Source organism: Neovison vison, chromosome 1 (genome assembly GCF_020171115.1).
Source record: "Neovison vison isolate M4711 chromosome 1, ASM_NN_V1, whole genome shotgun sequence".
NCBI lineage: Eukaryota > Metazoa > Chordata > Mammalia > Carnivora > Mustelidae > Neogale > Neogale vison.
In genome coordinates, this window is record NC_058091.1 from 159,458,972 (window position 1) to 159,531,060 (window position 72,089).

General features: G+C 36.9%; 1 protein-coding gene and 2 pseudogenes across 1 annotated transcript; all 3 read right to left on the reverse strand.

Annotated features, from left to right (window-relative positions):
- Window positions 1-8,395: 8,395 nt before the first annotated feature.
- LOC122913091 (olfactory receptor 14K1-like) lies at window positions 8,396-9,340 on the reverse strand. Its single transcript, XM_044259674.1, has one exon. The coding sequence runs from the start codon at window positions 9,338-9,340 to the stop codon at window positions 8,396-8,398; it is 945 nt and encodes a 314-aa protein (XP_044115609.1).
- A 12,132-nt stretch (window positions 9,341-21,472) lies between these two features.
- LOC122913157 lies at window positions 21,473-49,504 on the reverse strand (annotated as a pseudogene).
- LOC122897343 lies at window positions 45,206-45,400 on the reverse strand (annotated as a pseudogene).
- Window positions 49,505-72,089: the final 22,585 nt, after the last annotated feature.

Here is a 72,089-nt window from a genome sequence, read left to right on the forward strand (position 1 = left end):
ATCCGAACTACAATGATATTAACTCACACTTTTCAAAATGACTAAAATCAACAACACAAGATACAGCAATTGTTGGCATGGATGTGGGGGGGCATTCTTGAATTTTTGGTGGGAATGAAAACTGGTACAGCCATTCTGAAAAACAGCATGGAGTTCCTAAGAAATTTAAAAATAGAACTACTTTATAATCCAGCAACTGCACAATCCAGTATTACCCAAAGATTACAAAAACACTAATTTGAAGGGATAAATAAACCCAGCTGTTTATAGCAGCATTATCAACAATAACCAAATTATAGAAAGAGTCCACATGTCCATAAACTGATGAATGGATAAATCATATTGAGTTTAACAAATGAAAGTAATGATAGATGCCAACTGTTATTTAATATGTGAAAGGAAATATCATATAACTAAAATAATGAATTTTATAAATGTCTCCACTTATGAAATTTTAATTTCAGAAGTGGAAAATAATGTTCCTGTGATGAGAATATTGGCAACTGAAAATGTCACACTGACACTAGCAAGACTCTCCTTCTCACCAAACACAAGTAGAAAAATCAATTAAGAAAGCAGCCCCACAGAAGACATGAATAGACATTTTCCCAAGAAGACATACACATAGTCAACAGACACATGAAAATTTGCTTGATGCCACTCATTGCCAGAGAAATACAAATCAACATTATAAGATATAACTCACACCTCTCAGAAAAGCTAAAATCAACAACACAGGAAACAACAATATTGGTGGGAATCTGGAGAAATGGGAACTCTCTTGAACTGTTGGTAGGAATGCAAACTGGTGCAGACAAACTGAAGAACAGTATGGAGGTTCCTCAAAAAGTAAAGTATAAAACTAACATATGATCCAGCAATTTCACTCTTAGATATTTACCAAAATTACTTATTTTGAAGGGATGAAAGCATCCTGATGTTTATAACAACATTATCAACAATAACCAAACTATAGAAAAAGCCTAAATGTCCATCAATTGATGGAGAAAGGAATGTGAATGGAATATTACTATGCCAAAAAATGAATTAAATCTCTTCATTTTCAAGGACATGGGTGAGGCTGGGTACTATGCTAAGTGAAATAAGTCAGTTAGAGAAAAAAATACCATATGTTTTCACTCAAATGTGGAATTTAACAAAAAAAATGGACATGTGAAGGAAAGAGAAGAAAACCAAGTGTTAAATCCTGAAAGCCCCAGGACTAGGACGCACCTTAGGAGAATGCCCCTCAGCAAGCAGTGGTGTTTCTTACTTTCGAGCTGAGGAGCTAAATTTAGGTTAATGGAGCCAGGAATCAGGGTTTCTGGGGTAGAACCATCAGTGATGTTGGAAGTTGGATAGGATTGTACTTGAATCAAGCTCTGTGGAGGCCAGGACAGGGATGCTGCCAGTAAAGGGGGAAGTTACCACAGTGATGGGTACACACTCATAATATAGAGTCACTGTAAGTGTGCTGGGTGGATGATAGCCACGATATGCAGTTTCAAATAGTTTTTCACTATAATTTTTTTCTAGGTTTCAAGTTTTGTCTTTGTTTACCCTGTTACTTTCATTTTTTAAGCTACAAAAATGAACAGATAATGGCCAGTATTAGTGGCCTCTCATGCTCCTTTTGCTTTTTCCTTTGGAGTCTTGGAACCAAGGGAGGGATAGGAAGGCAAGGGGTTCCCTATAAACAATTGGTCTTTGGACCAGCAAGGCTTAAAAGACTACGCAACCACCAAGCTGAAACTGCAGGAAATATTAAGGGGGGTTCTATAAAAGAAAAAAATCCTAAGAATAGAATTGAAAAGAAATATAGAGAAAATCTACAGAAATAAAGACTTCAAAGGTAACACGATGTCAATAAAAACGTATCTATCAATAATCGCTCTCAATGTGAATGGCCTAAATGTGCTCATCAAATTACACAGGGTTCCAGATTGGATAAAATGACAGGACACATCCATATGTTGTCTACAAGAGAACAATTTTGAACCTAAAGATATACCCAGACGGAATGTGAAGAGATGGAGAAGCATCTTTCATGCCAATGGGCCTCAAAAGAAGGATGGGTGGCGATTCTCATATCAGATAAATTAGATGTTAAACTAAGACTGTAGTCAGAGATACAGAAGGACACTACATCATTCTTAAAGGGACTATCCACCAAGATGATCTAACAATTGTAAATATCTATGCCGCCAATATGGGAGCAGGCAATTACATAAGAAAACTATTAATCAAGATAAAGAGTCATATTGATATTAATACATTAATAATAGGAGATCTTAACACACCTCTCTCAGAAATAGACATCATCGAAGCAGAAAATCAATAAAGAAACAAGAGCAGTGAATGACACATTGGACCAGATGGACCTCATAGATAAATACAGAACATACCACGCTAAAACAACAGAATGCACATTCTTCTCAAGTGCACATGGAACCTTCTCCAGAATAGACCACATACTGGGTCACAAATCAGGACTCAACTGATACCAAAAGACTGAGATGATTCTCTGCATATTCTCAGATAACAATGCTTTGAAACTGGAGCTCAATCACAAGGAAAAGTTCAGAAGGAACTCAAACACCTGAAAACTAAAGACCACCTTGGTAAAGAATGCTTGGAACAACCAGGAGATCAAAGGAAAGCTGAAACAATTCATGGAAACCAATGAGAATAAAGACACTTTGGTCCAAAATCTATGGGATACAGCAAAGGCAGTCCTAAGGGGAAAATACATAGCCATCCAAGCCTCCCTCAAAAAAATTGAAAAATCTAGAACACACCAGCTGTCTCTACACCTTGAAGAACTGGAGGATCAACAACAAATCAAACTAACTCCACACATAAGAAGGGAAATCATCAAGATTAGAGCTGAGATCAATGAGGTAGAAACCAGAGATACAGTGGAACCAATCAATGAAACTAGAAGCTGGTTTTTTGAAAGAATCAATAAGATCGGTAAACCATTGGCCAAACTAATCCAAAGGAAAAGAGAGAAAGCCCAAATTCATAAAATTATGAATGAAAAGGGAGAGATCACAACTAACACCAAGGAAGTAGAAACAATCATCAGAAGTTATTATCAACAGTTATATGCCAATAAGCTAAGCAACATAGATGAAATGGATGCATTCCTGGAAAAATATAAACTACCAAAATTGAACCAGGAAGAAATAGACAACCTGAATAGACCAATATCTAATAACGAGATTGAACCAGTGATCAAAAACCTCCCAAAAAACAAGAGCCCAGGACCTGACGGATTCCCTGGGGAATTCTACCAAACCTTCAAAGAAGAAATAACACCTATTCTCCTGAAGCTGTTTCAAAAAATTGAAGCAGAAGGAAAACTTCCAGACTCTTTCTATGAAGCCAGCATTACCCTGATCCCCAAACCAGGCAAGGACCCTACCAAAAAGGAGAATTTCAGACCAATATCACTGATGAATATGGATGCTAAGATTCTCAACAAGATCCTAGCCAACAGCATCCAACAGCACATTAAAAAGATTATACACCATGATCAGGTGGGATTCATCCCTGGGCTACAAGGAGGGTTCAACATTCGCAAATCAATCAATGTCATACAACAAATTAATATGAGAAGAGAGAAGAACCATATGGTCCTCTTAATTGATGCAGAAAAAGCATTTGACAAATTCCAACATCCGTTCCTGATTAAAATGCTTCAAAGTCTGAAAAACAATCTGAGGGGTTTGAAGTGGTGGGGGAGTGGGAGGTTGGGGTACCAGGTGGTGGGTATTATAGAGGGCACGGCTTGCATGAGGCACTGGGTGTGGTGAAAAAATAATAATGTTTTTCTGAAAATAAATAAATTGAAAAAAAAAAAAACGCTTCAAAGTATAAGGATAGAGGGAACATTCCTGAACCTCATCAAATCTGTCTATGAAAGAACCACAGCAAATATCATCCTCAATGGCAAAACGCTTGCAGCCTTCCCATTGAGATCAGGAACAAGACAAGGATGCCCACTTTCACCACTCTTGTTCAACATTGTACTAGAAGTCCTAGCAACAGCAATCAGACAACAAAGAGAAATAAAATGTATCCAAATTGGTAAAGAAGAATTCAAACTCTCTCTCTTCGCAGATGACATGATTTTTTATATGTAAAACCCAAAAGACTCCACTCCCAAACTACTAGCACTCATACAGCAATTCAGCAACGTGGCAGGATACAAAGTCAATGTGCAGAAATCAGTGGCTTTCTTATACATTAATAATGAAAATAAAGAAAGGGAAATTAGAGAATCGATTCCATTTACTATAGCACCAAGAACCATAAGATACCTGGGAATAAACCTAACCAAAGAGGTAAAGGATCTGTACTCAAGGAACTACAGAACACTCATGAAAGAAATTGAAGAAGACAGAAAAAGATGGAAGACCATTCCTTGGTCTTGGATCAGAAGAATAAACATTGTTAAAAGGTCTATACTGCCTAGAGCAATCTATACTTTTAATGCCATTCCGATCAAAATTCCACCGGCATTCTTCAAAGAGCTGGAGCAAATAATCCTAAAATTTGTATGGAATTAGAAGAGACCTCGAATCACAAAGACATGTTGAAAAACAAAAATAAAACTGGGGGCATCACGTTACCTGATTTCAAGCTTTATTACAAAGCTGTGATCACCAAGACAGCATGGTAATGGCATAAAAACAGACACATAGACCAGCGGAACAGAGTAGAGAGCCCAGATATGGACCTTCAACCCTACGGTCAAATAATCTTCGACAAAACAGAAAAATATATACAGTGGTAAAAAGACAGTCTCTTCAATAAATGGTGCTGGGAAAACTGGACAGCTATATGTAGAAGAATGAAACTCGACCATGTCTTACACCGTACACAAAGGTAAACTCAAAATGGATAAAAGACCTCAGCCTGAGACAGGAATTCATCAGAATCCTAGAGGATAATATAGGCAGTAATCTCTTTGATATCAGCCACAGCAACTTCTTTCAAGATATGTCTCCAAAGGCAAAGGAAACAAAAGCGAAGATGAACTTTTGGGACTTCATCAAGATGAAAAGCTTCTGCACAGCAAAGGAAACAGTCAAGAAAACAAAGTGGCAACCCATGGAATGGGAGAAGATATTTGCAAATGACAGTACAGACAAAAGGTTGATATCCAGGATCTATAAAGAACTCCTCAAATTCAACACACACAAAACAGGCAAACATATCAAAAAATGGGCAGAAGATATGAACAGATACTTCTCCAGTGAAGACATACAAATGGCTATCATACACCAGTGAAAATGTTCATTATCAGTAGCCATCAGGGAGACGCAAATTAAAAACACATTGAGATATCACCCTACACTAGTTAGAATGGCCCAAATTAGCAAGACAGGAAACAACATGTGTTGGAGGGGATGTTGAGAAAGAGGAACCCTCTTATACTGTTGGTGGGAATGCAAGTTGGTGCAGCCACTTTGGAAAATAGTGTGGATATTCCTTAAGAAATTAAAAATAGAGCTTCCCTATGACCCTGCAATTGCACTCTTGGGTATTTATCCCAATGATACAGATGTAGTAAGAAGGAGGGCCATCGGTCCCTTAATGTTTATAGCAGCAATGGTCATGGTCGCCAAACTATGGAAAGAACCAAGATGCCCTTCAACAGATGAATGGATAAGGAAGATGTGGTCCATATACAGTATGGAGTATTATGCCTCCATCAGAAAGAATGAATACCTAACTTTTGTAGCAACATGGACAGGACTGGAAGAGATTATGCTGAGTTAAATAAATCAAGCAGAGTGGGTCAATTATTATATGATTTCACTTATTTGTGGAGCATAACAAATAGCATGGAGGACAACCAGAGATGGAGAGGTAAAGGGAGTTGAGGGAAATTGGGAGGGGAGGTGAACCATGAGAGACTATAGACTCTGAAAAACAATTTGAGGGTTTTGAAGGGGCGGAGGTTGGCAGGTTGGGGGAACCAGGTGGTTGGTATTAGAGAGGGCACAGATTGCATGGAGCACTGTGTGTGGTGCAAAACAGTGAATACTGTTATGATGAAAAAATAAATAAACAAAAACAAACAAACAACAACAACAAAATAACAACTGGCTGTGGGCTGTTCCAGGGGTTTGTGTTTAGCAAAGCCAGGGTTCCCAATGTAGAGAAGTGAGTGCCCCTCAATCCATAATACTTGGAATACTAAGCATGTGCTCCCCTATCCCTCATAGAACAAGACAATGGTTAAAATGAGAACAGATGCCCAGGAAGGGGTTATCATTATTATTCCCAGCACCAACTACTGTATCAAGTGTTGGTTGGTTTGGAACAGGGAGGTGTTTGTCAGCTTCTCTCCTGAGACTCTGAAGATGAGTGAGGGCTCAGTGACCCAATAACAGAGTGTAGAAAATTGGAAAAGTGTCCCACATGGTTTGGGGGACAGTTGGGAAGTTAAGTCTTCCTACTTCCAATTTCTTCAGGATCTGTGGGAAGCAGAGTTGATTGTGGCTCATCCTGTTAGGATGAAAGACTCAGAAAAAGTTCCAGTCCTTCGGGTTTTTGTCTATAATGAAGTTGGTGAATGCATCAAACACCAACTACATGCTCTTGGTGTTAGTAGTGCAGGTGAGGTGTGTTATGGATCCCTGTTATCCTTGCACTTGTTCACGTCCTCAGACTTATTCTGGATGTATCTGCCTGCCTAATCATAGTTGTTGGCTTCTAATCTTATCTGTGCAGAAGTGGTTGTTAAAACTAATCTGTAGATTGCCTAGAGCTTTGACAATGGCCATGATGGACTGAATGGTGTTGCTGCAGAGGACGGTATGGGTATGGTACTGCCAACATTCTTTCTCTCAGTAGCTGTTCTGATAGATGGTCTTCATCTGCTTGACAGTGGTGCTCTTCATTGACTCCTCAAGAGCCAAAAGCAACAACTTCACCTCCAGTGCCACCTTCTTGCTGTCTTTCAGCAGGTTCTTCTTGATCATCTTTTTTTTTAAAGATTTTATTTATTTATTTGACACACAGAGATCACAAGTAGGCAGAGAGACTTCTTGATCATCTTGAAATATTGGGCCACCATCTTGTTCTTGGGACACATGGTGCAGCACATGCCACCATACTCTGCCAGCTTTTCCCAACAAACTGTGCTCATGCTCTCCCTTACAGGTAGTTCTACAGTTAGCTGTAGATAATCTTTATATACTGTGTCTCAAATACAAATACCACATAGGAATTAAACAATTTACTAGTGGAAAAAACATAAGTAATTTAATGTTGTAAACTAACTTAAAAAGTAAAAAATTAAGTCTAGTTTCAAGAAGATATTAAAAATACAATTTTATAATGCTAAAACCAATTATTAAAAACATTTAATTAATTAATTCATTAATTAATTGATTAATAATGGATAGATATTTTCATGTAAAATAAAAGATAAAATCTAGTAGATAAAAAGCAATATAATCTAAATTTTTCTACAAAATTATAAACATTTGATATTTGTCTGCTCTTTTTATTATTTTTTACCTTTAATCAAGACCTTCAGTTTCAGAGTCTGTATTCATATTCTAAAGAAGTTTTCATTTAAGAAATATTTTAGAAGACAAGTATTTAATGCTTTTGTTAATTTTTTGTGACTTATGTAGCAAATTTTCACAAATTCTGTGGTTTAATATAATGTTCGATTTTAAAGTGGTATAATTTAGAAATCCAACACGCTCCGCACTGGGCTAACATGAGGATACAGTTGGTATGGCTGCATTCTTTTCTTGGGACTCCAGTGAACTATCTGTTTCTGTTTTTTGTTAGTTAGTTATTTAGTTAGTTTTTTTGTTTTGTTTTTCGTTTTGTTTTTTTTTCCCCCATCTCCAAAGGTTACCTCTGTCTATATATTGTCTCATGACCTCTCTCAATCTACAAAGCCCATAATGGAAGACCACATTTCCTTAAATACATGTCCTTCTAACGAAGTCTGGAAATACTTCACTTTCATGATCAGGTTAGGACCCTTGGATAGTCTGGGATAATCATCCCATCTCACGCTTCCTAATTCAATTAAATCTACTGAGTTCCTCTATGTCATTTAAAGTAATATATTCACATATTCAAAAAATAGTACATAGATATTTCCAATGAGCTATTTGGAAAACAGTCATAGTATTTCTGAAATTTAATTTACATGCACAGATACTACATAATTAATATGCTATTCTTGGAGTTGCTGAGATAATGAATGGTTATTAATAAGCATGAGCATGTCAACTTTATCTTAGCACCTTTAAATAAAATTAATACTTTATTATACAAGATATTGATGTCAACACTAGATTATAAGATTATATATATTCAAGCAAGGAATTTAGCTTTATAGACTCTAGTTCTATTATCTTTCCCCATAGAAATTATGACTTAGTTTCCATAGAAATTTCTTCACAGCTGCCTTGATTTCCTTGTTCCTTAGGCTGTATATTATGGGGTTCAAAGAAGGAGGCAACACAGAATAGAACACAGAAACCAAAAAGTCCACAAGATGTGGATGATCAGGGACTGGCTTCAGATAGGCAATAGTGCCTGTCACAATAAATGTTGTTACAACTATGAGATGGGGCATACAAGTGGAAAAGGCTTTTGACCACCCTTGTTGTGATGGCATTCTCAGCACTGTGTTGAAAATGTAAATATATGAAAATCCAATGGACACTAAACATGAAAGTGCATATAATACCCCGATTGCCTCACTAATACTTATGGTAACATGAGACTTCGAGCAAGAGATTTTCAGTAGGCAGGGGACATCACAGAAAAACTGAGGAACTTTTCTGGAGCCACAGAAAGATAAAGAGAAAGTACCATATGAGTATAAGATCCCAAATATACTCCCAAGAAACCAGGAGGCAGCTGTCATACTCATACAAACTCTCCTGCTCATGATGACATCATAGCGCAGTGGGTGGCAGATGGCCACATAGCGGTCATAAGACATGGCAGTTAAAAGGAAAAGCTCAGATCCAGCAAAGTGGATCACGAACAACACCTGTAATATGCATCCTGAGAAAGAAATCGAATTTCTGTGGGATAAAGAGTTCAGGATAAATTTTGGAAGTGTGATGGAAATGAGACAGGCATCAAAAAGGGATAAGTTCTTCAGGAAGAAGTACATGGGGGTGTGAAGACACTTATCCAGGGTGATCAGGACAATAATGAGAAGATTTCCCATAAAAGACACCAAGTAAATGAGCAAAAACAGAAAGCCATGTAAAACCTGGAGCTCTCTAGTGTCAAAGAATGTCATGAGGAAGAATTCGATCCCTGCTGAGGGTTTGGTCATGTTTTCAACTCTATGGGACAAAAGGGAAATAAGGACACACATGAGATTCCTGTTAAGTCTTTCTCCTATCCAAGAATGTTTTTTATGTAAGAATTAATCTATTTTGTGTTTATAAGACATGCACATGTTTACTTTCCTGACATGGATATTTGGGTTTATGAACTTTTCACTGTGACAGTCCTTGTGATATTGATGTATGTTAAGTGAGCAGATTTGGAAGAATAAGAAGAAAGAAGAGGAAAGTCTTTCATTTATGAGTCCTTGGTATATTTTTGAAAGATACATGAAATATCTATCTTTATAAAGTATATCCTGAATTATTAGTTCAATATTCCAAATAAAGTGTTTAGTATACAGAATAAAGTTTCAAATAATTTCAAATAATAGGAGGTAATCATTGAATGTTTTTGTAAGAGGTTGTTTTTATACACATTACCTTTATTCACAAAAAGTAAATAATGTTTTTCTTTAATTATATGATTAAATACATTATAAAAAGAATAAAAATGAAATTTATGATAAGAGATGCAAAATGTGGACAGAAAATTAATAAATATGATATATAATTACCATTAAAAAGTAATAGTAGTTATAGATGTAAAGGGGGGAAATATGGAATGTGGGAGAATGTTCCAACTTTCCTACTCACTGGCTGCTTATGTACCTACTCCCTGACATGTATTCATGTATGCACAGAAAATCTTGCACCACATTCATTCCCAAGCTATATTTCTAATGTTTTTAGGGTCAGAATAGAAGCCAACTTTAGATCAATGTGTTTGAGACTAAAGTGAAAATGATAAATATAAACAACGAGGAATAGAATTACTGAAAGAAATGTTTTCTTCAGTGATAAGTTACAGTATCTTCAAAAAATAAAATGTAAGAAATATTTCATAAAAGCTATACAGAATAATTAAATGTGAAAAGCTTCACATTTTTTATTAAAGTACAAGAAATTTATCTTTAGACCATTTGTCATTTTCTATAAAATGTCTATTTCTTACTACCTCTTAAAAGAAGAAAGAGGATCTCAACTGAATTCTATCCAATATGATAAGCCTTCTCAGATTCTTGTAGATGAGCAGTTAACCATTCTAGATAATACATTTGAAGACTCATATTACAAGGGTGGCATCAATATGAATGTAAGAAAAGTGAATCCTAATTCAAAGCAAGAAATCTATCAAGGCTTTTAATAATGTATCTCCTCATCTAAGGATGAATATATTTTGATTTATTGAGGCATATCATAAATATATTATGACTGCATGTAGCATAATAGCAAATAATGTAGAATTTGATATAAAGACTACTTTAAACTAATATCTCTTATTGATTATTTTCTTGAAGCTGATAAAATTTGAGATTGTAAAAGTCAAATGTCTGCTCTGGTGTTTGGCAATTAAGGAAGCTGTCTCACTATAATGTTAATATAGTGACTCCATTTTGCCAGCCAGACTATGCTGCTGAGTAAGAGGTTAGTAAGTTTTTCCAAAATATGCAGGAATATAGCATCATTTTAGAATTACTTTTTGGAATTCCCCTAGAAGTCAGAACTTTTGTTTTGTTTTGTTTCTTTATTTTTTAAACTTAATTTCATTTTTTCAGTGTTCCAAGATTCATTATTTATGCACCATAGCCAGTTTTCCATGCAATATGTGCCCTTTTTAATACCCATCACCAGGATAGAAGTCAGAACTTTGCATATTTTATTTCTAAGATTATTCCCTGGAACTACCTTCTGAGAAGACACATTTAGAATCTGAATTTTTGTGATGTAGATAAAAAATATTTTTTTCTAATGCTTCTTTCAATGTCCTGTTTGTCAACCATACTGCAATAACTAAAGATGACATGCAATCGACAAAAGTTAAAGGAAAGCATGAAGTCAGGATGGTGTAATTGACATAGGATGGTCCCACAACGAGCACTGTAATTAATTTACTTTCTCATTGAGGACATTTTTTTCTCTCTCTGGTCCTAGTCCTTTCTACCACAAAAATGGAGAGTTTGAATTTTTTTTTTTTTTTTTTTGTGGAGGCTTTTTGTGGAGGAATTATTTATTTATTTATTTATTTATTTATTTATTTTTATTTACTTATATTATTTTTATTTTATTTTTTCAGTGTTCCAAGATTCATTGTTTATGCACCACACCCAGTGATCCACGCAATACATGCTCTCTTTAATACCCACCACCAGGCTTGTTTTCAGTGTAACTTTCATGTCTAAACTGGGTTTATTGCTAATAGTACATAATAATATTGATTAAATTCAAGGGTGTGCCTAGCACTATCTTGTTACTTTGAGTATTATATTTTGATCCTATTTATGCCCTACATCAACATACTCCTTTGAGTACTGGTGTTATCACCATATTATATAAGATAATACAGGCTTAAGAAGTTTTAAAATTTTGATTAAATAGATGTATCTATTTGCTATGTAGTTTTGTTTTAAATTACCAAGTTTTACTCTTTATATAAAAGAACCATCAGTGTCTTTTATTTTTTAGATCTGAGATTTCTGGCAAGGATGCTTAATGAGGTTTTCTTTGTTTTATAATAAATATGATTTTAATTTAATTTCATGCCCAGGTTAAGAAAATAATACATACCTTTGATTCATAATGATGTCCATTGGGATAATCATTTTTACCAAGACTGGATCAGACATAACACTTCATAGGTACTGCTGTGTAGACAAAGACTATGAACTTCTGTCTAACTTGGATCATTTTGAGGAGGGGAATCTTGAAGCAATTAAAATGTTTACTTCAAAGTAAATGTGTTTATGTGTATATATAATATGTGTGTGTATGTGCATGTGTGTGTGTGAATGCTCTATCTGTATGTATTAGCTACTTGTTTGAAATCCACTTTTTTATAGAAAGTGCATTTCTGTAACTTTCTGGCCATATGTAGCCTATGGAGGCTTTTATTTCTACTTATGTTTCTACAAATTTATGAATCCCTGAAGTTCAAGCTTAACTGCTATGTTTCAAAATTCTAGATTTCTGCTGATTCCCAATGTCTTCTTTGTCTTGATAGATCTTCTGCTGTCCATAGTATGAGGGAGAAAATAATGATGATATTCCTGTTTGAAGTCTTCCTCCTGTATTTTCAAAGAACATAAAATGCTTTTCAATTTATTGTGTATCACCCTTTGGGAAAACTATGGATCTACAGAGAAGCAATTCCCTTTAGGACTATGAGTGTGTGTGTTTTTTTTTCTATTTTTTTCCAATTTATTTATTTTCAGAAAAACATTATTCATTAATTTTTCACCACACCCAGTGCTCCATGCAAGCCATGCCCTCTATAATACGCACCACCTGGTACCCCAACCTCCCACCCCCCCGCCACTTCAAACCCCTCAGACTGTTTTTCAGAGTCCATAGTCTCTCATGGTTCACCTCCCCTTCCAATTTACCCAAATTCCCTACTCCTCTCTAACGCCCCTTGTCCTCCATGCTATTGGTTATGCTCCACAAATAAGTGAAACCATATGATAATTGACTCTCTCTGCTTGACTTATTTCACTCAGCATAATCTCTTCCAGTACTGTCCATGTTGCTACAAAAGTTGGATATTCGTCCTTTCTGATGGAGGCATAATACTCCATAGTGTATATGGACCACATCTTCCTTATCCATTCATCCGTTGAAGGGCATCTTGGTTCTTACCATAGTTTGGCGACTGTGGCCATTGCTGCTATAAACATTGGGGTACAGATGGCCCTTCTTTTCACGACATCTGTATCTTTGGGGTAAATACCCAGGAGTGCAATTGCAGGGTCATAGGGAAGCTCTATTTTTAATTTCTTAGGAATCTCCACACTGTTCTCCAAAGAGGCTGCACCAACTTGCATTCCCACCAACAGTGTAAGAGGGTTCCCCTTTCTCCACATCCTCTCCAACACATGTTGTTTCCTGTTTTGTTAATTTTGGCCATTCTAACTGGTGTAAGGTGATATCTCAATGTGGTTTTAATTTGAATCTCCCTGAGGGCTAATGATGATGAGCATTTTTTCATGTGTCTGATAGCCATTTGGATGTCTTGATTGGAGAAGTGTCTGTTCATATCTTCTGCCCATTTTTTGATGTGTTTGTCTGTTTCGTGTGGGTTGAGTATGAGGAGTTCATTATAGATCCTGGATATCAACCTTTTGTCTGTACTGTCATTTGCAAATATCTTCTCCCATTCCGTGGGTTGCCTCTTTGTTTTGTTGACTGTTTCCTTTGCTGTGCAGAAGCTTTTGATTTTGATGAAGTCCCAGAAGTTTATTTTCGCTTTTGTTTCCTTTGCCTTTGGAGACGTATCTTGAAAGAAGTTGCTGTGGCTGATATCAAAGAGATTACTGCCTATGTTCTCCTCTAAGATTCTGATAGATTCCTGTCTCACGTTGAGGTCTTTTATAGCACCAAGAACCATAAGATATCTGGGAATAAACCTAACTAAAGAGGTAAAGGATCTATACTTGAGGAACTATAGAACACTCATGAAAGAAATTGAAGAAGACACAAATAGATAGAAGACCATTCCATGCTCTTGGATAGGGAGAATAAACATTGTTAAAATGTCTATACTGCCTAGAGCAATCTATACTTTTAATGCCATTCTGATCGAAATTCCACCGGCATTCTTCAAAAAGCTGGAGCAAATAATCCTAAAATTTGTATGGAATCAGAAGAGACCCTGAATCGCTAAGGAAATGTTGAAAAACAAAAATAAAGCTGGCGGCATCACCTTACCTGATTTCAAGCTTTATTACAAACTGTGATCACCAAGACAGCATGGTAATGGCATAAAAACAGACACATAGACCAGTGGAACAGAGTAGAGAGCCCAGATATGCACCCTCAACTCTATGGTCAATTAATCTTTGACAAAACAGGAAAAAATATACAGTGGAAAAAAGACAGTCTCTTTAATAAATGGTGCTGGGAAAACTGGACAGCTATATGTAGAAGAATGAAACTCGACCATTCTCTTACACCGTACACAAAGATAAACTCAAAATGGATAAAAGAGCTCAACGTGAGACAGGAATCCATCAGAATCCTAGAGGAGAACATACGCAGTAATCTCTTTGATATCAGCCACAGCAACTTCTTTCAATATACGTCTCCAAAGGCAAAGGAAACAAAAGCGAAAATAAACTTCTGGGACTTCATCAAAATCAAAAGCTTCTGCACAGCAAAGGAAACAGTCAAAAAAACAAAGAGGCAACCCACGGAATGGGAGAAGATATTTGCAAACGACAGTACAGATGAGTGTGTTTTTGTATAAAAACCATTAATGGGTGGTAATCAGTGGCATGTAGCCCTGGCATGAATATCCGACAACTCACGCTCTTGCTTTTTTGCTTTTGTCTTTTCCCAAGTCATTGGAAATATATTACCAGGCCTCTGCAAGGAGGAACACAACAAATAGACTGTGGTGTGCTTTATTTAATATTAAATTTTAATCAAGAGGGAAAAAATTTATATGTCTTAAACTACATAACAAGTTAAATATTAAGCTTCTATATATTTTTTTCAATTTATTTATTTTTAGAAAAACAGTATTCATTATTTTTTCACCACACCCAGTGCTCCATGCAATCCATGCCCTCTATAATACCCACCAACTAGTACCCCAACCTCCCACCCCCCGCCACTTCAAACCCCTCAGATTGTTTTCTATATGTTTTTGAGGGTGTAAAGGAATCTGGCTTTAATTAGTTTTGCTTACCATCTATTTTCATAATGATTTGTATTGTTTTCTCTACACTTGGAAAATCTGCTTTGATATAAGATATTTCTTAAACTTGAACTTTTGTGATACAGATATAATAATTTCTCTGCTGTCCTAATTGTGATGCTATTAAAATCTATTAAAACTAAATACATTTGATACAAATTGAAGGGAAACATGAAGTTGAGATTGTATAATTGAAAAAGACAAAAACGTACCTTTTATTAATAAACATTTAAATCACTGAGCTTAACTTAGTACATGTCCTTTCACTTTTACCTCTCTGGTCCTAGTTCTTTCCATTGTAAAAATATTTCTTTTAATGCCATGAATCCTAAGAAAATTTTATTTCTATACTGAATTTATAACATGTATATACTCATATCTGTCAAATAAAATATGTGCCAGTAAGTACTTTGAATACATGGAATGGTATATTCAGTCCAATTCTACCCTACAGTAACATTTTCAATTAAATAATATCATTATGTGTGTGTGTATATATATATATATATATATACCCTGAAATTTCCTTTCCAGTATTAATAAGCATTACCTTCCACTCTCATCCAGATGTTAACAGAAACCAAACACAGTATGAAGGTTTCTACTCTTAACTATCAAGAACAAGATCACACTGCAATTTTACCCATATGACCAATATCAGAGGACTTCTGCTAAAACACAAGAGTTTACATAAAATACATGTATCTTATGCTATTATAATTCAATGTGTAGCTTTAAATTAACAACTCACTCATAACACCAATAAAAATGAAAATCCCAAAACTAAGAAAAGACAATAAAGCGATACCAATAATAAAATGGTGTAAATGTTAAAATTATGTGACAAAGCACTTAACTATGTCATCAGAAAAATGATTGAAAAACCAATTATAAATATGCTTGAGACAAATGAAAAAGTAGAAATGCTCTGCAATTAAATTTGATCAGAAAATATATAGATGATAAAAATAAGATAAAAAATTTATGAACTAAGGGGCACCTTGGTGGATTAGTTGGTTAAGCATTCAACTCTTGATTTCAAATCAGGTCATGATCTCAGGGTCACGAGATTCAGTCCCACTTTGGACTCTGCTCTCAGCACTGAGTCTGATTGAGATATTTCTCTCCCTTCCTCCTTGACTCCTACTGCCTATGTTCTTTCACTCTCTCTCCTTCTCTCTCTCTCTTTCAAATAATAAATAAATAAACAAAATATTTTTTCAAAAAATTTAAATTTTTACAGTGTTTTGTAGTGATTCTATGGAGTTAAAATCCATATCTATGTATTATTTATCTACCTATTAGCTATCTGTCTATCATCTATGATTCTATCATATTTGTATCTATGTTAGTCAAATAAATATATTTTCATTAGAACTAAAAGTAAAGAAGGTCTCAGAACAAAAATAATATTTTAATTGATTGATATGAAGCACTGTTATATGTAACTACTTATATGGTGCATATAATTATTTCTATAAAATTGTATAAATACCAGGATTACCTGGGAAGCCCAGTGGATTGAGCATCTAACATTGACTAGGGTCATCTTCCCAATTTCCTGGGATTGAACCCCTTGTTAGGATCCCTGCTTCATGCAAGTTTTATTCTCCCTCTCCCTTTGGCCCTCCCCCTCATTCTCTCTTCCTCAAATAAATAAATAAAATCTGTAAAAATATAAAAGTCCAGCAATACCAAATGTTGAATATTATCAATTTTCATCTCAGCAATAAGGCAAATACTTAGTTTCAAAAGGAATATTATAAACATAAGAATGGAAAGAGCTTCCCTATGACCCTGAAATTGCACTCCTGGGTATTTACTCCAAAGACACAGATGTCGTGAAAAGAAGGGTCATCTGTACCCCAATGTTTATAGCAGCAATGGGCACGGTCGCCAAACTATGGAAAGAACCAAGATGCCCTTCAACGGATGAATGGATAAGGAAGATGTGGTCCATATACACTATGGAGTATTATGCCTCCATCAGAAAGGATGAATACCCAACTTTTGTAGCAACATGGACGGGACTGGAAGAGATTATGCTGAGTGAAATAAGTCAAGCAGAGAGATTCAATTATCATATGGTTTCACTTATTTGTGGAGCATAACAAATAGCATGGAGGACAAGGGGCGTTAGAGAAGAGAAGGGAATTTGGGTAAATTGGAAGGGGCGGTGAACCATGAGAGACTATGGACTCTGAAAAACAATCTGGGGGGTTTGAAGTGGCGGGGGGGGTGGGAGGTTGGGGTACCAGGTGGTGGGTATTATAGAGGGCACGGCTTGCATGGAGCACTGGGTGTGGTGAAAAAATAATGAATAATGTTTTTCTGAAAATAAATATATTGGAAAAAATATATTTGCATTATTGTAAAAAAAAAAAAAGAATGGAAAATAAGTAACTGGGAAAACAGAAATAACATTAAGAGAATTTTAAAAGCCAAAGAGCACTGGTCTTATATGCAATAACATAAAAATAAAAATAAATAAACAAAAATCTAATGTTTTGAAAACAGTAAAAAATTATCATATGTTTTCACATATTTGTGGAGCATAACAAATAACATGGAAGACAAGGGGCGATGGAAAGGAGAAGGGAGTTGAAGGAAATTGGAAGGGGAGGTGAACCATGAGAGACTATGGACTCTGAAAAACAACCTGAGGGTTTTGAAGGGGCAGGGGGTGGAAGGTTGGGGGAACCAAGTGGTGGATATTACGGAGGGCACAGATTGCATGGAGCACTGAGCATGCTGCATAAACAATGAATACTGTTACTCTGAAAAGAAATAAATAATTTGAAAATTATATATATAATAAAATTTTGGCAAAACTATTCAAGATTAAAAATGAGAGCAACAGGGGCACCAGGGTGGCTCAGTGGGTTAAACCTATGCCTTCAACTCAGGTCATGATCTCAGGGTCCTGGGATCTGGCCCTGCATTTGGCTCTGTGCTCAGCAGGGAGCCTGCTTTTGCTTCTCTCTCTGCCTGTCTCTGCCTATTTGTGATCCCTCTCTCTCTGTCAAATAAATATTTTTTTAAATGAGAGCAACATATAAGTGTTTTCTTTTTTTTAATTTTTTTCCAATTTATTTATTTTCAGAAAAACAGTATTCATTATTTTTTCACCACACCCAGTGCTCCATGCAAGCCGTGCCCTCTATAATACCATATTTGATGTAATGTTCCACAATTCATTAGTTGCATATAACTCCCAATTCTCATCATAAAATATTTTTTAATTTAATCAAATTTCACAAATCTCATAAATATTAAAAATGAGAGCAATGTATACCCCTATATATAGGAATCAAGATGTGACAGCAATGCAAGAGTGTTTTCTTATTCTATGTTTAAGATATTGCATTGCTGTCACATCTTGATTCCTATATATAGGGGTATACATTGCTCTCATTTTTAATATTTATGAGATTTGTGAAATTTGATGAAATTAAAAAATATTTTATGATGAGAATTGGGAGTTATATGCAACTAATGAATTGTGGAACATTACATCAAAAACTAATGATGTACTATATGCTTGATAACTGAACATAGATTTAAAAAATGAAAAAAGAAAGAAAGAAAGAAAGAAAGAAAGAAAGAAAGAAAGAGCAAGTAAGAAAGAAAGAAAGAGCAAGTAAGAAATAAAGAAGGAATGTGTTACCACTATGATGGAAAAAAAATCAATTTGGCAACTAGACCATTTATTTACTGTTATGTTATGTTATGCTATGGTATGGTATGTTAAGTTATGTTTTATGTTATGTTATGTTATATTATGTTTTTATAAATCTGAGATCACAAGAAAGAGAATTTTACAATACTATTAGTAAATAAAATTGTCAAAGTAAAGAAGTAAGTCTGACCCCTCTAAAAAGTGGCATAAATATTAAGACATAGAAAACTGGGGTGCCTGGGTGGCTCAGTGGGTTAAAGCCTCTGCCTTAGGCTCAGGTCATAATCCTAGGGTCCTGGGATCAAGCCCCGTATTGGGATCTCTGCTCAGCAGGGAGCCTGTTTCCACCCCCCTCTCTCTCTGCCTGCCTCTCTGCCTACTTGTGATTCCATCAAATAAATAAAATCTTAAAAAAAGAAGACATAGGAAACTTAGGTTGTGATACAACTTTTAATTAAACAGAAATCATAGATTATATGCTGTATATATGTATTAAAGTCCAACAAATTGCCATGAACTAATGGCTTAAATCAAAAATATTTAAAATCATAAGTAAAAGTTTTCCATGTGTTAGAAGTGTGCTCACAACTTAGTTGGATCCTATGCTTTAGATTTCACAAGGCTGAACTCAATTTTGGCTAGGCTGAGTTCCAATCTGTGGCATGAAATCCTCTTCCAAAACTATGTGGCTGTTAGCAGATATATTTCCTTGCAGGTGTAGAATGCATGTTGGCCTACTTCTTCAGGACCAGCACCATAATTTCTCTATTTTCAAAAATAATGCCAATTCATAAGTTCTAACCAATATCGTAGTCTAATGAGCTAGGAAGTAAGGAAATTAAAAGAGATTTTTATTTCTGTGAAATATATTTGGATGTGGAAATTATATACTTATGGGTAAAATATAAATTTTATATGATTGTCAATAAATAATCATTTACTTAATAAAAAAAGTATGACATCAAAGATGGCAAATATCTGACAATAAATGTGCATATGTCTTTGAGAGTTCTGTATAGAACACCATTAAAGTAACATAATGTTGTTTGGAAGAAAATAGGTAAATACCTATTGCTCATTTTAATATAATAAAATATGATTTTTTTTCTACTATGTCTTTTGCATACTTTACTATCAAATTACTGTTAAGTATTTAGTATGCTGTGCTCTCTTGATCTGAAAACGGAGGCAAAGTCTCCATCATAAAGGAGACTTTCAGACATTGGAATATCTCTGTGTTCTCAATATCTATTAATTTTAATATCGTTTCAGTTTTTTTTTTTAACTTTTCAGTCCAAGTTACATTTGAGGATATTAATTCTTTGCATGGTTAGAACACATTAATTGAATTATTCTGCAGAATTTATCAAGTAAATATTTCTTTGCTACTGATTTGAAAATCTATGTCTATTAGATTCTAAATTGTAACAACATAATTAAAGGTGATTTTTTATTTTATTTTTTACTTTATTTATTTATTTTTAAAGATTTTATTTATTTATTTGTCAGAGAAAGAGAGGGAGAGAGAGTGAGTGAGCACAGGCAGACAGAGTGGCAGACAGAGGCAGAGTGAAAAGAAGGCTCCCTGCCGAGCAAGGAGCCCAATGTGGGACTTGATCCCAGGACACTGGGATCTTCACCTGAGCCGAAGGCAGCCGCTTAACCAACTGAGCCACCCAGGCTTCCCAAAGGTGATTTTATAATTGTGATTATTCACTTGACAATCTAATATTCAAATTTAGATGCTGTTTATAAACAATATTAAGATCACAAGGAGATGCTAATAAAATCTTAATTAGAGTTTTATTAAAATGTTTTAGTTTAGAATTAATAGAAAACTAGAAAATTATCTATTTTTACTATGAGGAAACAAGAAAACAGTTCCAAAATATTCCTTTACTAAATTTTACATATTTTTAAAATTATAGTACATGTCTTTTTAATAATTGTTTTCTGGTCAAAAGAATATGCATCCCTTTTTGCAATTTCTTTCTTCATCTATTTTCTTCAACAGAAAAACACACACTATCAGAAGAAGTTACTACTATTACCTGATCTCTAGCACAGAAGCAACATTAGTAAAGTTCATCTTGTATCTTTGTGGACCAACACTTGACATGTCTATACATTATGCATTGCTCCCCACAAGTGTAGCTATCATTATCAGCATACAACATGATTATGATACCACTGATTACAGGATCTATGCTGTGCATTTTGCCTCCATGATTCACTTATTCTTTAACAAGAAGTCTGTATCTCCTAATCCTCTTCACCAACTTTTTTCCCATCCCCCCACCAGTCTCCTCTCTGGAAACCACTTTGTTCTCATACATAAAGGTCTGATTCTTCTTTTTGCTTGGTTATTTAAGTGATTTCTTTTGGATTGCACATATATGTGAATTTGTATGGTATTTGTCTTTAATTTATTTCGCTTAGCATCTTACACTCTAGGTTCACTGATGTTGAACAAATGGCACGATCACTATTTTTTTTTTTTGGCCTGGGTACAGTATACTTTATTGATGGTACACTACATGGTAGGGCTCTCCAAGACCCTCCACTTCTTCAGGTGGTTTGGGATGGAACTGGTGAAGGTTGGGAGATTCTCTGTTTTCAGGGGTTAAGTTATGGCAGGGACTCCCCTGAAGTTGAGGGCCTCTCTTTTCCTCTTGCTGTAACTGGGGCTAGTAGTCCAGGGGACTCTTACTCCTTGGAGGACACGTAGACCATAAGGTCTACCACCCAGCTGCTGTAGTCAATTTATTGTCATACCAGAAAATGGGCTTTACAATGTGATCATTGAGAGCAAAGCCAGCCCTGGCATCAAAGGTGGAAGAGTGGGTGTCACTATGAAAGTCATAGGAAACAACCTGATCTTCAGTGTACCCAAGGATTCCCTTGAGGGGGCCTTCTAATTTCTGCTTCACGACCTTCTTTTTTTTTTAAGATTTTATTTATTTATCAGAGAGAGAGAGAGGGAGAGCGAGCACAGGCAGACAGAATGGCAGGCAGAGGCAGAGGGAGAAGCAGGCTTCCTGCTGAGCAAGGAGCCCGATGTGGGACTCGATCCCAGGACGCTGGGATCATGACCTGAGCAGAAGGCAGCCGCTCAACCAACTGAGCCACCCAGGCGTCCCTTCACGACCTTCTTGATGCCATCATATTTGACAGCTTTCTCCAGGTGGCAGGTCAGATCCAAGAAGGACATTTTGGGCCATATCAGTGAGCTTCCCATTCTGATCAGGAATGAACTTCCCTACAGCCTTGGCCATGTCAGTGGAAGCAGGGATGATGTTCTGGGAAGCCCCTCAGCCATCATGCCACAGCTTCCCAGAGGGGCCATCCATGGTCTTCTGGGTGACATTGATGGCATGGACAGTGGTCATGAGTTCCTCCACAATGCCAAAGTTGTTATAGATGTCCTTGGCCAGAGGATACAAGTGGTTGGTGGTGCAGGAGACAATACTGACAATCTTGAGTGAGTTGTCATACTTATGGTTCACACCTATCATGAACATGTGGGCATCAGCATAGATGATGACCCTCTTGGCCCTTCCCTTCAAGTTAGCCCCAGAATTCTCCATGGTGGTGAAGAGCCCAGTAAACTCCACAACATACTCAGCACCAGCATCACCCTATTTAATGCTGGTGGGATCTCACTTCTGGAAGATGGGGATGGACTTTCCATTGAAGAAAAGTTTCCTGATCTCAGCCTTGACAGTGCCGTGGAATTTCCCATGGGTAGAATCATACTGGAATATGTAGACCACATAGTTGAGGTCAATGAAAAGGTCACTGATGGCAACAATATCCACTTTACCATAATTAAAAGCATACCTGGTGACCAGGTGCAAAATACAGCCAAATCTGTTCACACTGACTTTCACAATTGTGTCTCAGGGACATAACTGGCACTGCATGAGAAGATGTGGCTGTCTGTCAAATGAGGAGAAACAGAGACCCAACATCACATTCAAATTCTATGGATACGAATATTTCATTATGTGCATATACTACATTTTTACCATTTATTAATGAATATTTGGGCTGTGTCTACAGCTTTGCCATTGAAAATTATCCTGCAATAAACATACAGGGGCATGTATATTTTAAAATTCTGTTAAAATTTCAGTTAGCTAACATACACTGTAATACTAGTCTCAGGTGTACAATAAAGTGATTCAACACATCCATATAACATGTAGTGCTCATAAGAACATGTGTCTGCTTAATACCCATCATATCTCCTCTGGTAACCCTCAGTTTTCTCTCTGTAGTTAAGAGACTGTTTTGTGACTTGCCTCTCTCTTTCTCTCTCTCTCTCTTTTTTCTCCATTTGCTGATTTGTTTTGATTCTTTTTTTCCCCCAATTTATTTATTTTCAGAAAAACAGTATTCATTATTTTTTCACCACACCCAGTGCTCCATGCAAGCTGTGCCCTCTATAATACCCTCCACCTGGTACCCCAACCTCCCACCCCCCACCACTTCAAACCCCTCAGACTGTTTTTCAGAGTCCACAGTCTCTCATGGTTCACCTCCCCTTCCAATTTACCCAAATTCCCTACTCCTCTCTAACGCCCCTTGTCCTCCATGCTATTGGTTATGCTCCACAAATGAGTGAAACCATATGATAATTGACTCTCTCTGCTTGACTGATTTCACTCCGCATAATCTCTTCCAGTCCCATCCATGTTGCTACAAAAGTTGGATATTCGTCCTTTCTGATGGAGGCATAATACTCCATAGTGTATATGGACCACATCTTCCTTATCCATTCATCCGTTGAAGGGCATCTTGGTTCTTTCCATAGTTTGGCGACTGTGGCCATTGCTGCTATAAACATTGGGGTACAGATGGCCCTTCTTTTCACGACATCTGTATCTTTGGGGTAAATACCCAGGAGTGCAATTGCAGGGTCATAGGGAAGCTCTATTTTTAATTTCTTGAGGAATCTCCACACTGTTCTCCAAAGAGGCTGCACCAACTTGCATTCCCACCAACAGTGTAAGAGGGTTCCCCTTTCTCCACAACCTCTCCAATACATGTTGTTTCCTGTTTTGTTAATTTTGGCCATTCTAACTGGTGTAAGGTGATATCTCAATGTGGTTTTAATTTGAATCTCCCTGAGGGCTAATGATGATGAGCATTTTTTCATGTGTCTGATAGCCATTTGGATGTCTTGATTGGAGAAGTGTCTGTTCATATCTTCTGCCCATTTTTTGATGTGTTTGTCTGTTTCGCGTGGGTTGAGTATGAGGAGTTCATTATAGATCCTGGATATCAACCTTTTGTCTGTACTGTCATTTGCAAATATCTTCTCCCATTCCGTGGGTTGCCTCTTTGTTTTGTTGACTGTTTCCTTTGCTGTGCAGAAGCTTTTGATTTTGATGAAGTCCCAGAAGTTTATTTTCACTTTTGTTTCCTTTGCCTTTGGAGACGTATCTTGAAAGAAGTTGCTGTGGCTGATATCAAAGAGATTACTGCCTATGTTCTCCTCTAAGATTCTGATAGATTCCTGTCTCACGTTGAGGTCTTTTATAGCACCAAGAACCATAAGATATCTGGGAATAAACCTAACTAAAGAGGTAAAGGATCTATACTTGAGGAACTATAGAACACTCATGAAAGAAATTGAAGAAGACACAAAAAGATGGAAGACCATTCCATGCTCTTGGATCGGAAGAATAAACATTGTTAAAATGTCTATACTGCCTAGAGCAATCTATACTTTTAATGCCATTCCGATCAAAATTTCACCGGCATTCTTCAAAGAGCTGGAGCAAATAATCCTAAAATTTGTATGGAATCAGAAGAGACCCCGAATCGCTAAGGAAATGCTGAAAAACAAAAATAAAGCTGGCGGCATCACCTTACCTGATTTCAAGCTTTATTACAAAGCTGTGATCACCAAGACAGCATGGTACTGGCATAAAAACAGACACATAGACCAGTGGAACAGAGTAGAGAGCCCTGATATGGACCCTCAACTCTATGGTCAATTAATCTTTGACGAAACAGGAAAAAATATACAGTGGAAAAAAGACAGTCTCTTCAATAAATGGTGCTGGGAAAACTGGACAGCTATATGTAGAAGAATGAAACTCGACCATTCTCTTACACCGTACACAAAGATCAACTCAAAATGGATAAAAGACCTCAACGTGTTTTGATTCTTAACTGCACGCATGAGTGAAGTCATATGGTATTTGTCTTTCTATGACTGTTTTTTTTTTTTCCACTTAGCATGTACTCTCTACATCCATTCACATATTGGAAAATAACAAGATTTTGGGGGCATCTTGGTGGCTCATTCCTTAAATGTCTGCCTTCAGCTCAGGTCAGGATCCCAGGGTCCTGGAGTCGAGCCCCACATTGGGCTTCCTACTCCACAGGGAGTGTGTTACTCCCTCTCCCACTTTCCCTGCTTGTGTTCCATCTCTTGCTTTCTCCCTCTCTTTGTCAAAACAATAAATAAAATATTAAAACAATGAAAATAATAATTTTCCTTATTTTATATATACATATATGTATCTCACATCTTCTTTATCCATTTATCAGCCAATGGACACTTGTGGAAACACAAATGTTTCCATAATTTGACTGTTGTTCATAGAATGGTTATAAACATCAGGGTCCATGTATCCCTTTTAATTAGTGTTTATGCATTCTATTATTTATTACCGTGCAGTGCAATTCCTGGATCATAGGCTAGTTCTATTTCTGTGCCTAAATTTTTGCATATACTAGTACTTACTTAATTTTATCTCTAAATAGTATTTAAATATGTGTATTAACCACAGTCTTCCTTTTCCTTTCATTAGTCAATGAAGAACAATATTTTATACAAGAAGACAACAGAAGTGAACAGTTAGATACTTATTACAGGGATGAGATGATAGTTTCACATTTATATGTAAATTTCAAAAAACTTGCAAAAACTTTTCCATGGTGTGAAACTAATATCCATATATGTCTTTAGTTAATACAGAATAGCATCCTTGTTAAGATTCAATAGTTATAGTGTTAATTATTGGCTAACTGGCTTAGAATTCATTTCTTAACATTTATTTATTCCAGTTATTCATATAAAAATCAATACTAGATACCTTGTAGGATTTCTGTTCATAGACATAGGAAATAATGGAGAAAATCACTTGAAACACTTAGACCTGTATTCAGGCATTCCATCATCATCATTATTAAGGTTACTGCTCCAAGAGTAGAGTGAACTAACATCACATCATTTAAGAAACATGAAAATTAAAGAAGAACATTAGGGTTATGGACTAATGAGTTGAAAGATAAGTATAAACACTCAAATGATAGAGAAATTATGCTATCATTGATTTTAAATCTGGAAACAAGAATTTTTAAGAGAGAAGGAAAATAAACATAAGGGAGATGAGATGGGTAGAAAGAAGGCAGACTGCAAGAATTTTAAGAATGTGATGATATTGGTAAAAATTGAAGGGAAAGTTAATGGAATAAAAGCCAAGATCACTTAAAAGAAAGTGGATTTCAGGGTGCTTGGGTGGCTCAGTGGATTAAAGCCTCTGCCTCTGGCCCAGGTCATGATCCCAGGTCTTGGTATCGAGCCCCACATCCCACTTTCTGCTCAGCAGGAAGCATGCTTCCCCCTCTCTCTCTGCCTGCTTCTCTGCCTACGTGTGATTTGTCTGTCAAGTAAATAAATAAAATCATAAAAAGAGAAAGTGGATTACCATGCAAATATATTCATGTACAGAAGAAAACCAGAAATACATTTAAATGAATAAAAAATAAATTTAATGATAAAAGTAAGAATAAAGAGAAATAAATTTAGAAAGAAATTTAAAAGAGCATATTAAAATTTACATTCAGTTTCTTGGCACATTAGTTAAATTTTAAATCAGCTTTTGTAAAACAAAATTCACAAATAGTAAGTGTAAGGATAGAGCATGGTGTCTTCATGGGCAACTGGGTGGTTCAGTGGGTTAAGCCACTGCCCTCGGTTCAGGTTATGATCTCAGGTGTCCTGGGATCAAGTTCCGCATCAGGCTCTCTGCCCAGCAGGGAGCCTGCTTCCTCATCTCTCCCTCTCTGCCTGCCTCTCTGCTAGTGATCTCTCTCTGTCAAATAAAAAAATAGCATGGTGTCTTCTCTTAGTTATCCTGTTCCTGGATATGTGAGAATAATTTTTTTTTCTGTTTGGATTTCATAATAAAAATAGTCTGCTTCATAAACTTATCTCATTACTTTTTAAAATGTCACCATGTGATTGCCAATGGCATTTGTTAACAATATACTGTGTCTATATAACCTAAAAATTGTTATAATTGGAATATTTGTAAGTCAGATATTGTGAGATTAATTTACAAATCAATTAAAATGAGCTTCTCAAATATTATTGTCAATACAAACAAATTTAAGGAAAAATGGTTTGCTGGGGTAGATCAGTTGGTGCAAAACCTGACTCTTGGTTTCTGCTCAGGTCTTATTCTCAGAACCATGCGATTAAGCTATCCATCAGGCTTCACACTCAGCAGGGAGTCTGCTTATGGATCCTCCCTTGCCCTCTCCCTTTGTCCCACTCCCTACTCACAGCCTGTCTCTCTCAAAATAAATTAATAAATTGAAAGAAAGAAGAAAAAAGAGAAAGAAAGAAAAAAAGTGAAAAAAGTAGCAAGTTTGGAATCAATTGCTCATTTTAAATAACTACTGCATGACCAAATTAAAAACAAAAACAAAACACAGTCTGGAATTATAATAAAGCATGTAAAATTGAAGCTATTATAAAATCTTTTCCAATGAGGATTAAACCAAAGATTACATTATATCAGTGGCCTATTGATGTGAAGGTAATTATTGGAATATTTCCATTATTTTGGAAAGAGCCAAGACACTGAACTGACATTCAGGCCCACCTAGCCCTATAAAAATAACATCCTGTATAGCAGCACCAAAGGTACAATAGATATCTAACAATTTAACAAAAATTTTAGAAAAGAAAAAATGCAAAATTATCTGTAATTGTATTTGAAAATATTTTTGTGATTATCAACTTAATTGTATAAACCAATAGTTTGATACAAATTAATGGGTATCAGAATCATTGTTATCTTGAATATTTATATACTCGGTGTCACATTTTCACCAAAAAATTTCCAAAGGGCCACTTTCATGTCTCTATTTCTCAGGCTGTAAATGACAGGATTCAGGCTTGGAGGTAACAGGGAATATAGCACAGACATAAAAAGGTTCAGTGATAATGGGGATTTTGAGTTTAAACCTAAATATGCAATATATATGGAAGAGAAGAACATGCTTACCACTGTTAGATGGGGCATGAAGGTTGAAAAGGTTTTAAATATGCCTTGTGGAGAAGGAATTCTTAAGACAGTGGACACAATAAAAACATAGGAAACAACCATGAAAGTAAAACATACAAAAACAAAACAAAAACTAATGATAATAAACACATATTCTAGAATTTGCTCCCCAGAACAAGCAAGTGTTAGCAATGATGGAATGTCACAGAAAAATTGATGCACTATGGCCCATAGAAATGGACAGACAATGTGCCTGCAACATGAATGGATCCATAGACAAACCCACTGAACCATGATGCTGTTATCATCTGCATAAAGGCACCTCTATTGATGATGGTCTTATGGTGCAGAGGACAGCAGATGGCAGCATAGCTGTCCTAGGACATCACCAGAAGGAGGGAAAACTCTGTTCCAGCAAAGGAAACAACAAGGAAAACCTGTGATGCACATCCCTCGAAGGAGATGGAATGGCTGTCGGTCAGAGAGTTTATGATGGATTTGGGGACAGTGACAGAGATGTAACAGATATCAATCAAAGACAATTTTTTTCAGGAAAAAGTAGATGGGAGTTTGGAGATGCTGGTCAATGGTAGTGAGGGTGATAATAAGGAGGTCCCCCATCAGTGCTGCCAGGTAAACCAAGGAGAAGAATGCAGCGTAAAGTTTCTGTAGCACCTGATCATCAGGGAATCCCATGAGTAAAAATATTGATATTAGGGTCACATTTGTTAATTTATCAGGCATGATGAATTTTTTGTTTTGAAAATTTTTCTTGAATCTTCAGAATCTGACTCTCTACATTGGTTCTGTTATTCATAGATTGCAAAGTTATTCTTGGGGTAAAATATATCTTGCAAAATTCAATTTCTGCAATGCATGTAGAAAAAACATGTTAAGATAATCATTAAAGTAGATTAGAATAGTTTTTTCATGTGATAGCCTAAAATTATGCATAAAATAGACAAATATTATGTTACATATTTATTTTACTTTGCTGGAATAGGTTAAAAAGTAGCAGGAAAATTTCAAATAAAATAGAATAATTTGTTTAGATATTCTCAGAAATTTGCTTTAGTTCAATGTGAATTGTGTTCTTGGTAGATTAGTTTTTTACTGTTTCAAGTTTTTATTTAAATTCTAGTTAGTTAATACATAGTGTCATATTAGTTTCAGGAGTAGAATTTTTCACTTTTATACAATGCCCAGTTCTTATCCTAACAATTGCCTTCCTTAATATTCATCACCCTTTGAGCCTCTTTCCTCACCCACCTCCAGCAACCCTTTGTTTGTTTTCCATAGTTTAAAGTCTCTCTTACGGTTTGAAGACTCAGTGTGAATAACAGGGAGAGTTTTTTTCTGTTTAGTATAGGTAAATGAGAAGGAAGAGATGGGTGGAACTAAAAATTTTCTTTGTATTTTTTCCTGTACCAATATGAGAATGATATACAACTTCAACATAATCAAGGTTACAATACAATCACTAGTATTCATATGAAGCCTTTAAGAAGATAATATGTGAACTTTATTTTAAAAGTCAATAAAATCCTAGAAGAATTTATACATTATTTATTATGATTTAGTTAGTTTCCTTTGATAAGGTTACATATGTACTATGCAACTAATAATCAAAACTAAAATGCCTATTTTTAAATTAATCAAAATTAAAATACCTTATTTTCCTAAAGGAAGGTGGAATTCAAGAAGGTGAAGTAAATTTACTTCCTTAAACATGTCAGGAGAGCGGGAATAACACGGGGAAGCTTTTAGTAGATGCATAGAAGTTTGCAAGAAATTCATTTACCTAATACAAATCATTTCCCTAATTTTAGGAAGGATTCAGTTCTTTAAAACACTGTGAAACTTAACAATAAAAATGAGATGAATAAAGGACACATTCTCACATAAGAAGAAAAGTTGAAAGGCTTGAGATTTTGTCCAACAGGATAAAGATTCCTCTTTAAACATTGCTATTGGCCTGGTTTCTAGTGTGATGCTGAATGAGTCTTCTCTCCACTGGAAAGCAGTTTGAAAGAGTTATTAAATGGATCTTGCATTTTTGTGCATGTTTACAATTGACTAATTAGAATGAGAGCAAATCAACTGCATTAATTCTGAATTCTGATGCTATCTTATGATGTCATCACAGACAACACGAAATTTGAAGTATGAAGAATTAGATCCACATTAGATAGAATATATCTATCTATCTATCTATCTATCTAGTTTTTTTTAACCAGTAGGGTTACCTGCCATGAGACCTAATTAATAACAAAGATGTTTAAAGACTTTTGTGAAACTTTACATTGTCAGGTAATGAATTGATTTATTTTATTTTATTTTTATTTTTTTATTGTTTATAAACATATATTTTTATCCCCAGGGTACAGGTCTGTGAATCGCCAGGTTTACACACTTGACAGCACTCACCAAAGCACATACCCTCCCCAATGTCCATAACCCCATCCCCTTCTCCCAATCCCCCTCCCCCCATCAACCCTCAGTTTGTTTTGTGAGATTAAGAGTCACTTATGGTTTGTCTCCCTCCCAATCCCATCTTGTTTCATTTATTCTTCTCCTACCCCCTTAACCCTCCATGTTGCATCACCACTTCCTCATATCAGGGAGATCATATGATAGTTGTCTTTCTCTGATTGACTTATTTCGCTAAGCATGATAACCTCTAGTTTCATCCATGTCGTCGCAAATGGCAAGACTTCATTTCTTTTGATGGCTGCATAGTATTCCATTGTGTATATATACCACATCTTCTTGATCCATTCATCTGTTGATGGACATCTAGGTTCTTTCCATAGTTTGGCTATTGTAGACATTGCCGCTATAAACATTAGGGTGCACGTGCCCCTTCGGATCACTATGTTTGTGTCCTTAGGGTAAATACCCAGTAGAGCAATTGCTGGATCATAGGGTAGGTCTATTTTCAAAATTTTGAGGAACCTCCATGCTGTTTTCCAGAGTGGTTGCACCAGCTTGCATTCCCACCAACAGTGTAGGAGGGTTCCCCTTTCTCCACATCCTTGCCAGCATCTGTCATTTCCTGACTTGTTAATTTTAGCCATTCTGACTGGTGTGAGGTGATATCTCATTGTGGTTTTGATTTGTATTTCCTTGATGCTGAGTGATAAGGAGCACTTTTTCATGTGTTTGTTGGCCATCTAGATGTCTTCTTTGTAGAAATGTCTGTTCATGTCTTCTGCCCATTTCTTGATGGGATTGTTTGTTCTTTGGGTGTCGAGTTTGCTAAGTTCTTTATAGATTTTGGATACTAGCCCTTTATCTGATATGTCGTTTCCAAATATCTTCTGACATTCTGTCAGTTGTCTTTTGGTTTTGTTAACTGTTTCCTTCGCTGTGAAAAAGCTTTTGATCTTGATGAAATCCCAATAGTTCAGTTTTGCCCTTGCTTCCCTTGCCTTTGGCAATGTTCCTAGGAAGATGTTGCTGCGGCTGAGGTCAAAGAGGTTGCTGCCTGTGTTCTTCTCAAGGAATTTGATGGATTCCTTTGTCACATTGTGGTACTTCATCCATTTTGAGTCTATTTTTGTGTGTAGTGCAAGGAAATGGTCCAATTTCATTTTTCTGCATGTGGCTGTCCAATTGTCCCAACACCATTTATTGAAGAGGCTGTCCTTTTTCCATCGGAATTTCTTTCATGCTTTGTCGAAGATTAGTAGAACATAGAGATGAGGGACTTTTTCTGGGCTCTCTATTCTGTTCCATTGATCTATGTGTCTGTTTTTGTGACAGTACCAGGCTGTCTTGATGATGACAGCTTTGTAATAAAGCTTGAAGTCTGGAATTGTGATGCCACCAACTTTGGCTTTTTTTTTTTTTTCAATATTCCTTTGGCTATTCAAGGTCTTTTCTGGTTCCATATAAATTTTAGGATTATTTGTTCCATTTCTTTGAAGAAAATGAATGGTACTTTGATAGGAATTGCATTGAATGTGTAGATTGCTTTAGGTAGCATAGACATTTTCACAATATTTATTCTTCCAATCCAGGAGCATGGAACATTTTTCCATTTCTTTGTGTCTTCCTCAATTTCTTTTATGAGTACTTTATACTTTTCTGAGTATAGATTCTTAGCCTCATTGGTTAGGTTTATTCCTAGGTATCTTATAGTTTTGGGTGCAGTTGTAAATGGGATTGACTCCTTAATTTCTCTTTCTTCTGTCTCATTTTTGGTGTAGAGAAATGCAACTGATTTCTGTGCATTGATTTTATATCCTGACACGTTACTGAATTCCTGTACAAGTTCTAGAAGCTTTGGAGTGTAGTCTTTTGGGTTTTCCACATATAGTATCATATCATCTGTGAAGAGTGAGATTTGACTTCTTCTTTGCCGATTTGGATGCCTTTAATTTCCTTTTGTTGTCTGATTGCTGAGGCTAGGACTTCTAGTACTATGTTGAATATCAGTGGTGATCATGGACATCCCTGCCATGTTCCTGACCTTAGCATAAAAGCTTTCAGTTTTTCTCCATTGAGAATGATATTTGTGGTGGGTTTTTCAAAGATGGCTTTGATAATATTGAGGTATGTGCCCTCTATCCCTATACTTTGAAGATATTTGATCAGGAAGGGATGCCATACTTTGTCAAATGCTTTTTTAGCATCTATTGAGAGTATCATATGGTTCTTGTTCTTTCTTTTATTTATGTGTTGTATCACATTGACTGATTTGCGGATGTTGAACCAACCTTGCAGCCCTGGAATAAATCCCACTTGGTCATGGTGAATAATTCTTTTAATGTACTGTTGAATCCTATTGGATAGTATTTTGGTGAGAATTTTCGCATCTGTGTTCATCAAGGATATTGGTCTGTAGCTCTCTTTTTTGATGGGATCCTTGTCTGGTTTTGGGATCAAGGTGATGCTGGCCTCTTAAAATGAGTTTGAAGTTTTCCTTCCATTTCTATTTTTTGGAACAGTTTCAGGAGATTAAGAATTAGTTCTTCTTTAAATGTTTGGTAGAATACCCTTGGGATGCCGTCTGACCCTGGGCTTTTGTTTGTTTGGAGATTTTTGATGACTGTTTCAATCTCCTTACTGGTTATCGGTATGTTCAGGCTTTCTAGTTCTTCCTGGTTCAGTTGTGATAGTTTATATGTCTCTAGGAATGCATCCATTTCTTCCAGATTGTCAGATTTGTTGGCGTAGAATTGGTCCTAGTATGTTCTTATAATTGTCTGTATTTCTTTGGTGTTAATTGTGATCTCTCCTCTTTCATTCATGATTTTATTTATTTGGGTCCTTTCTCTTTTCTTTTTGATAAGTCTGGCCAGGGGTTTATCAATCTTATTAATTCTTCCAAAGAACAAGATTCTAGTTTCGTTGATTTGTTCTATTGTTTTTTTGGTTTCTATTTCATTGATTTCTGCTCTGATCTTTATGGTTTCTCTTCTCCTGCTGAGTTTAGGGTTTCTTTCTTGTTCTTTCTCCAACTCTGTTAGGTGTAGGGTTAGGTTGTATATTTGAGACCTTTCTTATTTCTTGAGAAAGGCTTGTACTGCTATGTATTGTCCCCTCAGGACTGCCTTTGCTGTGTCCCACAGATTTTGAACCGTTGTGGTTTCATTATCATTTGTTTCCATGATTTTTTTTCAATTCTTCTTTAATTTCCTGGTTGACCCATTCATTCTTGATGAATGATGCTGTTTAGTCTCCATGTATTTGTTTTCTTTCCAAACTTCCTCTTGTGGTTGATGTGATCTATTCTGGAGAATGTTCCATGTGCACTAGAGAATAATGTGTATTCGGTTGCTTTGGGATGAAATATTCTGAATATATCTGTGATGTCCATCTGGTAGAGTGTGTCATTTAAGGCCTTTATTTCCTTGTTGATCTTTTGCCTGGGTGATCTGTCCATTTCAGTGAGGGGAGTGTTAAATTCCCCTACTATTATTGTATGATTGTTGATGTGTTTCTTTGATTTTGCTATTATTTATTTATTTATTTATTTGACAGAGAGAGATCACAAGTAGGCAGAGAGGCAGGCAGAGAGAGAGAGAGGAGGAAGCAGGCTCCCTGCTGAGCAGAGAGCCTGATGCGGGACTCGATCCCAGGACCCTGAGATCATTACCTGAGCCAAAGGCAGCGGCATAACCCACTGAGCCAGCCACCCAGGCGCGCCTCTTTGATTTTGTTATTAATTGGTTTATATAATTCACTGCTCCCATGTTAGGGGCACCGATATTTAAAATTGTTAGATCTTCTTGTTGGACAGATTCTTTGAGTATGATATAGTGTCCTTCCTCATCTCTTAGTATAGTATTTGGCTTAAAATCCAATTGATCTGATATAAGGATTGCCACTCCTGCTTTCTTCTGATGTCCATTGGCATAGTAAATTGTTTTCCACCCCGTCACTTTAAATCTGGAGGTTTCTTCAGTTTCTTTAAATCTGGAGTTTCTTGGAGGCAACATAGAGATGGGTTTTGTTTGTTATCCATTCTGATACCCTGTTTCTTTTGATTGGGGCATTTATCCCATTAACATTCAGGGTAACTATTGAGAGATATGAATTTAGTGGCATTGTATAGTCTGTAAGGTGACTGTTACTGTATATTGTCTCTATTCCTTTCTTATCTACTACTTTTAGGCTCTCTCTTTGCTTAGAGGACCACTTTCAATATTTCCTGTAGAGCTGGTTTGGTGTTTGCAAATTCTTTCAGTTTTTGTTTGTCCTGGAAGCTTTTTATCTCTCCTTCTATTCTCAATGATAGCCTAGCTGGATATAGTATTCTTGGTTGCGTGTTTTTCTCGTTTAGTGTTTTGAATATATCATGCCAGCTCTTTCTAGCCTGCCAGGTCTCTATGGATAAGTCTGCTGCCAATCTAATATTTTTACCATTGTATGTTACAGACTTCTTTTCCCGGCCTGCTTTCAGGATTTTCTCTTTGTCACTAAGACTTGTAAATTTTACTATTAGGTGATGGGGTGTGGACCCATTCTTATTGATTTTGAGGGGGGTTCTCTGCACCACCCGGATTTTGATGTTTGTTCCCTTTGTCATATTGGGGAAATTCTCTCCAATAATTTTCTCCAATATACCTTCTGCTCCCCTCTCTCTTTCTTCTTCTTCTGGAATCCCAATTATTCTAATGTTGTTTCGCCTTATGGTGTCACTTATGTCTCGAATTCTGCCCTTGTGGTCAAGTAGCTGTTTGTCCCTCTTTTGCTCAGCTTCTTTATTCTCTGTCATTTGGTCTTCTATATTGCTAATTCTTTTTTCTGCCTCATTTATCCTAGCAGTGAGAGCCTCCATTTTTAATTGCACCTCATTAATAACTTTTTAAATTTCAACTTGGTTAGATTTTAGTTCTTTTATTTCTCCAGAAAAAGCTTTTATATCTCCTGACAGGGTTTCCCTAATATCGTCCATGCCTTTTTTGAGCCTGGCTAGAACCTTGAGAATCGTCATTCTGAACTCTAGATCTGACATCTTACCAATGTCTGTGTTGATTAGGTCCCTAGCCTTCAGTACTGCCTCTTGTTCTTTTTTTTTTTGTTGTGAATTTTTCCGCCTTGTCATTTTGTCCAGATAAGAGTATATGAAGGAGCAAGTAAAATACTAAAAGGCTGGCAACAACCCCAGGAAAATATGATTTAACCAAATCAGAAGAGATCCCAAATCGTGAGGGGGGAGGAAGTGGGTAAAAAGAGATTCAGAAAGAAAAAAATTAAAATAGAAAAAAGAAAACAAATAAAGAAAAATGTAAAAAAGAAAAAATATATACATATATTAGATAAACTATAAAAACATTAAAAAAGAAAATGGTAAAAGTTAAAAAAAATTAGCAAAAAAAGAGAAAAGAATTGAAAAAGAAGAAAAAATTAAATTAACTGCAATACTAAAGAATCATTGGGAGATAGCCATGAGTTCTGTGCTTTGATTTCTCCTCCTCTGAAATATTCCTGCTCTCGTTAGTATTGAAACTTCACTCCTTAGTAGGTGAACTTGGTCCTGACTGGAGTTCTTTTTGATATTCTGGGGGAGGGGCCTGTTGTAGTGATTCTCAAGTGTCTTTGCCCCCAGGAGAATTGCACCTCCATTACCACGGCCCAGACTGAGTAATCCACTCGGCTTGCTTTCGGGAGATTTTGCCCCCTGAGTGCTTTCTGTAGAGTTCCAGAGGATGGGAATGAAAATGGCGGCCTCCCAGTTTCTGGCCCAGAGGAGCCAAGAGCCTGGGGCCCCACTCCTCAGTGCACCCTCAGAGAACAGCGCCCAGTTACTCCTGTCTCCCTGGCCTCCAGCCGCACTCCGAGCTCATGGAGCCTGCGACCAGTTCAAGGTAACCCCAAGCTAAGAGCTCACTCCTCAGCTCTGTCTCTGTAGCCAGCTTCCCTGTTCTAATACATGTAAGCTCTGTGACACTCAGACACCCCCGATCCTTCTGTGACCCTGCGGGACCTGAGGCCACACTGACCCCATGTTGGCTTCATCCCAGTTTAGCCTCTGGAATGATGTCCCTCAGCAGAACAGACTTTTAAAAGTCCTGATTTTGTGCTCCATTGCTCCTCCGCTTGCTGGGAGCTGACCCCACTCCCGGGGTCTATCTTCCCATTGTTTTGGATTCATTTCTCTGCCAGTCCTACCTTTCAGAAAGTGATTGATTTTCTGTTTCTAGAATTGCTGTTCTTCTTCTCTTTGATATGTCATTGGATTTGTAGGTGTTTGCAATCTTTAGATAAGCTATCTAGCTGATCTCCTGCTAGCTTAAGTAGTCTCAGCCCACTACCTCTCTGTCATCTTGACTCCTCCTGAATTGATTTAATTTATAAACTTATATCTGAAAAAAGTGACTAGCTGTGTTTTTTAAATTTTTCTACTTACTTTGATTTTTTTTTAATTTACTTTCTTATTTTTTTTAATTTAAATTAAATTAGCCAACATATGGTATATCATTGGTTTCTGATGTTGGGTTCAATGATTCATCAGTTGCATATAACCTCTTTTTGCATATAACATCCAGTGATCACGTGCCTACTTATTTTGATTTTATAAAAATATTTATCATAAGCAGGATACCATTCCTTACACTGTATAAAGTAGTTAAGATATAAGATAATGAAGAAAGCTATATTTCTTTTTTCATTTCCACTGCTGTTTTCTATCTCTTAGGGAAAATATAATATTTTTCATATATTTATTTTTCTACAATTCCCTGTGTATTTATAACATACAAATGCAAAAGATGTATACAACAACATAAATTAGATCTTACTATGCTTTTTTACCTACTTATTTTAAATTAATCATACATTCCAAATCCACATACAATATTGTCACAATTTAAAATGATTAGTTGTGTAACTAAACTCATGATTCTTCATAAAAGTCTTGTTTTGGATTCAGATCATGATCTCAGGGTTGTAAGTGGAGCCCCATGTCAGTCTCTGTATTGGGCAGAGCTTCTCTCTTTCCCTTTCCCTCTGCCCCCCTCCTCAATAAAAATGAACTGGAACTATATATTAAGCCTGATAGACCTACAAACATATCAGAGGATTTCATCCAACAATAGGAGAATAAATATTTTTATCAAGCACACATGAAATTCCACCAGATAGATCATATGTTAGGCCACAATAAATTTCTTATAAATTTAAGAAGACTGAAATTATACCATATAAGTTTTTGAATTATGACAGTGTAAAACTAAAAGTGAACAATAAACATAAAACTTTAAAATTCATAATTTTGTGAAAAATACCAGAATCCTGAATGACAAATAAGTCAAGGAGTAAATCAAAAGGGAAATAACAAACATCCTGGGTTCAACTAAAATGGAATCATAATGTACTAAAATGTATGCAGTGAGGCAAAAGTAGGTAAAAATGGAAGGCTTATGGCAATAAACACATATGTTAATAAGGATGGCTAAACATCCACAAATGAAGGTAATGTGATATATCACATTAACAAAATCAAGGAAAAATCATATGATCATCCCAATAGATGAAGAAAAATATGAGACATAATTAAGTACTCAATTATGAAATAAGCTATTAACAAAGTGAATATGCCTCAACATAATAAAGGCCATAACGACAACCCCACAACTAACATCATACTCAACAGTGTGAAATTGAAAGCTCTTCTTTTTTGTGTATATATTTTTAAGAAATATTTTGGGGGCACCTTGGTGGCTAGTGAGTTAATGTCTCTGCCTTTGGCTCAGGTCATGATTCCAGGGCCCTTGGAACTCTCCTTGGCAAGAGCCTACTTCCCTTTCTCTCTCTCACTCTCTGTGCCTCACTGCCTAGTTGGGAACTCTGTCTATCAAATAAATAAATAAAATCTCTTTTTTGAAAGAATCAGTAAGATCGATAAGTCACTGGCCACACTAATCCAAAAGAAAAGAGAGAAAGCCCAAATTTATAAAATTATGAATGAAAAGGGAGAGATCACAACTAACACCAAGGAAATAGAAACAATCATCAGAAGTTATTATCAACAGTTATATGCCAATAAGATTAGCAACCTAGACGAAATGGATGCATTCCTGAAAAAATATAAACTACCAACAATGAGCAAGGAAGAAATCGACAACCTGAATAGACCAATATCTAATAACGAGATTGAAGCAGTGATCAAAAACCTCCCAAAAAAAAAGAGCCCAGGACCTGATGGATTCCCTGGGGAATTCTACCAAACCTTCAAAGAAGAAATAACACCTATTCTCCCGAAGCTGTTTCAAAAAATTGAAGCAGAAGGAAAACTTCCAGACTCTTTCTATGAAGCCAGCATTACCCTGATCCCCAAACCAGGCAAAGACCGTACCAAAAAGGAGAATTTCAGACCAATATCACTGATGAATATGGATGCTAAGATTCTCAACAAGATCCTAGCCAACAGGATCCAACAGCACATCAAAAAGATTATCCACCATGATCAGGTGGGATTCATCCCTGGGCTACAAGGAGGGTACAACATTCGTAAATCAATCAATGTGATACAACAAATTAATATGAGAAGAGAGAAGAACCACATGGTCCTCTCAATTGATGCAGAAAACGCATTTGACAAAATCCAACATCCATTCCTGATTAAAACGCTTCAAAGTATAGGGATAGAGGAAACATTCCTGAACCTCATCAAATCTATCTATGAAAGACCCACAGCAGGTATCATCCTCAATGGGAAAAACCTTGCAGCCTTCCCATTGAGATCAGGAACAAGACAAGGATGCCCACTTTCACCACTCTTGTTCAACATAGTATTAGAAGTCCTAGCAACAGCAATCAGACAACAGAGAGAAATAAAAGGTATGCAAATTGGCAATGAAGAAGTCAAACTCTCTCTCTTCACAGATGACATGAATCTTTATATGGAAAACCCAAAAGACTCCACCCCCAAACTACTAGAACTCATACAGCAATTCAGCAACGTGGCAGGATACAAAGTCAATGTGCAGAAACAGTGGCTTTCTTATACATTAATAATGAAAATACAGAAAGGGAAATTAGAGAACCGATTCCATTTACTATAGCACCAAGAGCCATAAGATACCTGGGAATAAACGAAACTAAAGAGGTAAAAGATCTGTACTTGAGGAACTACAGAACACTCATGAAAGAAATTGAAGAAGAGACAAATAGATGGAAGACCATTCCATGCTCTTGGATAGGAAGAATAAACATTGTTAAAATGTCTATACTGCCTAGAGCAATCTATACTTTTAATGCCATTCTGATCAAAATTCCACTGGCATTCTTCAAAGATCTGGAGCAAATAATCCTAAAATTTGTATGGAATCAGAAGAGACCCCGAATCACTAAGGAAATGTTGAAAAACAAAAATAAAGCTGGCGGCATCACCTTACCTGATTTCAAGCTTTATTACAAAGCTGTGATCACCAAGACAGCATGGTACTGGCATAAAAACAGACACATAGAAAAGTGGAACAGAGTAGAGAGCCCAGATATGGACCCTCAAGTCTATGGTCAATTAATCTTTGTCAAAACAGGAAAAAATGTACAGTGGAAAAAAGACAGTCTCTTCAATAAATGGTGCTGGGAAAACTGGACAGCTATATGTAGAAAAATGAAACTCGACCATTCTCTTACACCGTACACAAAGATCAACTCAAAATGGATAAAAGACCTCAACGTGAGACAGGAATCCATCAGAATCTTAGAGGAGAACATAGGCAGTAATCTCTTTGATATCAGCCACAACAACTTCTTTCAAGATACGTCTCCAAAGGCAAAGGAAACAAAAGCGAAAATAAACTTCTGGGAATTCATCAAAATCAAAAGCTTCTGCACAGCAAAGGAAACAGTCAAAAAAACAAAGAGGCAACCCACGGAATGGGAGAAGATATTTGCAAACGACAGTACAGACAAAAAGTTGATATCCAGGATCTATAATGAACTCCTCAAACTCAACCCACACGAAACAGACAAACACATCAAAAAATGGGCAGAAGATATGAACAGACACTTCTCCAATCAAGAAATACAAATGGCTATCAGACACATGAAAAAATGCTCATCATCATTAGCCCTCAGGGAGATTCAAATTAAAACCACATTGAGATATCACCTTACACCAGTTAGAATGGCCAAAATTAACAAAACAGGAAACAACATGTGTTGGAGAGGATGTGGAGAAAGGGGAACCCTCTTACACTGTTGGTGGGAATGCAAGTTGGTGCAGCCTCTTTGGAGAACAGTGTGGAGATTCCTCAAGAAATTAAAAATAGAGCTTCCCTATGACCCTGCAATTGCACTCCTGGGTATTTACCCCAAAGATACAGATGTCGTGAAAAGAAGGGCAATCTGTACCCCAATGTTTATAGCAGCAATGGCCACAGTCGCCAAACTATGGAAAGAACCAAGATGCCCTTCAACGGATGAATGGATAAGGAAGATGTGGTCCATATACACTATGGAGTTTTATGCCTCCATCAGAAAGGATGAATACCCAACTTTTGTAGCAACGTGGACGGGACTGGAAGAGATTATGCTGAGTGAAATAAGTCAAGCAGAGAGAGTTAATTATCATATGGTTTCACTTATTTGTGCAGCATAACAAATAGAATGGAGGAGAAGGGGCATTAGAGAGTAGTAGGGAATTTGGGTAAATTGGAAGGGGAGGTGAACCATGAGAGACTATGGACTCTGAAAAACAGTCTGAGGGGTTTGAAGTGGCGGGGGAGTAGGAGGTTGGGGTACCAGGTGGTGGGTATTATAGAGGGCATGGCTTGCATGGAGCACTGGGTGTGGTGAAAAAATAATGAATAATGTTTTTTCTGAAAATAAATAAATTGGAAACAAAAGTATTTTGACGTTTTATTTATTTATTTTCCCATAGGGAGAGAGAGAATATTGAGCAGACTCCACTGAGCTTAGAGGCTGATTCAAGGTTCATCTCATGACCCTGATGTCATGGCCTGAGCCTAAACTAAGAGTAAGACACCCAAGTCATTGAGCCCCCCAGGTATGTCATGAAAGCCATTCTTTTAAAATCAGAAATAAGACAGGGCACTGACTGGCTCAGTCATTTTGGTGTCCTACTCTTGGTATTGACTCAGGTTATGATTTCATGGGTGGTAGCATTGATTCTTGCTTTGGACTCCTGAACTCACTGGAGAGTCTGCTTGAAGTCTCTATTCCTCTGCCATCCCCCCTACTTTCTCTCTCAAATGTAATTGGATAAATCTTAAAAGATCAGAAACAAGACAAAGATGCACACTTATAACACCTTTATTTTTTTTTATTTTATTTCTTTTCAGTGTTCCAGAATTCATTATTTATGCACCACACCAAGTGCTCCGTGCAATATGTGCCCTCCATAACACCCACCATCAAACTCACCCAACCCCCCACTCTCCTCTCCATAAACTTCAGTTTTTTTTCCTCAGAGTCCACAGTCTCTCATGGTTTGTCTCTCCCTCCAGTTTCCCCCAACTCACTTCTCCTCTCCATCTCCCCATGTCCTCTGTGTTATTCCTTATGCTCCACAAGTAAGTGAAACCATATGTTAATTGACTTTCTCTGCTTGACTTAATTTGCTTAGCATAATCTCTCCCAAACCCATCCATATTGATAATTATTACTCTTGTTTAAAGAGTATTATAAGACCTAGCCACAAAAATTTGGCAAGAAACATAAATAAAAGCCAACCATATTAGAAAGAAAAAAAGTAAAACTGTTGTTATTTACAGAAGGTATGTCATTATATACAGAAATATAGAGAACACTAAGGACTTAACAAAAAACAAATCTTTAAAACTAATTAATAGAGTAAATTTTGCAAGATAGGAAATTAATATAAAATTATTTATTTATTTATTGCATTTGTTTTTCTATACAACAACAAATTATCAGAGAAATTAGGAAAACCATCCACTTTATGCATGTATCAGAAAGAACGCATTTCCAAGAATAAATTTAAACAAGACGTTAAATGGTTTATATCATAAAAAGACTATGGATTCTGAAAAAGAATCTGAGGGGTTGAAGTGGCGGGGTGGTGGGAGGTTGGGGTACCAGGTGGTGGGTATTATGGAGGGCACAGATTGCATGGAGCACTGGGTGTGGTGAAAAATAATGAATACTGTTTTTCTGAAAATAAATAATTTAATTTAAAAAAGTATAAGGCATTCAAAAAAGAAATTAAAGAAGATACAAGAAATGGAAAACTAATCTGTGCTCATGGACTTGAGAAAGTAATGTTAAAATATCCATATTTCTGAAAATAATCTATAGATTCAATGCCATTGTTATCAAATCCAATGCCATTTTTCACAGAAATAAAGAAATACGTACTAACAATGAATCTCTTACATATAACTAATTATTCTTTTTTTTTAAATTTTTAAGTTTTAAATTTCAGTATAGTTAAAAATACAATAAATAAATAAGAATAATCTTAAAATATGTGTTGAACTGGAAAAGACATCACATATCCAAAGTAATCTTGAGAAAGAAGAGCAAAACTGGAGTTGTCTTTATGATTTCAAACTATCTTGCTAATCTCTAGATTTCAAAACTTAATATTAACATAAAACAGACATATAGATCACTGGACAAGTGTAGGGAGTGAAAAATAAGCCCATTCAAAATATTTTCATGTGTCTATTGACTATCTGAATGTCTTTGGGGAAATATCTGCTCAAGGCTTCTGCTGATTTTTAATTGGATTATTTGTGGTTTTTTTGGGAGTATTGAGTTTTTTAAGTTCTTTATATATTTTGGATATTAGTCTTTTATCATATATGTTATTGGAAAATATCTTCTATTCTGTAGGTTGCTTTTTAGTTTTGTTGTGTGTTTCCTTTGTTGTGCAGAATTTTTTTTCTATTTTGAAATGTTTTTTTTTTTAAGATTTTATTTATTCATTTGAGATAAAGAGCACAAGCAGGGGGAAAGGCAGAGGAAGAGGGAGAAGAGTCCCCGCTGAGTTGGGAGCCTGATGTGGTACTCAATCCTACCACAGGATCAGGACCTGAGCCAAATGAAGCCACTTAACTGACTAAGCCACCCATATAACCCTATTTTGAAAAGTTTTTATTCAGACTCCTGTTAATTGACATACAGTGTAATAATAATTTCAGGTATACAATTTAGCAGCTCAATACTTACATAGAATACCTGGTACTCTTCACAAGTGAACTCTTAAGCTTTTTATTTAGTGCCAGTTTTGTTTTGTTTTGTTTTTCCTTTCCTCTGGAGACATAACTAGTAAGAAATTACTACAGTTAATTTCAAAAGAGTTATTGTCTGTATCCTCGAGATTTTATAGTTTAGAGTTTCAGGTCTCACATTTAGGTCTTTAATCTGTTTTGAATTTTTTTTCTGTGTATGGTGTAAGTTAAGTGCCCAGTTTCTTTCTTTAACCATTTCTTAAAAATATTCTTTGAATTTGGTGGGCTCATATTTTATTGAAGATTTTTTAAAACTATGTTCATCAGAAATACTGGCCTGTAGTTTTCTGTTTTGGTGGTGTCTTTTATGGTTTAGTGTCAGTGTGAATGGTTGCCCCATTGAATGAATTAGGAAGTTTACTTCCTCTTCATTTTTTGAATTGTTTGAGAAAAATACATATTAACTTTTCATTTCATGATTTGTAGAATTCACCTGTGACGACTTTGGTCCTAGAGTTTTGTTGGGAGATTTTTTATTACTGATAATATTTCCTTGATAGTAATTGGCTTGTTAAAATATTCTATTTCTTTCTAATTCTGTGATGTTAGGGTATATATGTCTAGGAATTAACCCATTTTTCTATTTATTCATGTTTCCTATAGTCCAATCTGTTGTCATATAGCTCTCTAAAATTGTCTTATGATTGTATTTCTGTGGTATCATTGCTATTTATCCTCTCCCATTTCTGATTTTGCTTATTTGAGTCACTTTTCTCTCCTCCTCCTCCTGGTCCCCTCCAATTCCTTTTCCTCCTTCCCACCCCATCTTTCTTCCTCTTCTTCCTCTCCTCCTCTTTCTTCCTGTTCTTCTTCTTCCCGTTCTTCCCATTCTCCTCCTCCTCCTCCTCCTCCTCCTCCTCCTCCTCCTCCTCCTCCTCTTTCTTCTTCTGTGACACAGGCTAGCAATTAATCAATTTGTTCATTTTTTCAAAGAACAATTACTGCTTTCATTGTTCTGTTCTAGTGTGTGTGTGTGTGTGTGTGTGTGTGTGTATTTTAAGATATATGTATTTATTTATTTGAGAGAAAGAAAGAGAATAGTGGAGAGTAGCAGAGGAAGAGACTCTTAAGGTAGGTTCCCTGCAGAACAGGGGGCCCAACACAGGGATGGATCTCATGACCTATGAAATCATGACTTCAACTGAAGCCAAGAGTCAAGTACTTAATCAACTCAGCCTGTTGTATTGTTTTGTGTGTTTGCTTGTTTGTGTTTTTTCTGTGTTGTTGTTGTTTTTAGTACTTATATCATTAATTTCTACTCAAATCTTTGTTATTTCTTTCCTTCTGCATATTTGGGTTTTGTTATTTCTCTTTTTTCTATATCTTTTGGGTGTAAGATAAGGTGCCCATCTGAGATTTTTCTTGCTTCTTTATTTCTATTTTTAGTTTATTTTTTAATTCTACTTCCAGGATATTTAGCATAGAGTAGTATGTTATTAGTCTCAGCTACACAATACAGTGATTCAGTAATTCTATACATCATTATTCAGTGCCCCTTATGTGTATTCTTAATCTTCTTCACCTATTTCACCATCCCCCATCCACATTCCCTCTGATAAGATTTAGTTTATGTTATTTTTAATTATCAATAATCGCGCCTCGGATAAACCTCATTGGCTACGATACTGCCACTGTGCAAAGCTAGTTTATGTTATTTTTAATATAAATTTTGTTCATTAACACATAGTCAATATTGATTTCAGGAGTAGAGTTCAGTGGTTCATCAGATATATAAAACATATTTATATATATAATTTTTTGACCCAGTGCTGGTCAAAAATAGTGACCTCTTCAATGCGTGTCATCTGTCTAGTCCATGCCCCACGAACTACCTCCATTAACCCTCAGGTATTTTTTTATCATTAAGAGATGCTTATGATTTGTTTCCTTCTTTCCTTTGCCTCCCTTCACATATATTAATCTGATTTCTTTCTTGAATTTCACATAGGAGTGAAATCAGTATTTCTCTTTCTTTGATAAAATTATTTCACCTAGTATAATTCACTGCAGATCAATACAAATTGCTGTAAATGGCAATATTTCATTCTTTTTGATGGCTAAGTAATGCCTCATTGTATGCATGTGTGTGCATATTTGAGAACCTTTATATACATACAAGGAGGAAATATATATATTTTATATTTATTTATATATTTATATAAATTCATATGTGCATTTATTTATTTATTTTCATACCACTTGTTCTTTAGCTATTCATCAGTCAACGGATATTTGGGTATCTCCATAGTTTAGATATTGTTGATAATGCTGTTATAAACATTAGGATGCATGTATCCCTTTAAATCCATACTTTCGGGGCAGCTGGGTGGCTCAGTTGATTAAGTGTCTGCATTTGGTTCAGGTCACGATGTCCTGGGATCAAGCTCTACTTCAGGCTCAGTGAGGAGTCTGCTTCTTTGTGTGTGTGTGTGTGTGTGTGTGTGTGAAATAAATAAATATGATCTTTAAAAATAAATAAAAATAAATAAATCTATAGTATTGTATCTTTTGTGTAAATACCTGGTACTGTAATGGCTGGATAAGGGTCATTCTATTTTTAACACTTTAAGGAACCTCCATATGGTTCTCCAGAGTGGCTGCACCAGTTTGAATTCTTGCCAACAGTGTGAGAGGGTTCCCCTTTCCACACATCCTCAGAAAAACTTGTTTCTTGTGTTGTTAATTTTCCCCATTCTGACAGGTGTCAGGTGCTATAGCATCATGGTTTTGATTTTTATTTCTTTGATGATGAATGATGTTAACTATCTTTTCATGAGTCAGTTAGCCACATGTTTGTCTTCTTCAGAAAATGTGTATTTGTGTCTTCTGCCCATTTCTCAAATGGGTTATTTGTTTTTGAATGTTCAGGTTGATAAATCCTTTAAAGATTTTTCTAAATCTTCAACAGATACATCAATTTCAAATATTTTCTCCCATCCTGTAGGATGTCTTTTAAATTTGTTAATTGTTTTTTCCCCATGCAGATTTTTATATTGATAAAGCAACAGTAGTTACTTTTTGTTTTTGCTTTTCTTGACTCCAGGGATGTGTACAGTGAGAAGTTGCTATGGCTAATGTCAAAGAGGTTTCTTCCTGTGATTTCCTCTAAGATTTTAAAGTTTTCTTCTCTCACATTTCAGTCTTTCATCCATTGTGAATTTAGTTTTGTGTAATGTGTAAGAAAGTGGTCATGCTTCATTCTTCTGCATGTGACTGTTCAATTATTCCAACAACATTTGCTGAAGAGACTGTCTTTTTTTTCCATTAGATATTCTTTCCTACTTTTTTGAAGATTAGTTGACCATATAGTTCTAGGTCCATTACTGGGTTCTCTATTCTATTCCATTGATCTATTCACCTGTATTTCTGCCAGTACCATGCCATTCTGATGACTACAGCTTTGTAGTATAGCTTGAAATCTGGAATTGTGACTTGTTCAGGTTTTATTTTCTTTTTCATGATTACTTTGAACATCTATAATCCTTAGTCTTTCATTACAAATTTTATGATTACTTGTTTTAGCTCTGTAAAGAATGCTGGTTGTGTGTTGATAAGGATTGCATTAAATATATAGACCGTCTTGTATAGTATAGGCATTTTAACAATGGTCTTCCAATCCATGATCATGGAATGCTTTTCCACCACTATGTACTCTTTAATTTCTTTCATAAATGTTCTATAGTTTTCCGAGTAAAGATTTTTTTAACTTTTTTTATTTCTTTTTTCCCTTTTTAAATTTTTTATTTATTTTTAGTGTTGCAGATTTAATTTTTTATACACCACACCAGTGCTCCATGAAATATGTGCCCTCCATAATACCCACAACCCGGCTCCCCCAACCTCCCACCACCCCGCCCCTTCAAAACCTTCCGGTTGTTTTTCAGAGTCCATAGTCTCTCATGGTTCACCTTCCCTCCCAATTTCCCTCAACTCCCTTCTCTTCTCCATATCCCCTTGTCCTCAATGCTATTTGTTATGCTCCACAAATAAGTGAAACCATATGATAATTGACTCTCTCTGCTTGACTTATTTCACTCAGCATAATCTCTTCCAGTCCTGTCCATGTTGATACAGAAGTTGGATAGTCATCCTTTCTGATGGAGGCATAATACTCCATAGTATATATGGACCATTTCTTTATCCATTCATCCATTGAAAGGCTTCTTGGTTTTTTCCACAGTTTGATGACTGTACCTCTTACCTTTTCAGTTAGGTTTGTTACTGTGTATTTTATTTTTTTGGTGCAACTGCAAGTGGGATACAATCCTTGATTTATTGTTATACTGCTTCATCATTGGTATATAGAAATGTAACGGATTTGTGTACATCAATTTTATATCATGTGACTTCACTGAATTCATGAATTTCTTCCAGATTTTTTGTGCATGTGAAGTTTCTGATTTTTGTACATATTTTGTTGTCTGCGAAAAGTAAAATATTGACTTCTTCCTTGCTGATTTTGATGCATTTTACTTATTTTTTTAGTCTGATTGCTGCGGCTACGACTTCCTGTATTATGTTAAATAGTAATGGTGAGAGTGGACATGCCTGTCATGTTCCTGATCATAGGGGAAACACCTTTAGTTTTTCCCCATTGAGGGTATTAGCTGTCAGTCTTTCATATACAACATTCTTGATGTTGAGATATGTTCAATCTATTCTTAATTTATTGAGGTTTCTTTTTATCAATAATATATGCTTTTCCTGCATTTGTTGAATGGATCATAAAAATATTATTATATTATAGTGTGTCACATGGATTGATTTGCAAATATTAAACTACACTTACAGCTCATGAGTAAATCCCACTTGAGGGTGGTGAATAATTATTATCATACTTTTGAATTCAATTTGCTGGTATTTAATTGAGGTTTTTTTTTTTACCCATTGTGCATTAAGAATATTGGCCTATAATTCTCCTTTTTACTGGACTGTTTTTCTGGTTTTAAAATCTAGGTAATTCTGTCCTTTTAGGAGTTTGGAAGTTTCCTTCAATTTCTAATTTCTGGAGCGGTTTAAAAATAATAGGTATTGGACGAGGGCAAAATGGCAGGAAAGGAGGAGACCCTGTTTCAACCAGTTCCCTAAAGTGAGCTAAATATCTACCAGAACACTCTGAATACCTGTGAAATCAGCCTGAGATTTAAGATTATATACTTTTCGAACTCTATGGGGGCAGAAGATATGTTGGAGAAGTAAAGCAGAGTGTGAATGCATAGACTGATATCAGAAGACAAACAGAAGGGGGAGGGAGCACCAGAAGTGACCCATTGGAAAGCAATACCCAAATATGAAAGTGCCTCTGATTGGGAACCAGAATTACCTCAGAGATTAGTTAAAAACACTCAAAAATAGCCAAAGATCTTATGGGGCAACTGATGGAATCAGGTGGTCATGGACATGGGCCTAATCCCAAGGTCTCAGGATGGTTACTACACGTGACTACCTATGCAAGAGCCTGGCAAAGCCTCCAGTCCATGGTCCCTGAACCCCTGGCTTACTGCTGCTTGCACCACACTTGGGCTGGGTACACAACCACCTGCACCTGAGAGAGCTTGGTGTGGGAGTTGGCCAGGGGTCTCTAGCTCTACAGCCTTCCTCGAACAGCGACCAAACCGGCAACTAAAAAACGCGGCATGGTTTCTACTTGAGGTCCCTTGGGACACAGCCTTCTGTGACCTGCACTTTTGCCAGGTGTGAGCACACCCAGCTTGGGTTTGGACCCCATACAGCAGTCCAGACCCCATAGGTCCAGCAATGGCAGTCACCTGGGTTTGGGCTCACCTGAATGAATATCACTCATGATTTTAGTGGCATGGAGGAGCAGAGAAAAGTGAGGTGCTTTAGCGACCACTGAGATGGTAGCTGGGGGTGTGCACCACCTGTGGAAGGTTGCAGTGTTCAGCTGAGTTTGCAAAGGGGGAGTCTGTGTGTTCTGGACCACCCAGACCGAGGAGACTGAGGCTTCTTTCTGAGACAGAGGTCTGGGTAGGGATAGTTTACTTTCCACTAAACCTCTGAAAAGCTGCAAAAATTCACCTAGGGACAAAAACTCCAGAGAACAAAAGCCTGACAAACCAGTTTCCACAGAGCCAAGCCCCTTGATAGGAGGCAGGGTGACTCAGTCCAAGCAGGACTGACTGAAAAACAATGTGGCAGGACCCTCCCCCAGAAGACAAGCTGAAAGAACAGAAGGGAAACCACCACAGGGTCCCAATAAAACTATAAAACTAGAACATCAGGGGAAAACAATATATTAAACTCCTGGTATTGCCCCCAAACCTGTATATTTCATAGATATGACTTTTCCTTATATCCTCTTTTTTTTTTTACTTCATTCTTATGATTCTTGTTCTCTTAATTCTTTAACGTACTTATCATTACATATATAGAGTTTTAATACACCATATTCATAATAAATTTTTAACTAGAAATCTTTTCATACATACACATGTTTCCTTTCTTTTTCTTTTCTTTTCTATTTTTAATACATATAGATATAAGCTTCAAAATAAGCCTTTTTCCCCTATTTATTACTACCCCTATATATAAATCATTTTAATTTTGCTGTATATCTGGAAAGTTGATTCCTTTAAAAATATAACAAGATACACCAAGGAAGAACTGAAATATCCGTCCTTACCCACATTGAGGGTCACTTTCCCATCATATTCTGTTAGTGTTTCTCTGTATTTGTTTTGTTTTTGTACTATACATATCTTATACGTGTGGTTAATTTTGGCTGGGTTTTTCTTTTTTTTCCCTTGTCTTTTAGCTTTGTTGTTATTTCTTTTTGTTCATTTTTGTTTATGTAACTTATAAATCCTAATTTGGGGACTAATTTTGGCTCAGTTTTCTATTTTTTTCTATTTTTTTTGTTTGTTTGTTTTCTCTTTGGTAGTGACATCTGATTGCTCCAAAACATTCTAGGGTGCACCTTGCCTGGATCGTGGTTGATATATTCAGCTTTATATCCCCTCAACCACTTCTCACCAAAATGATGAGGAATATGAACACCAAACAGAGGAAATATTCAGAGAATGTGCCTTCTCCCACAGAACTATTGGATATGGAAATAAGCAGTATGTCAGAAAGGGAATTCTGAGTAATAATTATCCAGGCAATGGCTAGGTTGTCGAAGACCATTCATTATTGGCAACATAGAAACTCTAAGAGTGGAAGTGAGGGCTGATGTGGAAGCACTAAAAAATGCTATCAATGACATCCAATCTAATCTAAATACTCTGACAGCTAGGGTTACTGAGGTAGAAGACATAATTAATGATATAAAGGACAAAATGATAGAGAAAAAGGATCAGGAGGATGCAAGGAGCAAACAGCTTAAAAGCCATGAAAAGAGAATTAAGGGAATAAATGATTCCATGAAACATTCCAACATCAGAGTTATTGGGATCCCTGAGGGGATGGAGAAATACAGAAGACTAGAAGATATGGTTGAACCAATTCAGATAAAAATTTTCCTTGTCTGGGGAATGGAACAAGCATTTGTGTCCTAGAGGCAGAAAGTACAAACTCAAGATCAACGAGTCTAGAATAACCTCCATACACTTACTTATGAAATCCACAAACCATAATGTTAGATAAGAGGACTTACAGGCAGCTAAGGGAAAGAGATTCCTTACATACAGAGGAAGGGCTATCTGAATAACGTCAGACCAGGACACAGAATCCTAGCAAGCCAGGAAGGGCTGGCAAGATATATTCAGGGCATTAAATGAGAAGAAAATGCAGCCATGAATACTTTATCCAGCAAGGGAGACATTCAGAATGGATGGAGAAGTGAAGAGCTTCCACGACTGGCAAGGTTTTAAAGAGTATGTAACTACAAAGCAAGCACTACAATAAATATTAAGAAGACTTCTATAAAAGAATAAAGAACACAAGAGTGACATAGAACATAAATTTCCAGAGACAATCTATAGAAACAAGGATTTCACAGGCAATATGATGTCAATAAAAAATTTTATTCCAATAATTATTCTCAAAGTGAACAACCTAAATTCTCCATTAAAATGGCATGGGGTTGCATAGTGGATAAAATGAAAGGATCCATCCATATGCTGTTTACAAGAGACACATTTGGAACCCAAAGATGCATCCAGACTGAAATTGAAGAGATGAAGAATGATTTTTAATCCAAAAGGTCTTCAAAAGAAAGCTGGGTTAACAATTCTCATATTAGACAAATTAGATTTTAAGGTGAAGATTCAAGTCAAAGATACAGAAGGATATTACATCAATTTGCATTGATGAGGTTCTTCCTTTAATTACATGATTCTTAAAGGATATAACCACCAAGAAGATCTAACAACTGTAAATATTTATGTCCCCAATATGGGAGCAACCAACTTCTTAAGCCAACTGTTAATCAAAATATAGTCATATTGACATGAATACATTAATAACAGGGATCATAACATGCCACTCTCAATAATAGATAGATCAGCTAAGCAGAAAGTCAATAAAGAAACAAGACAATAGAATTATACATTGGACCAGATTGACTTCATAGATATATACAGAACATTCTACCCTAAAATAACAGAATACTAATTATTCTCAAGTGAAAAGAAAAAAATCCTTCAGAATACACCACATACTGGATCACAAATCAGGGCTTAACTGATACAAAAATATTGAGATTATTCCCTGCATATTCTCAGACCACAATAATTTAAAACTGGGATTTATCCACAAGAGAAAGTTTGGAACAAATTACAACACCTGGAAGCTAAAGAACATCCTGCTCAAGAATGTTTGGATAAGATGGCGGGGAAGTAGGGTAAGGCACCCTTTTAACCTGTACCCTAAAGTGAGCTGATTACCTTCCAAAGAACTTTGATAACCCACAAAATCAGCCTGATATCAGAATTATACACGTCTGGATCTCTACAGGGACAGAAGACACCAGTGTTCAGGTAAAGCAGAGTGGGAAAGTTGGACTGATGTCAGAAGATAAATAAAAGGGGGAGGGAGCCACCAGTGGTGACCAATTGGAAAGTGTACCCCTAATACGAGAGTGCCCTGCATCTGGGGACCAGCATTAAGTTGGAGACTGGTTGAAAGCACTCAAAAACAGCAAAGGATATCGGGGGAGGGGGAATTGTGAGAATCAAGGAGGGTAGGGACAGGGACTTAAGTCCTGGGAACCAGACCAGCCTCCCCTGGTGCTGAGCCAGAGAGAGTGCGGTGGAGAAACTAGGTCTTGGTCACTTGGCCACCAGTGTGCCCGAGAACGTGTGGGGTCTGGCTCCTGTGAGGGGCTGGGAGACTCGCCAGAGGGCAGAACACCAAGCCTTGAAACAGAGCCTTAGATGCATGCACCCCTCACTCTCCCCTGAAAGAGGTGTGTAAAGGCCCAGTCTGGCGCTATTAGGCCGGAGCCATTCCACCAGAGCCTGAAATGCGTGCATGACCCTCACCCACCCCTGAGAGAGATGTGCGCAAGCCCGGTGCTCTTAGACCCAGAAAGACCAGGAACTCCCAGCCCAGGGCAGCGAGAAAATCTCAGTGTGCAATCCCTGCTTGGAACCTCTCTGGTTGTCTGGACCTGCCCAGACAGCCACCACTGCTGTGGTGGTTTTGGGTAAAGCCAGAAGATACTGCATCCCCAGGGACCGCGACTCGGAACCTGCTCTACCAGCAGCCAAGGAGGAATTTAGATCAGCTATGCAGCACCCACAGGAGACCAGGCTGAGGCTTCTCTCTGATAGGTCAGGGTGCAGTTTGCTTTCCTCTAAACCTACAAAAAACATCAAAAGCAATCAAGGCGAGAGGGGGGAAAAAGTGAACAAACATAAAAACCTCCAGAGAAAAAAAGCCTGAAAAAACCGGTTTCCTCAGAGACCACCCCCTTGAGGGGGATGGGAGGACTTAACTCAGGGGACATCATTGACTGACAACCCACGTGACAGGACCCTTCCCCAAAAAAACCAAGAAAAAAAAAGGCAAGAGAAAAATCACCACTACTTCATAGGACAACTTTTATTTTTAATTTGTTCCCATTATTCTGGCTCATTTTCTTTTTTATATAGATAATTTTTAAGCTATTTACCATCACAGTGAGATGTCCAGTACATCAAATTCTATAATAACCTTCTAACCTAAAATTTTAGATACATACACATGTGTTTTCCTTTTGCATTTCTATTTTTGACATTTCTTTTTTTTTAAATATTAGTTTAGTTCAGTCTAGTATATTCTTTTTATTTTTATTTTATAATATTCTTATAGAGCAAAATATCAAGATAATCCCCTTTCCCCAATCAATGCTAGGCCTATAGGTTAACCAATTTTTACTCACATTTTATCTTAGGAAAGTTGAGTACTTTAACAAAGATATCAAGATACAACCAGGAAGAATCTAAACAACCTTACTTTCCCAACTGAGAATTTATAACCAATCTCCCATTTTCTCTCCCACCAGTGTTTCTGTGTTTTTGTGTTTGTACTGATAGTATATAAATCTTACAATTGGGGTTCTTTTTGACGAGGTTCTTCCATTAATTGCATATATATACATATATATATGTATATACATATATATATATATATAAAATCCTGTTATATACTTTTTATCTCAATTTATTTATTTTTAGAAAGCAGTATTTATTATTTTTTCACCACACCCAGTGCTCCATGCAATCCATGCCCTCTATAATACCCACCACCTGGTACCACAACCTCCCACACCCCTGCCACTTCAAACCCCTCAGATTCTTTTTTAGAGTCCATAGACTCTCGTGGTTCACCTCCCTATCCAATTTACCCCAACTCCCTTCTCCTCTCTAACACCCCTTGTCCTCCATGCTATTTCTTATGCTCCACAAAGAAGTGAAACCATATGATAATTGACTCTCTATGCTTGACTTATTTCACACAGCATAATCTCTTCCAGTCCCATCCATGCTGCTACAAAAGTTGGGTATTCATCCTTTCTGATGGAGGCATAATACTCCATAGTGTATATGGACCACATGTCCTTATCCATTCGCCCCTTGAAGGGCATCTTGGTTCTTTCCATAGTTGGGTGACCGTGGCCATTGCTGCTATAAACATTGGGGTACAAATGGCCCTTCTTTTCATGACATCTGTATCTTTGGGGTAAATACCCAGGAGTGCAATTGCAGGGTCATAGGGAAGCTCTATTTTTAATTTCTTGAGGAATCTCCACACTGTTCTCCAAAGAGGCTGCACCAACTTGCATTCCCACCAAGAGTATAAGAGGGGTCCCCTTTCTCCACATCCTCTCCAACACATGTTGTTTCCTGTTTTGTTAATTTTGGCCATTCTAACTGGTGTAAGGTGATATCTCAATGCGGTTTTAATTTGAATCTCCCTGAGGGCTAATGATGATGAACATTTCTTCATGTGTCTGATAGCCATTTGTATGTCTTGATTGGAGAAGTGTCTGTTCATATCTTCTGCCCATTTTTTGATGTGTTTGTCTGTTTCGTGTGGGTTGAGTTTGAGGAGTTCATTATAGATCCTGGATATCAACCTTTTATCTGTACTGTCATTTGCAAATATCTTCTCCCATTCCATGGGTTGCCTCTTTGTTTTTTTGACTGTTTCCTTTGCTGTGCAGAAGCTTTTGATTTTGATGAATTCCCAGAAGTTCATTTTCGCTTTTGTTTCCTTTGCCTTTGGAGACGTATCTTGAAAGAAGTTGCTGTGGCTGATATTGAAGAGATTACTGCCTATGCTCTCCTCTAGATTTCTGATGGATTCCTGTCTCACGTTGAGGTCTTTTATCCATTTTGAGTTTATCTTTGTGTACAGTGTAAGAGAATGGTCGAGTTTCATTTTTCTACATATAGCTGTCCAGTTTTCCCAGCACCATTTATTGAAGAGACTGTCTTTTTTCCACTGTATATTTTTTTCCTGTTTTGTCGAAGATTAATTGACCATACAGTTGAGGTTCCATATGTGGGCTCTCTACTCTGTTCCACTGGTCTAGTGTCTGTTTTTATGCCAGTACCATGCTGTCTTGGTGATCACAGCTTTGTAATAAAGTTTGAAGTCAGGTAACGTGATGCTGCCAGCTTTATTTTTGTTTTTCAACATTTCCTTAGCGATTCGGGGTCTCTTCTGATTCCATACAAATTTTAGGATTATTTGATCCAGCTCTTTGAAGAATGTCAGTGTAATTTTGATCGGAAAGGCATTAAAAGTATAGATTCCTCTAGGCAGGATAGATATTTTAACAATGTTTATTCTTCCGATCCAAGAGCATGGAATGGTCTCCCATCTATTTGCGTCTTCTTGAATTTCTTTCATGAGTGTTCTGTAGTTCCTCTAGTACAGATCCTTTACCTCTTTAGTTTCGTTTATTCCCAGGTATCTTATGGTTCTTGGTGCTATAGTAAATGGAATCGATTCTCTAATTTCCCTTTCTGTATTTTCATTGTTAGTGTATAAGAAAGCCACTGATTTCTGCACATTGACTTTGTATCCTGCCACGTTGCTGAATTGCTGTATGAGTTCTAGAAGTTTGGGGATGGAGTCTTTTGGGTTTTCCATATAAAGAATCATGTCATCTGTGAAGAGAGAGAGTTTGACTTCTTCATTACCAATTTGGATACCTTTTATTTCTCTCTGTTGTCTGATTGCTGTTGCTAGGACTTCTAATACTATGTTGAACAAGAGTGGTGAAAGTGGGGAATCTTGTCTTGTTTCTGATCTCAATGGGAAGGCTGCAAGCTTTTTCACATTGAGGATGATATTTTCTGTGGGTTTTTCATAGATTTGTTGAGGCTCAGGAATGTTCCCTCTATCACTATACTTTGAAGCGTTTTAATCAGGAACGGATGCTGAATTATGTCAAATGCTTTTTCTACATCAATTGAGAGGACCATGTGGTTCTTCTCTCTTCTCATATTAATTTGCTGTATCACAAAGTTTGATTTGCGAATGTTGAACCATCCTTGTAGCCCAGGGATTAATCCCACCTGATCATAGTGGATAATCTTTTTAATGTGCTGTTGGATCCTTTTGGCTAGAATCCTGTTGAGAATCTTAGCATCCATGTTCATCAGTAATATTGGTCTAAAATTCTCCTTTTTGGTAGGGTCCCTGCCTGGTTTGGGGATAAGGGTAATGATGACTTCATAAAAAGAGTCTGGAAGTTTTCCTTCTGCTTAAATTTTTTGAAACAACTTCAGGAGAATAAGTGTTATTTCTTCTTTGAAGATTTGGTAGAATTCCCCAGGGAATCCGTCAGCTCCTGGGCTCTTGTTTTTTGGGAGGTTTTTGATCACTGATTCAATCTCGTTATTATATATCGGTCTATTCAGGTTGTCGATTTCTTCATAGCTCAATGTTGGTAGTTCATATTTTTCCAGGAATGCATCCATTTCGTCTAGGTTGCTAAGCTTATTGGCATATAACTGTTGATAATAACTTCTGATGATTGTTTCTACTTACTTGGTGTTAGTTGTGATCTCTCCCTTTTCATTCATAATTTTATGAATTTGGCATTTCTCTCTTTTATTTTGGATTAGTGTGTCTAGTGGCTTATCGATCTTATTGATTCTTTCAAAACACCAGCTTCTAGTTTCATTGATACGTTTTACTGTACCTCTGGTTTCTACCTAATTGATCTCAGCTCTAATCTTGATGATTTAATTCTTATGTGTGGAGTTGGTTTGATTTATTGTTGATTCTCCAGTTCTTTAACGTGTAGAGACAGCTGATGTGTTCTAGATTTTTTAATTTTTTTGAAGGAGGCTTCGATGGCTATGTATTTTCCCCTTAGGACCACCTTTGCTGTATCCCATAGGTTTGGACCGAAGTGTCCTCATTCTCATTGGTTTCCATGAATTGTTTCAGTTCTTCTTTGATCTCCTGGTTGATCCAAGCATTCTTAAGCAAGGTGGTCTTTAGCTTCCAGGTGTTTGAGTTCCTTCGGAACTTTTCCTTGTGATTGAGCTCCAGTTTCAAAACATTGTGATCTGAGAATATGCAGGGAATCATCTCAGTCTTTTGGTATCGGTTGAGTCCTGATTTGTGACCCAGTATGTGGTCTATTATGGAGAAGATTCTGTGTGCACCTGAGAAGAATGAGTATTCTGTTGTTTTAGGGTGGAATGTTCTGTATATATCTATGATGTCCATCTGGTCCAATGTGTCATTCAATGCTCTTTTTTCTTTATTGATTTTCTGCTTCGATGATCTGTCTAATTCTGAAAGAGGCGTGTTAAGATCACCTACGATTAGTGTATTCATATCAATATGACTCTTTATCTTGATTAACAGTTTTCTTAAGTAATTGGCTGCTCCCATATTGGGAGCATAGATATTTACAATTGTTAGATCATCTTGGTGGGTAGTCCCTTTAAGGATTATGTAGTGTCCTTCTGTATCTCTGACTACAGTCTTTATTTTGAAGTCCAATTTATCTGATATGAGAATTGCTACCCCAGCCTTCTTTGGAGGCCCATTGGCAAGAAAGATGCTGCTCCATCCCTTCACTTTCAGTTTGCGTGTATCTTTAGGTTCAAAATCGGTCTCTTGTAGACAACATATGGATGGGTCCTGTCGTTTTATCCAGTCTGCAACCCTGTGCCGTTTTATGGGTGCATTTAGGCTATTCACATTGAAAGTGATGATTGATAGATACGTTTTTATTGACATCGAGTTACCTTTGAAGTCTTTCTTTCTGTAGACTGTCTCTATATTTCTGTTCAATGCTACTCTTGGGATTTTTCCTCTTTTATAGAACCCCCCTTAATATTTCCTGCAGTGTCGGCTTGGTGGTTGCATAGTCTTTTAAGCCTTGCCCGTCTTAAAAACTCTTTATCTCTCCATCCATTTTGAATGTCAGTCTTGCTGGATAAAGTATTCTTGGCTGCATGTTCTTCTCTTTTAGTGCCCTGAATAACACTTGCCAGCCTCTTCTGGCTTGCCAGGTCTCTGTGGACAGGTCTGCCATTATTCTGATGGGCTTTCCTCTGTAAGTAAGGAGCCTCTTTGCCCTGACAGCTTTCAAGAGATTATGCATACAATTATAATATCTCAATTTGACTATCAGTTGTCGTGATGTTTTTTTTTGGAATGTATAATCTTGGGTGGAAACTGTTCAGCCTCTAGTACATGAATGCTGGTTCCATTCATGATATTGGGAAAATGTTTATGAAGGACTTGTTCCACGATATCTTCTAGACTTCTTTCTTTCTCCTTCCCTTCAGGGATTCCAATAATTCTGACGTTGGAATGCTTCATGGCATCATTTATTTCCCTGATTCTGTTTCCGTGGTTTCTAAGCTGTTTGTTCCAGGCTTCCTCCTGATCCTTTCTCTCTATCTGTTTGTCTTCCAGATCACTAATTCTATCTTCTGTCTCAGTTACCCTAGCTTTAAGAGAGTTTAGATTAGATTGGAACTCATTGAGGACATTGTGAACCTCCTCCCTCGTAGCTTTAAGCTCTGCCCTAACATTATGAACATCCTGTCTGGTCGCTTTCAGTTCGGCCCTAATCAATTCTGTTTGGTCATCCATGGCTTTCTCCAGCCTAGATATTGCCTGGATAATTGTTAGCCTGAATTCTCTTTCCGACATATTGTCTATGTTGATAGCCATTAGCGCTGTTGCAGAAGGTCCATCCTCTGTATTTTTCTTCTGTTGGGCATTCCTCTTCCTAGTCATTTTGGTGGGAGATGAGTGAACAGATGTAGCTGGATGTATCAACTCTGGTGCAGTCAAGGTGCACCCTGGAACACTTCTGAGCAATCAGGATTCCCCACCCAAACGAGAGACAAAAGAAAAGAAAAAGAAAAAAAGAAAAGAAGAAGAATAAAAAGAAAAAAAAGAGAGAGAGACAGAGACAGGAAAGAAAGGGAATATGAAAAAGAAGGTTCAGCCCAGATGGGCCCCAAGGTAAGATTTATGAAGTAGACCAACAAAAAGAGATAAACAGTCTGATACAAGTATATGGCAAGAGAAAAAATATATATATGCAAGTAAAGAAAGAACCTCGTCAAAAAGAACCACAAGTGTAAAATTTATATGTTATCAGGACAAACACATAAAACACCGAAACACTGGTGGAAGAAGATGGGAGAGTTCTTATAAATTCTCAGTGTGTGCGAGGAAGTTTATTTTGATTCTTCCTGGATGTATCTTGATATCTTTGTTAAAGGACTCAACTCTCCTAAGATAAAAGGGATTAAAAATTGGTTTACCTATAGAGGTATTATTGATTGCGGAAAGGAGATTATTTTGAATTTAACTCTATATGAATATTAGAAGATAAAGATAAAAAGGAATAAACTAGACTAAACTAAACTAAAATTTTAAAAAAGGAATTCAAAAAATAAAAATGCAAAAGAAAAACATAGGTGTATGTATCAAAAAGTTCAGGTTAGAAAGGTATTATTGAAATTGATGTACTGTACAGCTTGCTGTGATGGTAAATAGTTTAAAAAATTACCTATGTGTAAAAAAAAAATATGAACCGGAATAGTGAAAATGAGTGAACAATACAAGTTTTCCTATGAAGTAGTGGTTGTTCTCTTGTAGTCCTTTTTTTTTTTTTTTTCTTTCTTGGTTTGTTTTCTGGGGGAGGGGCCTGCCACGTGTGTTGTCAGTCAATGTTGTTTCCTGAGTTGAGTCCTCCTGCCCCCCTCAAGGGGGTGGGCTCTGGATAAACTGTTTTTTTTTTTCAGGCTTTTAGGCATAAAAAGCGGTTTTTATGCTTGTTCACTTTTTTTCCTCTCACCTTGCCTTTGATGGTTTTTGTAGTATTAGAAGAAATCAAACCGCAACCTGATCTCCCTCTCAGAGAGAAGCCTCAGTCTGGGTGCAGAAGCTGAATAAATTCCCCCTTGGCCGCTGGCAGAGGAGGTTCCAAGTTGCAGACCCTGGGGGCACAGGATCTTTTGCTTGTACCCAAAGCCGAGGCATTGGCGGCTGTCTGGGGCTCCCGACTGCCAGAGAGGTTCCAAGCAACAGTCGCACACTGAGATTTTGCTGCTGGCCGGGGCTGGGAGTGCCCGGCTTGCCCGTACCTCTCTTCAGAGGTGGCTATGGGTCGGGCACACGTCTGGGGCACTGAGAACGGGGCGCTGGTCCGTAAGCCCCAGGCTGGGCTTTTGCGCGCCTCTGTCAGGGGAAGAGTTTGGGGCATGCAGCTTAGGTTTTGAAACAATGGCGCAGGTCAAAGAGCGCGGGCTGGGCCTTTGTAACTCAGGGGAGCATGAGGGACGTGCGCGCATATCTCAAGCTTTGTGGTAGGGCTAGCTCAGGTTCTGCAGACCGGTGCGGCTCCCATCCCCTCACAGGAGCCAGAACGCACCCATTCTCGGGAGTGCTGGCGGCTTAGGGACCAAGAGCGGTTTCTCCGCCGCACTCTCTCTGCCTCAGCGCCGGGGAGGCCATCTGGGACTGGGGACTTAAGCCCCTGTCCATAGCCTCCCCGATTCCCACAATTTCCCCCATGATCCTTTGCTCTTTTGGAGTGCTTTCAACCAGTCTCCAAGTTAATGCTGGTCCCCAGGCACAGGGCACTCTCCCCCGTATTGGGGTATTACTTTCCCACCAGTCGCCTCTGGTGGCTCTCTCCCCCTTTGGTTTATCTTCCGATATCAGTCCACAGTTCCCATTCCACTTTACCTGCCCACGGCGTCTTCTGCCCCTGTAGAGATCCAGACGTGTATAATTCTGATCTCAGGCTGATTTCATGGGTGACTGGAGTTCTTTGGTAGGTAATCAGCTCACTTTGGGGTAAGGCTGAAAAGGCGCCTCTTCCTACTACCCTGCCATCTTGTCCCCCTCCCCACGATAATGTTTTATATTTCATGCAAATTATATTTCAACTAAACAATTTTACAAGTAACAAAATTTATAAATGATGGTAGAACTTATGATTTTATATTGGTTTAACAATTAAATCTAGTCTATGTGGCATTCCTCGCCTTAATCATTACATCATTTTCCCCCTAAATATAGATCATGATAAAGATATTTTATATCATATCCAAAAGGGGGCAATATGACTATCATGTAGTCATGTTTGAGGATATTAAATCATAACTAGAGACTCGTTTTAGATTCCTTTTTTTTAAAAATTTTGTCTTTTCAATTAAAGGTTACAATTCTGTCTCTCTCTACATTTATTTATTTTTTTAATTAACATCAGTATAAGAAATAATTAAGCAAAATATGTCTAAGATAGTAAAAATATGATATATATCTATATATATAAATATATATTTATATTCAAATTGTTGGGATTTTTTTAAACTCCAAATTGCCGTATGAGAAATAGGAGTTATTAGATGTACCACACTTAAAAAATAAAAAGATCCATAAGGACTGGAAACACAGAAATGCTCATTATGATAGTGGTGTTATCTTTTCGAAGAAGCCCTCCTTGACTTCACTCTTAGACTTAATACTTGAACTATATTTGAATTTTCATTGTACTATACACATACATTATCATATCTTATTGATAATATGTGTCTAATAATGAATTACCGTTCTTGAACTCCTTGATAAGAGTTCATTTTACTTTGTATTTCATCAGTTTAATCCAGGATTTGGAAATTTATATGTATTTTGTTAATTTTAAATAACTAAGTAAATTCATTAAATGTTATATAGATAGATATCAACATCAATATAGATCAAGATATATCGATATATCTAGATCTAGAGCTAGATAGATCTATATAAATATCTATATCTATCTATCTATATATATATACTGTTTATATTTGTTTGTTTTTTTTATTCCTCTTCTACTGAACTAGACTTTTTATAATTAAATCTCCTCTGCTCCAGGAGATGTAGACCTTGATGTACTGGTGCTTTAACAAATTTGAATAATTCTGTTTTTTTTTTAAGATTTTATTTATTTGTTTGTCAGAGAGAAAGAGGGAGAGAGAGAGAGCATACAAGCAGGCAGAGAGACAGGCGGAGGCAGAGAGAGAAACAGGCTCTCTGCTGAGCAAGGGAGCCCAACACAGGACATGATCCCAGAGTCCTGGGATCATGACCTGAGCCAAAGGCAGCAGCTTAACCCACTGAGCCACCCATGCATCCCAATAATTCTGTTTTTACTGTGATTATCTCCATGTATATATGTATCTTGAGGTATTTTGTACATGGATGCATATTTTCTGAGTGTACTGTTATTTCCTTAAAGTGAAATCTTGATTGCATTCATTACTATTTCTTACCAAATACAGTGTCTGGCAGATGCCAAATAAATTTACATTGAATAAAAGTTTAGAGAAAGATTATAGAGGTATATTTTCTTTTTTTACATTTTTATTTTTCTCAACTCTTTCTATTCTGATTAAATTTTCCTATGTGGGTCCAATGAAGATACATAGGTAGGTGGCATAGTTTTCCCATTGTATCTAGGAGGTAATCTGTGGCAGCCTTGCATATTCAAGCTATTGGCAAGGATGAGTACATTCTCCTGGAAGCCCACAAAGAAGAGATTGGCCGACTAACAGAGATATGGAAATACAAAATAAAATTGTATACTTATGAGAATATGAAAAGTATTATACACCAAAGAGTTTTTGAAATATTTAATTTCTAATGAGCATACAAGGTGAAAATTCAATAAAAATATGTCAATATTTTACTCATACAGACCCTCATAGTATGACCTCTTGTCAAGCAAACTACACATGACTTTCAGAATATACAAATAGGTTTTTTTGGGGGGGCATAAAACAAGTGCAATTAAATTAGTTATGTTTATTTTATACATACATTATACAAAAATCTATGCTGAATTCTCTTGGAATAAGACACAGTATTTCTCCTGATGATAGCTTTATATTTGTATTTTAAAAATAAATGTCTATTGAAGATATTGAAGACAATTATTTATTTGTTTATTTATTTATTTATTAAGATTTTATTTATTTGACACAGAGAGACACAGCAAGAGAGAGAACACAAGCGGGGGAGTGAGAAAGGGAGAAACAGGCTTCTCACTGAGCAGGGAGTCAGATGCAGGCCTTGATCCGAGGACCCTGGCATCATGACCTGAGCTGAAGGCAGATGCTTAATGACTGAGCCACCCAGTTGTCCCATACTTTTTAAACATAATGTTGTGAACTAATTCTGAAATTGATGGCTCCAGAGTTGGCTTTCTATAATCCACCTTTAAGCAGTGCTCATACTTGGTCTAATCTTTCCCAAAGCAAGAACCAAATATATTAGTGTGTTATTCCCAGTGATATGGTCACAAATAATCATCACTATGAGTCATGGATGTTAGTCTCAGTAAGGTATTTATGTTTTCCCTGTACCCTACAGGCCTATCTCTGTGATTTTATTTTTGGAACGCTGGGGGAGATAGAGTTATATACCTTATATGCATCTGTAAGTGGCAGAGATTCTCACACAGCATCAAAAAATGCCTTGGGAGTTTTCAATGTCACACATGTAGTTAATGTCTGGTGAGAGATATTTTACAATTTCTTATTCTGTGCTGAGTAGGATTAAGGCTATGTTGATCTGATATTCTTCTCTAAATTTCAGGCATTACCTAATTATTTATATTAAATGCATGGCATCTTCAGCACAATCATCTCCAGACCCACTAGGAAGATATGCACTGCTTTCTGTAAAAAAAAAAAAAAAAAAAAAAAAAAGGAAAAACTTATATTGACTGAGAATATCCCTTTCCGGGCATTAAAATCCACCTGATCTATCAGTGACATGAAATAATCCATATGAATTTTTAGTTATTAAAGTAAATTTGCCAACCTTGCCTCAGGATAAGAAAAAAGAAAAGGGGGAGTTAGAGAGGAGAAGGGAGTTGGGGGAAATTGGAAGGGGAGGTGAACCATGAGAGACTATGGACTCTGAAAAACAATCTGAGGGGTTTGAAGTAGCAGGGGGTGGGAGGTTGGGGTACCAGAGAGGGCACGGATTGCATGGAGCACTGGGTGTGGTGCAAAAATAATGAATACTGTTATGCTGAAAATAAATAATAATAAAAAATAATTAAAAAAAAAAAGAAAAAAAAAAGAGGGGCACCTGGGTGGCTCAGGGGGCTAAAGCCTCTGCCTTTTGCTCAGGCCATGATCCTGGAGTCCTGGGATTGAGCCCTACATCAAGCTCTCTGCTTAGCAGGGAGCCTGCTTCTTCCTCTCTCTCTCTCTCTGCCTGCCTCTCTGCCTACTTGTGATCTCTGTCAGTCAAATAAATAAATAAAATCTAAATAAAAAAGGAAAAAGAAAAAGAAAAAAAGTTATGACTTCTTCTTCTCTCCAGGCAGTACAGAAGCATTGATAAATTTGAAGTTTTTAACTACTTCTATATCTATTTGTACATGCCATAAATAAATCTGTGGTATTGACTGAGGAAAATGAAACACCCACCTGTATGGAATCCTAAAATACTTGAATGTTTCTCTTAAAGAATTCTTTTGTTATAATCAATAGCATAATGCTAACTGTTAGTGATCTGTATTATGCACCATGACCTTGAAGTTTGGATTATCAGAAAGACTAATGGAAATTCAATGACTATAGTATTTTCAGGTTTGGAGGTTAATAATTTTAAGTTTTGTGATCTTTGCTAATAATATTCACTCGTGTTCCAAGAGCTAGAGATGTAGCAATAAATAAGATTGACAGAGTTCCCTGCTCCCATATTATCTCTGTATCCCCACAGGAGAGAAAGGAAATACAAACACATACTGTATGGATGGTGGTAAGTACTCTGTAGAAAGACAACACAAGGAAGGGAATGGGGAATGGGACGAAGGGTCTGGGGAGGATTTTATTAAGGGCATATCACTCTTCCAAACATTATTTGAGAGCAACACACTGCGAACACATTTCACTTTCCTGAAAGTCTTAGGTGGCACTCTTTGGGACTCCAAAATAGTCAATATAAATGCTAACCCTGTGGAGCGCCTGGGTGGCTCAGTGGGTTAAAGCCTCTGCCTTCAGCTCAGGTCGTGATCTCAGGGTCCTGGGATGGAGCCCCGCATCGGGCTCTCTGCTAGCCAGGGAGCCTGCTTCCTCCTCTCTCTGCCTGCATCTCTGCCTACTTGTGATCTCTGTCTGTCAAATAAATAAAGTCTTAAAAAAATGCTAACCCTGAATCTCTACCTGATTTTGTATTTATTTATATGTGTGTGTTTTGAATACAATTCCATAAAACCACACAGGGTGTAGATTGGATAACACGACAGGAACCTTCCATATGTTGTCTACAAGAGACCAATTTTGAACCTAAAGATACACCCAGACTGAAAGTAAAGGGTTGGAGAAGAAACTTGCATACCAGTGGGCCTCAAAAGAAGGCCCGGGTAACTACTTTCATATCAGATAAATTCGATTTTAAACTCAAGTCGGCACTCAGAAATACAGAAGGACACAACATCATTATTAAAGGGAATATCCACCAAGATGATCTAACAATTGTAAATATCTAGGCCCCCAATATGGGAGCAGCCAATTACATAAGAAAACTTTTAATCAAAATAAAGAATCTTATTGCTATGAATACATTAATAGTTGGAGATATTAACACGTCTCTCTCAGAAATAGACAGATCATCAAAGCAGAAAATCAATAAAGAAACAAGAGCATTGAATAACACATTGGGGCAGATGGACCTCACAGATATATACAGAACATTCCACCCTAAAACAATGGAACCTTCTCCAGAACAGACCACATACTGGGTCACAAATCAGGACTCAATCAATATCAGAAGACAGATGATTCCCTGTATATTCTCATATCAAAATGTTTTGAAATTGGAGCTCAATCACAAGGAAAAGTTCAGAAGGAACTTGAACACCTGGAAGCTAAAGACCACCTTGCTTAAGAATGTTTGGTTAAACCAGGAGATCAAAGTTGAAGTGAAACAATTCATGGAAACCAATGAGAATGAAGACACTTTGTTCCAAAACCTATACGAAAGAGCAAAGGCAGTCCTAAGGGAGAAATAGATAGCCATTCAAGCCTCCTTCAAAAAAAATTGAAAAACCAGAACAGATAAGTTATCTCTACACCTTAAAGACTGGAGAATCAACAACAAATCAAACCAACTCAAACATAAGAAAGGAAATAATCAAGATAAGAGCAGAGATAATGAGGTAGAAACCAGAGATACAGTAGAACGTATCAATGAAACTAGAAGCTGTTTTTTTGAAAGAATCAATAAATTGATAAACCATTGGCCACACTAATCCAAAAGAAAAGAGAGAAAGCCCAAATTCATAAAATTATGAACGAAAAGGGAGAGATCACAATGAACACCAAGGAAGTAGAAACAATCATCAGAAGTTATTATCAACAGTTATATGCCAATAAGCTAAGCAACCTTGATGAAATGGATGCATTCCTGGAAAACTATAAACTACCAAAATTGAACCAGGAAGAAATTGACAACCAAAATAGACTGATATCTAGTAACGAGATTGAAGCCGTGCTTAAAAACCTCCCAAAAAACAAGAGCCCATGACCTGATGGATGCCCTGGTGAATTCTACCAAACGTTGAAAGAAGAAATAACACCTATTCTCCTGAAGCTGTTTCAAAACATTGAAGCAGAAGGAAAATTTAGAGACTCTTTCTATGAAGCCAACAATACTCTGATCCCGAAACCAGACAAAGACCCTACCAAAACGGAGAATTTCAGACCAATATCACTGATGAATATGGATGCTAAGATTCTCAACAAGATCCTAGCAAACAGTATACAACAGCACATTACAAAGTTTATCCAGCATGACCAGGTGAGATTCATCCCTGGGCTACAAGGATGGTTCAACATTCTCAAATCAATCAATGTGATACAACAAATTAATAAAAGAGGAGAGAAGAACCACATGGTCCTCTCAATTGATGCAGAAAGGGCATTTGACAAAATCCAACATCCGTTCCTGATTAAAACGCTTCAAAGTATAGGGATAGAGGGAACATTCCTGAACTTCCTCAAATCTATCTATGAAAGACCCACTGCAAATATCATTCTCAATGGCAAAAAGCTCGCAGCCTTCCCATTGAATCAGGAACACGGTAAGGATGCCCACTCTCACCACTCTTGTTCAACATAGTATTAAAAGTCCTAGCAACAGCAATCAGACAACAAAGAGAAATAAAAGGTATCCAAATTGGCAATGAAGAAGTCAAACTCTCTCTTCACAGATGGCATGATTCTTTATATGAAAAACCCAAAAGTCTCCACCCCCAAAATACTAGAACTCATAAAACAATTCAGCAACATGGCAGGATAAAAAAGTCAATGTGCAGAAATCAGTGGCTTTCTTATACATTAATAATGAAAATACAGAAAGGGAAATTAGAGAATCGATTTCATTTATTATAGCATCAAGAACCATAAGATACCTGGGAATAAACCTAACCAAAGAGGTAAAGGATCTGTACTAGAGGAACTACAGAACACTCATGAAAGAAATTGAAGAAGAAACAAAAAGATGGAAGACCATTCCATGATCTTGGATTGGAAGAATAAACATTGTTAAAATGTCTATACTTCCTAGAGCAACCTATACTTTTAATGCCATTTCGATCAAAATTCACCAATATTTTTCAAGAGCTGTAGCAAATAATCAAGGAATTTGTATGGAACCAGAAGAGACTCTGAATCACTAAGGAAATGCTGAAAAACAAAAATAAAACTGGGGGCATCACGTTACCTGATTTCAAGCTTTACTACAAAGCTGTGATCACCAAGACAACATGGTACTGGCATAAAAACAGACACATAGACCAGTGGAACAGAGTAGAGAGCCCAGAAATGGACCCTCAACTCTATGGTCAAATAATCTGCGACAAAACAGGAAAAATATACAGTGGAAAAAAGACAGTCTCTTCAATAAATGGTGCTGGGAAAACTGGGCAGTTATATGTAGAAGAATGAAACAAGACCAATCTCTTACACCATACACAAATATCAACTCAAAATGGATAAAATATCTCAACAGGAATCCATCAGAATTCTAGGGGAGAACATAGGCAGTAATCTCTCCGATATCAGCCGCAGCAAATTCTTTCAAGATACGTCTCCAAAGGCAAAGGAAACAAAAGCGAAAATAAACTTTTGGGACTTCATCAAAATCAAAAGCTTCTGCACAGCAAAGGAAACAGTCAAAAAAACAAAGAGGCAACCCATGGAATGGGAGAAGATATTTGCAAATGACAGTACAGACAAAAGGTGATATCCAGGATCTAATGAACTCCTCAAACTCAACACACACAAAACAGACATTCATATCAAAAAAATGGATAGAAGATATGAACAGACACTTCTCCAATCAAGACATACAAATGGCTATCAGACACATGAAAAAATGTTCATCATCACTAGCCATCAGGAAGATTCAAATTAAAACCACACTGAGATATCACCTTACACCAGTTAGAATGGCCAAAATTAGCAAAGACCGGAAACAACATGTGTTGGAGGGGATGTGGTGAAAGGGGAACCCTCTTACCCTGCTGGTGGGAATGCAAGTTGGTGCAGCCTCTTTGGAGAACATGTGGAGGTTCCTCAAGAAATTAAAAATAGAACTTCCCTATGACTCTGCCATTGCACTCCTGGGTATTTACCCCAAAGATACAGATGCCGTGAAAAGAAGGGCCATCTGTACCCCAATGTTTATAGCAGCAATGGCCACAGTCGCCAAACTATGGAAGGAACCAAAATGCCCTTCAACGGATGAATGGATAAGGAAGATGTGGTCCATATACACTATGGAGTATTATGCCTCCATCAGAAAGGATGAATACCCAACTTTTGTAGCAACATGGACGGGACTGGAAGAGATTATGCTGAGTGAAATAAGTCAAGCAGAGAGAGTCAATTATCATATGGTTTCACTTATTTGTGGAGCATAACAAATAGCATGGAGGACAAGGGGCATTAGAGAGGAGTAGGGAATTTGGGTGAATTGGAAGGGGAGGTGAACCATGAGAGACTATGGACTCTGAAAAACAGTCTGAGGGGTTTGAAGTGGTGGGGGGATGGGAGGTTGGGGTACCAGGTGGTGGGTATTATAGAGGGCACGGTTGCATGGAGCACTGGGTGTGGTGAAAAAATAATGAATACTGTTTTTCTGAAAATAAATAAATTGGGAAAAAAATAATAATTTTCACATCTCTGTTCATCAAGGATATTGGTCTATAGCTCTCTTTTTTGATGGGATCCTTGTCTGGTTTTGGGATCAAGGTGATGCTGGCCTCATAAAATGAGTTTGGAAGTTTTCCTTCCATTTCTATTTTTTGGAAAAGTTTCAGGAGAATAGGAATTAGTTTTCTTTAAATTTTTGGTAGAATTCCCCCGGGAAGCTGTCTGGCCCTGAACTTTTGTTTGTTTGGAGATTTTTAATGACTGTTTCACTCTCCTTACTGGTTATGGGTATGTTCAGGCTTTCTATTTCTTCCTGGTTCAATTTCGGTAGTTTATATGTTTCTAGGAATGCATCCATTTCTTCCAGATTGTCAAATTTGTTGGCGTAGATTTGCTCATAGTATGTTCTTATAATAGTTTGTATTTCTTTGGTGTTGGTTGTGATCTCTCCTATTTCATTCATGATTTTATTTATTTGGGTCCTTTCTCTTTTCTTTTTGATAAGTCTGGCCAGGGGTTTATCAATTTTATTAATTCTTTCAAAGAACCAGCTCCTAGTTTCGTTGATTTGTTCTATTGTTTTATTGGTTTCTATTTCATTGATTTCTGCTCTGATCTTTATGATTTCTCTTCTCCTACTGGGCTTAGGGTTTCTTTCTTGTTCTTTCTCCAGCTCCTTTACGTGTAGGGTTAGGTTGTGTACCTGTGACCTTTCTTGTTTCTTGAGAAAAGCTTGTACCACTATATATTTTCCTCTCAGGACTGCCTTTGTTGTGTGCCACAGATTTTGAACCGTTGTGGTTTCATCATCATTTGTTTCCATGATTTTTTTCAATTCTTCTTTAATTTCCCGGTTGACCCATTCATTCTTTAGAAGGATGGTGTTTAGTCTCCATGTATTTGGGTTCTTTCCAAACTTCCTGTTGTGGTTGAGTTCTAGCTTCAGAGCATTGTGGTCTGAAAATACGCAGGAAATGATCCCAATCTTTTGATACCGGTTGAGTCCTGATTTAGGACCGACTATGTGATCTATTCTGGAGAATGTTCCATGTGCACCAGAGAAGAATGTGTATTCTGTTTTTTTGGGGGTGAAATGTTCTGAATATATCTGTGATGTCCATCTGGTCCAGTGTGTCATTTAAGGTCTTTATTTTGCTGTTGATCTTTTGCTTGGATGATCTGTCCATTTCAGTGAGGGGAGTGTTAAAGTCCCCTACTATTATTTTATTATTGTTGATGTGTTTCTTTGATTTTGTTATTAATTGGTTTATATAGTTGGCTGCTCCCACTTTGGGGGCATAGATATTTAAAATTGTTAGATCTTCTTGTTGTACAGACCCTTTGAGTATGATATAGTGTCCTTCCTCATCTGTTATTATTGTCTTTGGCTTAAAATCTAATTTATCTGATATAAGTATTGCCACTCCTGCTTTTTTCTGATGTCCATTAGCAGGGTAAATTCTTTTCCATCCCCTCACTTTAAATCTGGAGGTGTCTTCGGGTTTAAAATGATTTTCTTGGAGGCAACATATAGATGGCTTTTGTTTGTTATCCATTCTGATACCCTGTTTCTTTTGATTGGGGCATTTAGCCCATTAACATTCAGGGTAACTGTTGGGAGATATGATTTTAGTGCCATTGTATTGCCTGTAAGGTGACTGTTACTGTATATTGTCTCTATTCCTTTCTTATCTACCACTTGTAGGCTCTCTCTTTGCTTAGAGGACCCCTTTCAGTATTTCCTGTAGAGCTGGTTTGGTGTTTGCAAACTCTTTCAGTTTTTGTTTGTCCTGGAAGCTTTTAATCTCTCCTTCTATTTTCAATGATAGCCTAGCTGGATATAGTATTCTTGGCTGCATGTTTTTCTCGTTTAGTGCTCTGAAAATATCATGCCAGCTCTTTCTGGCCTTCAAGGTCTCTGTGGATAAGTCAGCTGCCAATCTAATACTTTTACCATTGTATGTTACAGACTTCTTTTCCCTGGCTGCTTTCAGGATTTTCTCTTTGTCACTAAGGCTTGTAAATTTTAGTATTAGGTGACGGTGTGTGGGCCTATTCTTATTGATTTTGAGTGGCGTTCTCTGAACCTCCTGAATTTTGATGCTCGTCCCCTTTGCCATATTGGGGAAATTCTCCCCAATAATTCTCTCCAGTATACCTTCTGCTCCCCTCTCTCTTTCTTCTTCTTCTGGAATCCCAATTATTCTAATGTTGTTCTGTCTTATGGTGT

What these genes read in the sequence shown, in the direction of transcription:
- LOC122913091 (XM_044259674.1), bottom strand. Translation starts at nt 9,340, where the DNA reads ATGACCAAACCCTCAGCAGGGATCGAATTCTTCCTCATGACATTCTTT.